Source organism: Canis lupus, chromosome 12 (genome assembly GCF_003254725.2).
Source record: "Canis lupus dingo isolate Sandy chromosome 12, ASM325472v2, whole genome shotgun sequence".
Taxonomy (NCBI): domain Eukaryota; kingdom Metazoa; phylum Chordata; class Mammalia; order Carnivora; family Canidae; genus Canis; species Canis lupus.
Genome location: NC_064254.1, coordinates 55,419,398 through 55,491,486, shown reverse-complemented (window position 1 = coordinate 55,491,486; position 72,089 = coordinate 55,419,398). Strand labels below are relative to the sequence as shown.

Sequence of the window (72,089 nt, the reverse complement as noted above, 5' to 3'; positions counted from 1 at the left end):
GAGAGGGACAAGCAAATTCGCACTGAGCATGGAGCTGGAAGCTGGGTTGGATCCCACAACCCTGAGATCATTACCTGAGCTGAAATGGAGAATGGGACACTCAACTGAGCCCCTACTTGCATTCTTAAAAAAATAGTTTTGTTAAGTACCAATTTCAAGGTTGGTTATTTCCTCTCACCACTTTGATGATATTATTCCACTGTCTTCAGAATCCATTGTTGCTAATGAGAAGCATGTGTCATTCTAATTGCCTTTCCTTTGTGTCTTTCTTTCTTTTTGTATTCATTTTTTAAAGATCTTCCCTTTGTTTTTGGTGTTCTATAATTCTCCTACCATGTGCCTAGGTGTGGGTTTCTTTTTGTTCATATTGCTTGTGTGTGGTTCTTGAATCTGTAGATTCTTGTTTTTAATCAATTCTGGAAATATTTTAGTTATTAGCTTGCTTAACATTTCTTCTTCTCTATTATGTCTATTCTCTTCTTCTAAGACTCTCATTTTTTATATATTAAGCTCTCTCATTTCACCCTCTCAATTTTAGTATTTTTATATTAGTCAAGTTTCTCTAGAGAAACAGAACCCACAGGAGTGCACACGTGTGCATAGACACACACACATCTCATGGAGGGACATGATCAGAGAAAGAGGGAGAGAGAGAGAAGCTTGGCAAGTCCAAAATCTGTAGGGTAGGTTAACAGCCTGGAGACCCAGGGAAAAGTTGCAATTGGAATCCAAAGGGAGTCTGCTGTCAGAACCCCTCTTCACCGGGGAGGTCAGTCTTTTTTCTATCAAGGCCTTCAACTGTTTGGATGAAACCCACCCACATTATGGAAAGTAATCTGCTTCATTAAAAGTCTACTGATATAAATGTTAATCTCATTTAAAAACTGCATTCACAGAAACATCTAGAATAATGTCTGACCAAACATCTGGGTACCATCGCCCAACAAAGTTGACACAAAATTAACCATGATAGTCTGGTTCATGTTTTCTCTCTTGTTTTTCTATTATAAATTCTGAACCATTTCTTTACATCTATCTCAGTCACTAGCCCTCAGATTCTTCTCAATTGTATAAAATCTGCTCTACAATAATTAATTGAGGCCTTTTTTCCAACAAATATGTTTTCAGTTTCTATAAGTATATTTTTTTCTTATTCTATATATTACAACACTCACTGTTTGGTCAATCGTATTTGTGAGTCATTATTCAGTTTTTAGACCTTCCTTGGATAACAGTTTCATATTATAAGCTTAATAAAATTCTAATATCTGTAATCTTTGGGCTCAAAATCTGTTGTCTGTTGGTTTTGCATTCTAGCTTGCTTTCTCATATAATGATATTTGATTAAAATCCTACTGACTGATCCTGATAAGTGGGAATCCTGTGGGCCTAATTTGGGAATTGTGGAAACTTTTCTGTGGAAAGGATTTGCTTCTGCTTTTAATGATGTTCAGATGGTGTCACTAACATGGGACCATTTCAGCTCCTCATGGTATAGACCGGGCTCATCCCAGAGTCTGAGGCTCCCTAGTTTCTCTTCTCTCCTGGCTAGATCAAGGCTCAATTCCTAGATACCAATGCTGCTCTCTGTAGCCACTGCCAGACTACCCAGATCTTTGGTCTCAGCTCTATGTAATTGTTGCTCCATTTTAGCTTATGTGTAATTAATCACTATGAAGACAATGTTATCATATATGATCACGAACCATAATAAAGATAGTAACATCAGCTGACTTCTTCTCTCCTTGATGGTGTACATAAGGAAAAGGAGGAGTGAAAGCTATGAATGTCCAGCTGAGAACATGCTTGGAGAAGCAAAAAGCTTCCATGGAAACTTTGAAAGAGTCCTTCCTCTCCTGAGGATTGCAGGGTCAATATGGCTGAAGCCTGAGCCCCAAGGCCTGACTGGAAGTCCTGTAGAGTTGCAACATCAATGGAATGCTCCATTCTACTTGAACTCTCATACTAAAGTAAGGGTGTTGGTGGGAAGGGTGTGGATGAAGAGATTTGGGCAGACATGTGTAAAACTGAGAGATTTCAACCCTCCAGTCTTTGAAACTTTCTTGAGAGAAGAGTCTTCTGATGTTTAGAAAATCAGCTTACCTCGGCATTAAAGTCTTTCAGTGAGCGTGCTTTAGGCAGCTATTGCACAAACTGTCACTGATTCTTCTTGGGACCCATCCCCTCACTATTTTTTATTGTCTTTGTGTTTACATATAAGGGTTATATTACAACATAGCCCAGATTAAAAAACAAAAATCAAGACATAGTTTCTGTCCCAGCAGGCATATTACCTCACCACATTCTATTGTCAGGAGTGTGAAGAGCATGTATGGGAGTGAGTTCTAATGTGTCAGCTCAAGGAGGATAAACCAAAAGGCTTAATTGGGCTGAATTATTTGCCATGGTGTGGTTACCTGGAATTCTGAATTTAATGTGTTGGTTCAAATCACCAGCTCTACCACTCTGGGATTCCATTTTTGGTCACTGAGATCAGGGAACCCAATCCCACTGTAGCATCTTGTGCCATCATCGATGGTTTACTCAGGATGGCTACCCAAGAGCTATGGAAGGATGGCGTGCCCCTCCCCAATGTATTTCTTAATGCCTTGGTAACAAGAGGACCTTCAGGACTCTTGGAGGGGTATTGGTTAGGAGATGGCTGAGAATACTGCATATACTTGAAGCCTTTGAGCAATTCCATTTCCTTGAGCTTTTAGATGCTTTCCTCTCTAGCTTGGTTATCAAAGTGTGGTTCTAGTACCAGCAATGTCAGCATTACCTGGGCACTTGTTAGAAATTCAGCTTCTTGGACCCCAACCCATCCTAGTGAATCAGAAACTCTGGGCTATATCCCAGTCATCTGTATTTTTAAAAACCCTCCTGAGATTCTGTTGTATGCCAAAATTTGAGAACTAGTACTATATAGCTCTGAAAGTACACCATGTAAGAAGTCCACCCACCCTGAGGTCACCACACTGGAAAGACTATGTAGCGAGACTACATAGAAATAGAGAAAGATGCCCAAGGACCCCCAGCTGTTCCAAGCCCTGGCTACCTGACAATCACTTTTAATGTTTTTAAAATGTCTTTGAATAGATATAGGACTTTGAGAAGTATGTAGTGTTGTTTGGATATGTGTTTTTAATTTTTGTAGGAGTATTGTACTGATTTTTACATTTTTCACTTAATAGTACATTTTCATGCATTTCTCACCACTACATGGTAATTCATGGTATGTATCTACTACATTTAAAATTCATTCTCCAAATGATGAGCATCCAGTTTGCCTTCAACTCCCCAGTACCACAATATCTTCATATATGCCCTGCCTTAGTTCATGAACCTAGGAAGATTTCTATGAGGAGTATACTGATGGAGAAAAGCTTAAATTCTCATTTTTATGTAGAAATAATTCTAGGAGAAGACAAAGCTCTTCTGTCAGAAATTTTAAAAGACGGGTTGGGGAATAGTCAATACAAAAAACCTTGATGCTTTTCTAGTTTTATATATAAAAGATACACATGTGATACAAGCATGTACATAACTCCATATTCTTAGTTTTGGGGTTGAAACAAACAAAAAAGTCACACAAGTGACATATTGCTAATAATAGTTATGATATTTGCTCTTGAAGTCTATACTAATTGATGCTTTTCTTATAAACTATGTACACATGAAACCAGCTGAAGAGTGCAGTTTCCTGTGGGAATGTGAATTCCCTAGGTGGTTGGCAACAACACAGTCTTAGTAAATATAACCTGATGTAAATGAAGTAGCCATGGGGTAGCACTAAATGCTTTAAGAATATTCATGAAGCTAATTGCTGTCTTGACAACAGGTCATTCTTCAGGACTTATATTGGTATCTGTTGTTTTGTAAATTTCTTAAAAAAATATATATTTTTAAAGATTATATTTATTTATTCATGAGAGACACACTCACAGAGAGAGGCAGAAACACAGGCAGAGGGAGAAGCAGGCTCCATGCAGGGAGCCGGACGGGGGACTTGATCCCGGGACTCCAGGATCACGCCCTGGGCTGAAGGCGGCGCTAAACCGCTGAGCCACCCAGGGATCCCTAGACTTATTTTTTAATAACCAGGAGTGTATCTGGTACTTCAGGTCAAGGCTGTAGTAAAAACAGAATTGGCTAAGCCAGAGAAGTATCTGCTAAACCCTTGGATTGAGTATATCCGGGCTGCTGGACTAATACTAACTTGCTCATCCAGGAAAGGACAGAGGAAGGAAACTGTGGTTCACCAAAGGAGGTTGAAGTCTTACCACCACGGCACATGGAAACAGGATCTAAAGGAAAGGTTTGGCATCTTCCTTTAAGGCACAGTGAGCTTGTGCACTAGGCAACACTAATGAGGGTTGATCTCTTCAACAAATACTGAGAATGTATTTAAACAGACACAAAGAAGACAACACTATCTTTACTGTAAGAGTTCACAAGCTAGAACCACCTTTCTCGAAATGTGTATTCCAAAATCAGGTGCTTGATGCAGAAGGGATCTGTGGTCAGGAATGTTTGAAAAATGCTGGGTTGTTTTGGTCTGTTCAGATTATTATAACAGACTGGGTGACTTACACAGCAAGAATTTATTCCTCAGTTCTGGAGGCTAGAAATCCAAGATTGAGGAGCCAGCAGATTCAGTGCTGGCGAGGGCCTTGCTTCCTGGTTCACAGCTGGCTGCCTGAACTGTGGCACAGTTCTGGCTGTGTCCTCACATGGCACAAAGAGTGAGATGGTCCTCAGGGGTTGTGGCACTAATCCCAGTCGTGGAGGCTCCATCCTCATGGAACGTAATTACTTCCCAAAGGCTCCACCAGCAAATACCATCACATTGCATGTTAGGATTTCAACATATGCATTTTGGGAGGATACAAATATTCAGACCGTTGCATGGGTTATAGATGTTCAACAGATTGCTTTTGGCAGGACTTAGAGCATTTAATACGCAGATGACATTGTGATTCCCTAAGAGGAAGAGAGACTATAGTATTTCCCAAACTGCCTAAAGGACTAAGGTTCCACTGAAACATATATATATATATATTTTTTACAACATACTTTTTATTTCCATGGAATAGAATCAAGCACAGACTGAGACTACAGAATACAGCAAATGCCAGGAGCAGAGTAGGAAAAAGAAAGAAATGAGGCCTAAACACACATAACCCTTCACTGGGATCTGCTGACTACAGCCAGGACCAGGGCTGGATCACACAATGGGAACAGGTTCCAGGACAGTTGCAACAAGAGTAGGGTGAGGGTGGGGAAGGGTTCCCACTGGGGTGCGGGTTTAGTACCAGGTAAATTGCTCTTGGTATTTACATACAAAATCAGTTGGCTTTATTTCTTAGAAATACACACGGAAAGAAAGAAAGATTTGATCATTACTTTATGAACCTGTCACTTTGCAATACCGACATCATCAGAAATAGGGACAATTCACTCAGATTCAAATCACGGAAACATATCTTAAGAAACATTTAAGACCTTATCGACTCTTCTCCCCGTTTCTCCAGCCATACTGGTCCCCTGGCTGTTCTTGGACCATTCTGGGCTCTCTTTGCCTTGCTGTATCCCTGCCTGGGGCACTCTTCTGCAGCTAGTCACTGCTCTGACCACTCTGTGGTTCCTTACCAACCCTCTTGATCTCCCTTTCCTGCTTTCTTTACCTCTATAGTGATTATCACCTCATAAGATCCCATGTATTCACTTATTTATTGTACTTATTGTCTGTTTTTCTCCAGGAAAATATACACTCCCTGAGGACAGTAGTTTCAACTGTTTTGTTCAATGCTGACTTCCAAGAGTGCTTGGTACTGAGTAGATGACTGAGGTGAGAACTGGCGTAGAGAGACAACTGTGGTAAGAAATACTGTACGATAACTTTAAAATTCTAAGCAATTGAGGCGCCTGGGTGACTCATTCAGGTAAGCAACTACCTTCGACTCAGGTCATGATCCCAGGGTCCTAGGATGGAGCCCTGAGTTGAGCTTCCTGCTCAGCAGGGAGTCTGCTTCTTCCTCTCCTTCCCCCTGCTTTTGCTCTCTCTCTCTCTCTGTTGCTCACTCTCTCTTTCTCTCTCAAACAAATATTAAATAAAATCTTTAAGAAAAGTAAAATTCTAAACAATTATTCTGATGTGTATTTCACACTATCCCTCCTCCTCAGTTTTCAAGGATCTAAGCCTTCAATGTTAATAATCTGTTTATGGCTTGATATTAAAAAGGAAAATTACTATTTAATTCTAAAACTTGATTCATTCCAGTTCTACTTGCTGATAATGAAAAGGATGGTTTTGAGAAAAGGAAGTAGATCTGGCTCTAAAGTTACTTTTCAAAGCACATGGGACACTAATTTTGATCTTGAGTTCATCTCACCACTGTCTCCCAATGTAAGTCAATACAGAAATATATCATTAAGTAGGGCTCTGTGAACAACAACAACAACAACAACAACAAAGGAACCTCTTCTTTCTTTTTCCCCATCCTGTGTTAAATGCTTGTTTACTGAATTGTCATCAAATGTACTTTGATTCAATTGTGCTCATTCATGCTTACATCCCTGTAGGTAAGGCTAGCTTGTTATAAAAACTAATGAAAATTGGGGGCATATGAGTGGTTCTGTCAGTTGAGCGTCTGACTCCTGATTTTGGCTCAGGTCATGATCTAAGGTTGTGAGTTTGAGCCCTAAGTTGGGCTCTGTGCTGGGTGTGGATCCTGCTTAAGATTCTCTCTCTTCCTCTGTCCTTCCCCCTCTCCCTCTCTAAACAAAAAGCAAACAAAACAAAACAAAACAAACAAAAAAAACTAACAAAAATAAGAAGGAAGAAAATGGTACAGTTCCTTTCAGTTTCATCTGCCTTTAAGAAATAAACTTATAAAAATCTATGTTTAACTTTTCTGACGTTTAATTTTTCAGAAGTGTTGGATTTGAAATCAGAGTTTTCATGGGACTAGAATAAAGCTTTAATAAATGCCTGAATTATGGAAGTTCTCAAACATACCCAAAAGTAGAGGGAATAATACAATAAATCCTATATATCTTCTAGCTTCAACATCTATCAACATTATATTGCTCTTGGACTAGATTTAAATATATGAAAAATGAGTCTTCATTACCAAAAGGAGTCATTTTCTTCAGTACTAAATCCAGTCTAAGACTTGGTAGATTTTAAAATATATCTTGATTTCACTCCAAACTATCGTATAATTAGTGAAAAATGTTAATAACTGAAGTTGTCTGGAGGGCAAAGGTCCAGAGGTGAGGAGGGGGAGTTTCCCCACAGCATAGCTGAAAACAGTGGTAAGAGGGGAAGAAGAAAGATTTTTCCTTTTGTTTCTTAGTTTGTGCCCCTAACACACTCATCCTATTTAATAAAATAATAGTTACTATTAATATTAGGCACATTTATTGTGTGTCTTCTCTGTTCTGGGCAATTTGCTATCTCTGTCACAGATATTTCTTCATTCAGTTTTCACCAATCCTACAAGCTAGTTCAGTTTTCAGATGAGGACCTTGAAGCTCAGAATCGTTTCTAAAATTGCACAGAATTTGGAGAACAGGGCTGGGATTCAAATCCAGGTCTGCGTAACTCTCAGCCAGATCCTACCACCCTCCACCTCCACCTCCAAAGTTTGTGTCTCTCAGCCTGTCTCTGTGATTCCTCTGTGAGATTCCCGGCAAGTCTCTTTACCTTCATGTAGCAGATGCTGTCATTGCCCCACCAGTCTCCCTGGTGTATAATATTTCCATGCGTACTAGCTACACTTCTGATTGTCAGAACCTGCATAAATACCTGAGAGCCTTACTCTCACCTCTGGAGCCAGTTCCGTCCCAGCACAGGCTAGGCCAGATGTTCCAGAGAATTACCAGTCCCCACTCAAGTAGTGATTGCTGAGACCTGAATATCCAGGTCTCTCATCCTTGGGCAGGAGAACTCTGAAGTGCTTGCTGTGTACCAGCTTCAGAGTTCCTCAGCAGTATTAATTCTACTGGCACACAATGGAAAGAAACTTGCTTGAAAAGCACCGTTTACTGATTTTCTTCCCTTCCTGTCTCATTTTCCCATCTCCCAAATTAGCTTTTTGCACTCAAATCCTGTCAGGTTCTGCTTCTAAAGGAGCTGAGACTCTTTCTATGCCTCAGTTCCTTAACTATAGAAAGTGCAGGTGTTATATGAGATGAATTAAAGAATTCTGTAGTTCTATTGCTTGATAATAAATGCAACCCAGACATCAAATATGGCCTTCTTGTCTCTTATGAGCTGGATCAAATAAGCTCAATACCATCGGCCCTAAGTCAAGGCCACGGGAATCCAAAGACTTCTCAAGAGTTCTGAGAATTCCTGAAGGACTTAGTGCAGTCTTCACAGTGCAAATAACTACAAGCAGAACTACTCTTATCACAATTCTCACCACGTGTTTGGAGGCCTCCTCTGCTGAGGAGTTTCACTGATGTTTCCCCTCACTTGATCTCAGGTCTCCTCCCTCTCTTTCTTCCTCCTCTTGGGCTCTTCACTTGTCTCTCTCCTTGTTACTCTGAGGAGCAATAACATCCCATCCCGTCCCTGTAATCCAGGTTCTCCCATCTGGAATGTTTTGGACATCTGTCATGTAAGCCTTCATGCCATTGCTTCTATGAAGTGACCTCATCAATTCCTTCTCCCACACAATGACGTATTTCTGCTTAGGGGGAATTCTGGTGGTAATAGTTCAGAGAATCATCCCTTTCCTCCACCCCCTTCTCATGTTGAGTTAGATATAGCTCTTTTCTTTCTTTTCCTTTAGTGGGTACTGCTGTTATCTTTGACCTACCAAAACAAGAATCCTCAATTAGTTTTTACTTTTGTTACTCGTGCTCTCTTCTTGCTCTCTCCATCTAGCTGATACATTTAGCCCTCTTTTCCAGCCAGTCCTTAATGCTGGTCTATGCCTCACTGCAATCATGTCACACCTTTCCTAAAGTTGCAGATGGCATCTCTTTGTCCCACCAATAATGTTCACACATGATGGTCTTTCAAAGAAGTCTTCCTATATTGAGAAAAATAAGTGCACACACTAATTCCTTGTGACTTCCCTAGGCTGGCTATGTTACAACTTCCCTACAGTTTCTAATAAAACCTCAGTTATGCTCTGAAAAGTGTTTCTTAGCTGTCAAATTCATGTTACCTGAATTTGTTGGTCTTCATCCACCAAGATGCAGGCACCAAGATGGGATGAGGTGTATCAGACTTATTGGTGGCAGTATCAGTGAAAGATAAAGAGGAGGAAATAGGAAGTACCAAGAGCCTTCACACTATGATGGAGGTCTCACTACAGTGCAAGCAGAGTAAGGAGGAAGGACGACTGGGATGAAGAATTTCAGACTGTAGCACAGTTGTCAGAAAGTTTGGGTTGGTCTGATGAGGAGTCCTGGAGCCAAAGCTCCAGAGGAGTCCCACGTCTTGCAGGAATGGGCAACACTAGTGCCCTAGCCATTCTCTGTCATTGGCTGAGTGCAGGCCAAGGGGACTGTGGCCTCAGTGAATGCAGTGATGGATTCTTAGAGCAGCAGGTTGGCAGTGAGGTGGAATTCCTGCAGAATAGCTGGGTGATCTATCTACCTATGATTTTATTTATTTATTTGAGAGAAAGCACGCGTGCACATGCAGGAGGGGCAGAGGCAGAGGGAAAAGCAGATTCCTTGCTAAGCAGGGATTCCCACTAGGCTAAATCCCAGCACTCTGGGATCATGACCTGAGCCGAAGGCAGACACTTAACCAACTGAGCCCAGGTGCCCCTGGATGGTGCATTTTAATGGCCATCACATTGCTATTCGACACTTTCCTTGCTGTTGGTATACTTTTATTTTTTTATTACTTTGCCCCTTATCTATATAAGTTATGTATATAGTACTAGCAGAAAATCTTTAGAAGGTGAATATTACATGAAATAATTATGTGTAATAAAGAATTAAAACGATTTCCCATGGTAATTTTGAGAATAATTATTTTCTCTTAGTGATTTGTATTGTAAAATGGATTTTAACTTATGACTTCCAAGAAGACCAACAAATTTCAACAAAATTCCTTTCAACTCAAATATATGTTTATCCATTATCTTTTTTAAAAATAGAATACTCAGATTTTATAACTTCTCGATGTTCTTTTAAAGGTTATCGAAGTGATGCCTTTTGGAAGGGCTAATTATAATTATTTTATTTATTTATTTTTTATTATTTTTTATTTTTTTAATTATAATTATTTTAAAAATACATTTAAAAATAGTTTTTTTCATTTTTATGAAAAATGAGTGGTTACCAAAGAGACAATAGGTGACAAAGCTTACTATTGACAGGGTAAAAACCACTTCACTTGTCAAAAAACTCGTGCTGAATGAAACCTCATTGTTGACAATGATAATGAACATTGTTAGTTATATTTCTTAATGGAAAAATTTCAAATCAGCTGTCTATTATTCCAAACTTTCTAAAAGGAAATAAAAGAACACTCAGAAAAATACAAACTTGGTGTCATTAGTGATTGACATACATTGACATTAACTTTGTATCAGGGACTATGTTAAGTGTTTTAGATGAATGGTTTATTTAATCCTCATAATACTTCATTCTTATACACAATATACAGATAAGGAAACTGAGGTTGATGAGGTTAACTAACCAACCACCTAATGTCCCTCCATCATGGTGGCACTACAAAGAGAACTTGTAATTATCACAGGATTTATTTATCTACTGCACTATCTTGCATTTCGAGTTAAGCTCCTGCTCAATTGGGCTTGCAGTGTATGAGCTCTAAGGCCTCTTTCTCCTTCTGTAAAGACAGAATTTTAAAACTCTTAGTCATATATGAAACATTTTCATGAATTTTGTCATATTCTCAAAATACTTAATATTTTTAATTGACTCATTTAAGAAAAACAGCTTCATCCACAGAAGTAATGTCCATGAGACTGATGTGCTAGTTCTATTGTCCAATTCATGATGAATTAAATAGACATAATAGTTATCTTTTCCTAAAACTGAATCATGTGCCAATACTGGTCCAGATGTGAGTGTTGGAGACATACCAGACTAAGACGTAAACTTAAAGCAAGCTGAATGGCTGTTCTCTATCTACTGTCACTGGTCTTGGCTTGTTGGATATTATCACTGCAATGCTTATTTGGTGTCTGTGTGTGTGTGTGTGTGTGCACGTGTGTGAGTGTGTGCTTGCTCTGGGGAGCGGGAAATAGTGCGATGGCATAAGGGAGAGGAAGGGAAAGGCCAAAAGATCATGTCTTCAGTAAGGCTTACAAAAAGGGTAAAAGCATTCAGCCAATTAGTTCCTATGGACTCATCCACAGACATCACCACAGACATTACAAGGTGGAGGCAGCCAAAGATCCACAAAGATAATTGTGGGGCACAGAGATACTTGGAGAATAGACACCAGTAATGCAGATAGCCAGCTGTGTAGAGTGGTTGTGGTCTCTTTCCACAGAGAACCTCACTGATCACTCTTTGGTCCAGACCTATACCTTGAATATGACTGGTAGATACTGGACCCAAATAATATAACAAAAGACTGTTGAGCCGAGATGCTTGTTTGTTTGTTTCCGTCAAGATTTTATTTATTCATGAGAGACACAGAAAAGTAGAGACATAGGCAGAGGGAGAAGCAGGCTTCCTGCAGGGAGCCCAATGTGGGACTTGATCCCATGACCCCAGGATCACCACCTGAGCCAAAGGCAGATGCTCAACCACTGAGCCACCCAGGTGCCCTAGAAGCTTGTTTCTAAAGATACTCAAGATGTAAGCAGGCCCAGGCTCACATATATTTATCACTGCCCCATTAGCAAAATAAAGAGAATGATTTTAATAAAAGGTTAACTCAACATTAAATTAGGGAACTTTCCAAACATAGAAAATAACAAAAGTATAGGATAATAAACTTCCATGTATCATCCCCCAGTTTCAAAAATTAGCAGTATTTTTTTCATCTATTACTCCTTCCATTTGGGGGGACAGTATTTTAAAATTCTTCAGTATGCATCTCTAATGAAAATTTTGTTTGATTTATTTATTTATTTATTTATTTATTTATTTATTTAATTATTTATTTTTTAATGTTTTTTTTTTCTTTTCTTTTTTTAAGATTTTATTTATTCATAGAGACAGAGAGAGGGGCAGAGACACAGGCAGAGGGAGACACAGGCTCCATGCAGGTAGCCCGACGTGGGACTCGATCCCGGGTCTCCAGGATCACACCCCAGGCTGCAGGCAGCGCTAAACCGCTGCACCACCAGGGCTGCCTGAAAATTTTGTTTTATATATAACTGTCATATCATTATCACATCTAAGAAAATTAACAATAATCCATTTATAGTATCTAATACTTAGTCTATAATCTGATTTTCCTGATTGTCTCAAGGGTTCTTTTCACAGGTGGTTTGGTCAAAACCAGATACTAAGTCCACACACTGCATTTCATGATTATGATTCTTTTTTTTTAAGCTCTATTTATTTATCTGAGAGAGACAGAGAGAGAGAGAGAGAGAGAGAGAATGTAGGGGAAGGGAGAGGGGGGAGAGAGAGAGAACATCCAAGACTCGCCCCTGAGTGTGGACCCTGACTTGGGGCTCTGTCACACAACCCTGGGATCATGACCCCAGCTGAATTCAAGAGTTGGATACCCAAATGATTGAGCCACCCAGGTTCCCCATGATCATGATTCTTGACTCTCTTTTATTCTTTAATCAGGCCTCTATTTTTTCATGCCATTGATTTGGTAGAGAAACCAGGTCATTTTGTTTTCTTAATTGAATGTTTGATATTCTGGACTTGACTGATTGCTTTCCTGAGGTGGTTTGGTTTTCAAATTCCATCCTTGGTCTCTGTACTTCCTATTAGTTCTAGAGGCTTGATTAGATTCAGATTCTATCTCAGGCAAGAAGACCCGATAGTGGTCCAGGGTACTTCTAAGTTTGTCATATCATGCTGCATGTAAGGTCTGGTTGTTGGGATTTTAGGTTTTAGGTTTTCTTTCTTTTTTTTTTTTTTTTATTTTATTCCTTTCTTATCTCAGTTGCTCTGTCTCTGGTGAGATTAAAAATCATTCTACATTATTATTTTTGCCCAGCCAAATGGTTAAAAAAAAAAAACAAAGCCAAAATTTACAGAGACAAAATGACGAGGCAAAATAGCTGGTTCTGAGTCTCTTGGACAATCTGTCTTTGAAGAAAGCTTCTCATGCTTCATATACAAAGGGATTGACTGGATAGGGGGAAAACACGTAAGATACAAACACTTAGGGATTACTAAATGTGTAAGATTACAAAAGCACATCACTAATTAGTGTATTTGGAAACGGCACCATTCAAAGGATGAAAAGAGCTGAAATTTAATGAGTCATTTGCTAATTATTTAGCTTATGGATTTCCAATGCTATTTGCTTCTAGCCTTTTTCCTCTTCCTTTGGGAATCTCTGGTGGTATTTTACTGCTTTTTAACACCTCCAGAAACTACTGTATGCTGATAACTGACCATAAATTGTACAGTTGGAGAGATATATAAGAGATTATGACTCAGGACCCACGCTGTGTTACTGACTGAGATAAACCATGAGCGGTTTGCACCAGGGTTGAAGATTTTCAGAGCCATGGGTAGTTAGAATTCTGCTGACGTCCTGACGTGCTACCCATGGCTTGGTAAAGAAACAGAGACATAAATCATGAAGATCAATGTGCCTCCTGAAGAAAGAGACAGTGTTTCATCATGCTTTTCAGGTGCTAGATATATTCTGCTATGGGTCCAGCCCAGGGGCTCGCAGCCGTGACTGGACTTGGGGAGCTTTTTAAACACTGATGCACAGACTCTACCCCGGAATTGAGTTTGGTTCTCCAAGGCTGGGACCCAGGTGCCAGGATTTTGAAAAAGTTCTTCAGGTGATTCGAATATGCAGTCTTTCCAATCTAGCCAGCAAATAAGAGGTGCCACTTATAGATCTTACTCTGTGCAAAGGACTGTGCTGAATATCTCTTGCACATAAAGAAACTGATCCTTGGAGGGATGTTATACAATCGATGTCTTGCTACAAAGCAGAGTTTCACATCCAGTCTGTCTGGCTTCTGAGCTAGGGGCTTTTGAACTTTTTTTGAACATAATCCAAAGTAAGATAAATGTTTTCATTTACATCAGAACTAAGAACATATAATGAAACACAAGTTTAACGATACTTAATTTTATTAAGTATGATGCACATGGATATTTTTTTATTTAATTAAAAAGTTCTCAAAATCAACTAAAATCATTTCATGACTTGGAGCTAGAAACACTCTTCTAAACCATAACAGCACAGATTTCCTTTCTGTTCCAAATACATGGTAAAATCTTTCCTCCATCAATGCCTTCTGATTTTGTTTGTTTTCTCATGTGGAAAGCCCATTTTTTTCTTTGCATTTTTTAAAGACCATTAAGGTGGTTCCTGGCTAAAAGGTACTTCACAGACTACTCCAGTTTATGATGTCTCTTATAGCAACACCTATAGTTAACACACAGCTCAACACATATTTTTAAATACTAAATTATATGATATATTGTGATTCTCTGTAATCGTCTTACAGTATCTTAGATGGTTAATGTCTTCATGGCTAAATTTAACCTCTCTGAGGATAGTGGCCTTGTTGTACGCTTTTGTTTCTGTATTTTTTGAAATGTCTAGCACAGGGCTGGGCACATCACAGATGCAAAAAACAACCACACAGCCCTACACAAGTCAATCTCTAAGCTTTCATTTCTTCTATGAAATAAAGGGGGCTGTTTTAGGTTAATTCTAAAGTCTCTTCCAGGGTGTTAAGTCTATTTTTCTATGATACATACAAACTTCTATGAAACAGAGAAATGAAGGAAGAAAATAGGAAGCGTTTTTATGAGCAACTACAAGAAAAGTTCTTGTGTGGGAAGAAAAAAGCCTGAAACTGGCATTTTTGGTAGGCAAAATATAAACTCCTCTGTGCTATGTCTGAAAAGATAAAGAAGAACTTATTGGAGTTCAAAAATGAAGTTGGGCCCTGTGTCACTTGGATATTGAAATGTGATTATTCATAGGCCTCATTTCTTTCTCCAGTTGAATGAACATCCTGTATGGGTGGCAAGACATTTCCATGGGCTCTAATCAAGTTGAATTGATTATATAATACAAAGCTTAATAAGGAATGTGGAGTTGGGGGCATGGGGAAGCAGAGGTATTATGATTTAGGAAAAAAAAATGATTGAATACAATCACATTTTAGATACTGCTTGTTTGCAGGTGGTGGTTAAATATCACTGGGCACCTTTCCAGGGTTTCTGAGGCCAAAGGATGTGGCTAACTGCAACCCTAAGACCACCGGCATTCTTCTGGTCCTGAGGCTATTGGCTGAGAAGCCAGAAAAGTAGTCAGTACCTTTGGTGCTGTGTGTGTTAGTGTGTGTGTGTGTGTGTGTGTGTGTGTGTGTGTGGTGGAGAATGGGAGGCTGTTGGGAGTGGGTCACCCATGGTCTTTCGTTTTCTCTTTGTTAGCAAAACTAATTTTCCTTTGGGGAACCTTCCCTTCCATTCAGTTCATGTGGTTTAGGTGTACAGGGTTGGGGGCACTAAAGCTATCTCCCTTGATCTTTTTCAGACATAGTTAAGTGACCCCAACCTGCAGTGCATATTTTTTTTAAGATTTTATTTATTTATTCATGAGACAGAGAGAGAGAGAGACAGAGAGAGGCAGAGACACAGGCAGAGGGAGAAGCAGACTCCATGCAAGGAGCCTGACTTGGGACTTGATCCCGGGTCTCCAGGATCAGGCCCTGGGCAGAAGGCGGCACTAAACTACCCAGCCACACGGGCTGCCCTGCAGTGCATATTTAAACCCATGGTTATAATGCTCAGCTCAGAGATGGGAGTAGGATCCAAGTTAGTCCAACAGGACTCATTCCTTGGCCTGCTCTCTTGCTAATGGGATCAGTTGCTAAGGAGGTTGGAGGAGAAAGTAAATCTGGGGTTCAGTCTAGGCCCTGATTGGAGAAAACAAAACCCGTACAATGAAAGCACAGCACAATATGGAGAGAAACAGAGTCCTAACATTCTTTGAGCATCTGGAGGAAAAAAAGATTAAAAAGAAAAAAGTCTTCTTCTCTTCCTCCTCCTCCTCCTTTTTTCTTTCTTCTCTTCTCTTCTCTTCTCTTCTCTTCTCTTCTCTTCTCTTCTCTTCTCTTCTCTTCTCTTCTCTTCTCTTCTCTCTCTTCTTTCTCTTTTTTCTTTCTTTTTTTCCCCCAGATCCACTTTCTCCACTGTAGGTTTTCCTAAGTCACTTTGAGTTGGGTACCTATTACCTCCAATTATCCTGACTATAAAGGACTTTATCATAATAGGAAGATATCTTCCCTCTCCCTCTCGTTCACTGCCAACCTCCTCTCTCATCTTGATGTTTGCTCCAGGAAGGACCATGTCTCCTGCTTTTATAGAGCCAAGGCTTATTTCTCCTCCACGTTGTAAGAGAAGTTGCTCCAACCTTTTGCTCCTTGGCCTCTTCCTCCAGGAATCAGCACGAGCTTGTTATACAGCTGCAGACGGCAGGACCGAGGTCTAGTCTCAGGCTACTGTGCCAGTAGCTTTGGTGTCATTTTGAAACTACCACTGTCTCTGACCCGCCCCCCCCCCCCCCCCCCCCCGCCCCAGGGCGTTCTTTGTAGCCCAGGCTGGATCTCAGCCCTGAGTTGTGGGCCCATTTCCCCATTTCCACCTCAGCCAGAGGACACAGCGCGGGGTACACTTGACAGCCTATCCTGAAGCCCCACAAAAAAGAGGTAAGAGATGGAGCCACGAGGCAGGAAAACCAGCCCCCCCTGCTGCCCACACCCACGGTCACTGTGGTGCGCTCCTAACAGGCTGAGTTGCGGGCTGCTGAGGCGTCTCTGGGGCATCCCCACACCATTCTTCACTGTGGTCTCCGCAGGGATCACTATCCCTTGTCACTTGAAAGCACCATTTCCCAGCGTCCTTTAGATCTGAAGACCGGTAACTTTTTCCGGAGGGCCTTCCTGAGTTTATTTCGGGGGCATCTTTACAGCCAATCTCATTCGATCAAAGTCAGAGCCAACAGTTCAAGAAGCCCGGTTGGAGGTCATCTGGCAATTAGCCGGCTGGAGGAGAGCGGAGCGCGGGGTAGGCAGGACCCTCGGCGCATCTCCCACGCCGTTCACAGGTGACACTGCAGGGATCAGCCTGGGGCCACCCGCCTTTGGTTATTTCAGTCTCCTGCGCTCCTGGGGCCGGGGGGGGGGGGGGACCCTCATCACTGCGTGGGAGGCCGAGGAAGGAGACGCGGGACGCGCGCGAGCGAGGAGCTGCGGGTCCACTGGGCGGGCGCCAGCCGCGCGGGGCGGGGAGGGGGGAGGGCGCGGGGACGGGACCCCAAAAGGGTGACAGCGGCCCGGAGCCTGGGCGGAGCTCCGGGGGGCAGTCCCCGCGCGCAAGCCGCGCCCCCGCACTTGCCCCTCCTCTGCCCCGGCGGGGGGCAACCGCAGCCCGCGGGGAGTGGGGCAGCCCGGCCAGCGGCGCCCCGGGATCGCTCGGTCTCCGCCCGCCCCTCCCTCTCCGTCTCCGTCTCCGTCTCCGTCTCCGCGGGCCTCCGCCCCCTCCCCCTCCCCCCGCCCCTCGCGTCCTAAAACGCGGCGGGCGCCTTTAAGAGGGAGCCGCGGTTGCCCCGGGGGCGGGCACCCCTCGGCAGCTCGGGAGGCGGCGGCGCTCGCCCGCGATGCTGCTCCCTCCCGGCTCCAGCTCCCGCCGCCTGCATCGCCGCCGCCGCCGCCTCCTCCTCTGCCTCGAGGCGTCGTTTTCTGCAGCGGAGAGAAGTGCTATGTCCGGAAAGTTCCGGGAGGGACTGGATGGGGCCATGCGCCCCGGGCTCCCGAGCCGGCGCCCGCGCGCAGCCCTTTGTATGAGGTGAGCCCCGGGGTGCTCGGCGCCCCCCCCCCCCCCCCGACAGGTAGCCGCGGCGCCGGGGAGGCCGGGCTGCAGGGCGGAGCGTGCGGGGCACCGAGCGGGAGCCGCCGACAGCCAAGTTGTGCAGGAGGAGCTCGGGCGGTTCCGGCAGCGCGCGCCGCTCGGGGCCCGCGGGGTGGGGGCGGGGAGCGCCCGGCCGGGACTCGGTTTCCCCGCGGGGCCGCCCGCCTGGCTCCCCGACGCCCCCTGCCGCCGGCGCCCGCCCGCTGGAGCAGCTGGGCCTTCTAGGAAACCCGGCGGCTGCGGCGTGGCCCCGACGCCCGCTTTCTCCTCCCGCAGCCGAGTGCCCGGAGTGAGAGGAAGGGGACGGAATCCTCTGGAACTTCTGCACGGCGCTCCGTCCCCCTGCGGCGGAGGGGGGGGGGAGGTGCACCCCGTCTGCCCAGGTCGGAGGCTCCCTGCGAGCCCCGGCGCCGTGAGAGCTGCGCTCCGACTCGCGGCCGGGCTGGCGGCGCTGCGGGTGTCTGCCACCCTGCTCGGTGTCAGCATCGCCCTGATTTTTATTTTATTTTATTTTATTTTTATTGGAGTTCGATTTGCCGACTTCTAGCATAACACCCAGTGCTCATCCCATCAGGGACCCCCCACCCCCAGGGCCCATCACCCAGTCACCCCCACCCCCTGCCCACCTCCCTTCCACCACCCCTTGTTCATTTCCCAGAGTTAGGAGTCTCTCATGGTTTGTCACCCTCCCTGATATTTTCACTCATGTTCTCTCCTTTCCCTTTATTCCCTTTCGCTAATTCTTATATCCCCCAAATGCATGAGACCATATAATGTTTGTCCTTCTCCCATTGACTTACTTCACTCAGCATAATACCCTCCAGGTCCATCCCCATTGAAGCAAACGGTGGGTATTTGTCGTTTCTAATGGCTGAGTAATATTCCATCGTATACACAGACCACAGCTTTTTCTTCTTCTTTTCTTTTTTAAAAAATATTTATTTATTTATTTATTTATTTATTTATTTATTTATTTATGATAGTCACAGAGAGAGAGAGAGAGAGAGGCAGAGACACAGGCAGAGGGAGAAGCAGGCTCCATGCAGGGAGCCCGACGTGGGATTCGATCCCGGGTCTCCAGGATCGCGCCCTGGGCCAAAGGCAGGCGCCAAACCGCTGAGCCACCCAGGGATCCCCGACCACATCTTCTTTATCCATTCATCTTTCGATGGACACCGAGGCTCCTTCCACAGTTTGGCTGTTGTGAACATTGCTGCTATAAACATCGGGCTGCAGGTGTCTCTGTCTTTCACTGCATCTGTATCTTTGGGGTAAATCCCCAGCAGTGCAATCGCTGGGTTATAGGGCAGATCTATTTTTAACTCTTTGAGGAACCCCCACACAGTTTTCCAGAGTGGCTTCCCTAGTTCACATTCCCACCAACAGTGCAAGAGGGTTCCCTTTTCTCCACATCCTCACCAACATTGGTTGTTTCCTGTCTTGTTAATTTGATTTTCAAGTCCTCTCTCTTCCCCACCCCCTTTTGGGAAACATTCTGATTTTTTTTTTTTTTTTTTTAAATATCATTGAGGTTCAGGATGCCATAAACAAACACACACACAAAGACCGCCCCCCTCGCCCTCCAACAATAAATGTTTATGATATGTCCCCTGGGGCTGACCCCAGATTTCAAAGTGATCCTTTTGCCTCTGATGAGATATTTGGACTTGTTCTGGACACTGGAGGGATGCAAGAAGCACCCCGGAGTAGGTATGCAGGGTTTTTCTTTCTTTTTTCTTTTTTTTTTTTTTTTTCTGGTGAGGTTTTGACTATGCCATTTTAAGATAGGATTTTCTCTTTATTTGTTTATTGGTGAATATGGTTTTCATTATGTCTTAGATTAAAAGGCTCCATCTAATTTTAAGGGCAGTATTTCTAAGAATCATAAAAAGCCCCTGATGTTTCTTGCATCATCTGACATTACTTCACACAGTTTTGCCCTTGGAGAAGGTATGTAATACGTGTAATTATTTGATGAAACCTAATCTGTGAGTACCTTTATTACACAAATGGGTAAGTTTTCTTTTTTCATGTGTCCTGTGGGTGAAGGAAACCCATTTTCTCACACCCCCAGGTCTCTACCACACCTGTCTAGTCCTGTTTCTGTTCTCTCTACTCGCATTGAGTACATCCAGCGTCAGCTGCAAATCAAAGATGCTGATAAAAGTCCCTGTATTTTGTGAAGTGTTGCATAGCCAGAGTTTTAGTGACATAATTGATTACATCATCCAGGTTTTTAAAAAACAATTAAAATAGATTGTGGGAACTTGTTTATTTTTTTTTTAATTTTTTTAAATTTTTATTTATTTATGATAGTCACAGAGAGAGAGAGAGAGGCAGAGACACAGGCAGAGGGAGAAGCAGGCTCCATGCACCGGGAGCCTGACGTGGGATTCGATCCTGGGTCTCCAGGATCGCACCCTGGGCCAAAGGCAGGCGCTAAACCGCTGCGCCACCCAGGGATCCCAGGAACTTGTTTAAAGAAAAGAATATCGTATCTAAATTCTCAGTTATATGCTTTTCGTATAATTTCTGTGTGAAAAAAATACTACCAAAGTACAGAGGGGGTATTGTGGAAAGAAAGCATTTGCAGTGGGGAAGTTTTGAAAGGAAACCATTCCAGAATAACCATTAATATCATAACATTTTGTTTGGGATACAGATTTTCATCTGTGAGCAAAATTTTGTCACTCTGCTGTCAAGTATACCAGAACTGAAACTTTTTAACAAAGAACTCACCATCCAAGTTTTCTGAAGATTTGCAATGAACTGACCATTCTTGGAAAAAAATTTGCTTAGAAAAATTTAAAATCCTAACTGCAGTTATTGTTTTACCTTAGGTTTGCTGGAGTCCAGGCAAGAAAGTACTGCATTCATTGAGAATTTGGGGTTCTAAAGTGGATGGGACTTAGTTCCTAGGATATACAATTTTCTAGGAAATCTAAAAATTTTGAGATTTTTGTGTATGGTTTATTTGATTTGAAATGGTTTATTGATTTGAAATGATTCATGAATGATGCTTTTTTTAAAGAAATTTTTACACCATGTGGGGCTTGAACTTGCTACCTCAACATCCGGTTGCATGCCCTACCTACTTTGAGTGATTCTTTTTAATTAATTAATTAATTAATTAATTAATTTATCTATTTATTATTTATTTAGATTTTATTTATTTATTCATGAGAGACAGAGAGAGAGAGAGAGAGAGAGAGGCAGAGACATAGGCAGAGGGAGAAGCAGGCTCTATGCAGGAAGCCTGATGTGGGACTCGATCCCTGGACTCTGGGATCAAGCTCTGGGACAAAGGCAGGCGCTCAACCACTGAGCCACCCAGGCAGCCCCGAGTGATTCTTTTTATTTTTTTATTTTTTTTTTAATTTTAATTTTAATTTTTAAAATATTTTTTAAAAGATTTTATTTATTTATTCATGATAGAGAGAGAGAAAGGGGGGCAGAGACACAGGCAGAGGGAGAAGCAGGCTCCATGCAGGAAGCCCGACGTGGGACTCGATCCCAGGTCTCCAGGATTGCACCCTTTTTAAAACTAAATCTCTCTCTCTCTCTCTCTCTCACTCACTCATATTTACAAAATCCATGTCTGTCTATACCTATACTTACATATTTATATATTTGTATATCTGTGGCAAGGAAAAGTAGGGACTTAATAATCTACATACACTAGGAACACAGGTCTAAAAAGATCAGAAGCTAAAAATAGTTCCTGTTAAGGCTTGTCATCTCTTCAGCATTTTCATCACTTTTATCAGTATCAGTTAAGTTAAAAAATACTGTGTTTTCTCACGTGTTCTTGTTCTTGCACAAGGCTTTGCCCAGGGAGCCATATGCCAACGATCTTAACCACATGTTTATTAAAATGGACTGAATTATCCCATCAGTGGATGATTGAACTGGGTGTTTCTCATGCTTCAGTAATTTATCTTCAGAGGAGGAATCTCTGGGAAAAAATTAGCTTGTCAATATGATGTTTTCTTTTTTAACACTTCAAAAATGACCTTCAGGGCATTCTTCGTAGGTCTGAGACTCAGAGAGTAGATCTCAAAGGCATGGGAGGAGGCAAACCTTGGGAAGTTTTGGCACTCCAGTTTGTGAAATGATGTCCTAAATAACTATTTGTTTTGAAAGAGGTACCCATTAATGCTTGGGAAAATAATAGCTATGATATAGTGCTCTAATCACTACAAGCAAAGCCTTGGAGGACTTCTTATCACATTCCACAGCTGAAGCTGTCACATTTCAGCATATATGTATATGAAAATTAGAAATGAAATGAAAAAATCCTTTAGACTGGTTTTTGCTTAAGCTAGGCATTTTTTTAATATGTGTTTATATTTGTCACAAATACCCTTTACTGTGTTGCAGGTGGCGACTTTATTCCTTTTCTGCAACTATGAGGTGTATTTTAAGGAGAGTTCTTAGTGTTTACTTGAAGCAGTAATGTATTTCATTGAGTTTATGTTGTGTATCTTTGGCTTTCAAAAAATAACATTTGGGATGTTTGATTATAATCCTGAGATCACAGCCTTTCAGAACACATGGGATCTTGGTCAATTATAGTTTCAGTTTCCTGGGAATTTTTTGTTTAAGGTCAGATGTGGCCCTAATTTTAACTGGATGATCCACAAAATAGGTACTTTCGTAACCACAAAACATGAAGAACATTCCAAATAATTTGCAGTTTGGGTAGCCCGACATGCTTTAGTGTTTAGTTGGCTTGAGGCAGTGTGCCATGCTTGTAAAAAATGGTTTCTGAAGCTGACAGTGAGCTGTTTCAGGCTTTGAGCTTGACACATAGGATAAAGTGCCTTTTAGCCTCTGTGCTGGCAAATTCGGACAGGATTGGTAAAAGTAATTTGTTCTCATTTCTGTCTGTATGACAGAAGATTGAGAAAATTCAAGCATGAAACTCTAGCTTAAAATACAGGAAAGCTCATTCATGTTTATTAAAAATGTAAGGAAGAGTTGGGAAGACTGGATTTTAACAAAGCTTTCAGACCTTGGGCAAAAAAGTGTATATTTGCAGTTAGGAGGTAATCTAGTGGTCACCTAATGAAATAATAATAACACTATTATTATTATAATTTCCATTGAGTAATAATTCTAAAGAAATTTTATTCTCCTAAGCCCAATTTAGATTGAAAAACATTCCCAGGCAGATACTATACACATAACTAATCACCTGGCATATATATTAATTAATTCTTAGATAATTTTCAGTTAAAACCATGATGTGTCATTTTAGTCATAAATTTTACATACCATTTGGGGTTTTTGACCAAAGCTTCTTCGTTAGCTTCTTTTCTCTCAATTGACTAAGTCCTATATATATCATTAAGTATTTAAAAAGTATTTTAGGCAAAATTTTTTGTGTGGAAACTCTACTGTTCTGCCTTGAGGAGGTGGTACAGAAGTGACATGATTCTGTTTTAACTGTTACCTTCCAAAGGGAGATACTGTCACCTCTTTCTGTTTATTTTATTTTGTGGATTTTATATATTTGAGAGAGAGTGAGAGAGAGCATGAGCAGGGGGAGGAGCAGAGGGAGAGGGAGAGGCAGGCTCCCCACTGAGCTGGGAGCCCTTCGAAGGGTTTGATCCCAGGACCCCATGATCATGACCTGAGCCCAAGACAGATGCCTAACGGACTGACCGAACTACCCGGCTGCACTTTGGCTTTTTTTTTTTTTTTTTTTTTTAAACAAATTTGAGAGAAAGAACATCTAAAGATCCGAAGTTTGGATTACAATAAGAGTTTCAACTGAAAATTACCTAAGAATCAGTTAACATTTATGTCAGGTGTTCAGTACAGTCTCTGGCTGAGGGTGTCTGCTGCAGGTTTTTTGGTTTAAGTTGGTCCTGGGAGGATACAGATTCAAAGGGAGGTAGAGTAGAAAGTGACTATTCCAGGCATAGCATCCATTACCTTCCAGAGGAGAAAATACTTCACGAGTTGTTTTGTACACAACTCCAAATGTGTACTTGTAATGAAAATCCATTCTTTAAATCATTGTAGCTTATTTTTGCCATTACTTCTAGGCCGGATGTGAAATAGGCTGTCTTCTTGCTCCATTTTGATTAAGTTTGCACAAAGTGTGGTACCTTCTGAAGTTTTACACTGTCCAACAGTAGCAGAAAGTCTGTTCTTTTAGATCTTTTAGCTAGTTCCCATTCAGTACTTCTTCAAACATTTCCCCCCCCCCCTTTTTTTTTTTTGAATCATTGAGCTCTTTAGTGAGAGGAGTTTTGGATTTGAAGTTCTTCCATTTTCCATAATAGGCTTTGGGTAAATTTGTTCCTACAGAGAGGTGTGGTGATGTTGGGAACTACTCATTTTTGGTTTCATATTTTGCAAAGAGTTGCTATTATAAGGTTTCAAATCTTTATTCTTTATCCTTATGCTATAATAGATATTTTTTCTTATGATGGTAGTGACACATATGCATTATAGAAAATTTATAAAATCCAGACCAACAAAAAACCCAAAAACCCCAACCCCCCCAAAAAAACCCCATAATTGAAAACATGAAAATTACACCCAAAATAACAATTGTTAACTCTTTGGTGTATATTTTTAATATAATATACAAAAATACTGTAATATTTCAGTTTCTAAGAATGATACTATATCATATATTTCTTTTTTAAGTTTTAATTTTTAAATTTTTATTTTATCTTTTTTAGGAGGAGAGGGGCAGAGGAGAGAGAATCTTTTTTTTTTTTAAGATTTTATTTATTTCTTCATGAGAGATACATAGAGAGGCAGAGATGTAGGGAGAGAGAAGCAGGCTCTCTGCTGGGAGCCTAATGCAGGAGACTTGATCCCAAAACCATTGAGCCACCCAGGTGCCCCACGGAGAGAGAATCTTAAGGAGGTTCCATACGCAGCATGGATCCCGAAGTGGGGATCGATCTCATGATGTCAAGATCATGACCTGAGCCAAAAATCAAGAGTCAGAGCCTTAACTGACTAAGCACCCCAGGTGCCCTAGCATATATTTCCTCTTAATTTTCTTTTCTTTTTCTTTTCTTTTCTTTTTTTTAATTATTTATTCTTGAGAGACAGAGAGAGGGAGAGAGAGAGAGAGAGAGAGGCAGAGACACAGGCAGAGGGAGAAGCAGGTTCCATGCAGGGAGCCTGATGTGGGACTCGATCCCGGGTCCCCAGGACATATCATGGACCAGGACCTATCATGGAATGGTCTTTCATAACATATTTTGAATATTGAATAGTATTATAGTCTGTGAATATCACATAATTGATTGGGGATATGCTGTAGTATCTGTAGTATCAGATAGGCTTTTTAAAAAAATGTTTTATTATTTATTTATGATTGTCACAGAGAGAGAGAGAGAGAGGGGCAGAGACACAGGCAGAGGGAGAAGCAGGCTCCATGCACCGGGAGCCCGACGTGGGATTCGATCCCGGGTCTCCAGGATCGTGCCCTGGGTCAAAGGCAGGCGCCAAACTGCTGCATCACCCAGGGATCCCGGTTTTCTTTTTTTTTAAATTAATTTTTAAATTTTTTTCAGATCAGTTTTCCTTTTTTGTTTTTTTGGTACTATACAGCAGTAAATATCTTAAAGCTCAGTTTTTTGTAGTCATGTATGATTATCTGTTTGAGGAAAGCCCTAGAAGTAGATTTTGTTTAAAGATTTTATTTATTTATTCATGAGACACACAGAGAGAGAGGTAGAGACATAAGCAGAGGGAGAAGCAGGCTTCTTGCAGTCCCCTGATGTGGGACTTGATCCCAGACCTGAGCCAAAGGCAGATGGTCAACCATTGAGCCACCCGGGTGTCTTTAGAAATAGATTTTTTATTTTGGTAGGGATAAATTGCATTGATGTCTTTTGTTGACCTTAAGGCACTTTATTATTCTCAATATCAAATCTATAAATTAGGTTATACTTTTCCTACATTATCTTATGCAGTTTTTTTTTTTGTTAGCGAAAGATGAAATACTCAAGTCAGATAGGATTTGAATCCAGGCATGACTGGCTAGTAGTGCTTTACCCAAATGCAATAACCGTAGATATATCTAAGGACTCGACTGTAAAGGTCCAACCTCCACACCAAGCCATTCACTAGTGCTCAGTCCTAGCTATAAATGCCATATCTACCTAAATAGGCCCAGCGGTTATAGTGTGCCCTAAGAATGTTCTCCATTTTCATTTTTAATCTCCTTGCTCTATTACCATCTGACCTGCTGCCCACATACACTGATGCATACATAGTTGCTATGTGGTAGAAGGAGTAGATATTGTTTCCAATTATCTCTAAGATTTAAAAATGTTCTGCTTTCTGTCCTTTGCTGCCAACTCCAGGACTCTTAATGTCTTGTGTATATATGTATGTCTATTTCTGGATAACTGTATTTTATCTTTATTTTGATCTATATCTATCTCCCATTCTATCATTAATATAAAAACTCATCTTAACCAGAAATTACCTTTTGAAACAAGATAAGTATCACTATGGCTATCACAAAAACATTGTCACTTCTAGGAATGAAACTAGAGATAAAAATGGGCAAAAGCCAGGAAAAGGTCATGTGTGGAAACTTAATGACGGATGGTCGAAAGTAGAGAGAAATTCTCCTCCTCATTTTTATGACCATAGTTACATTGAGCCATCAAACATGACCCTAATGAATGCAGAGTCACATTTGCATTTTCATGCATATTTTCTCATCTTTAGAATTTGGTCCTGGATGTAAAAGGAAAGAGAAAGTAAACACATACACACCAAACATATTTTCTGGGCCAGTTATTCTTTTTTCAGACATTATTTTCTCCAGTGTGAAACAATCTGCTTCCTTCATTTCTGTAAGTTGGACTGAGGTTCTCTGTTCCCTTAGTACACCCTTCAGCATAAATTTTTTGTTTAGGTCAGTATCAGTTTCTTCTTTAATATCTCCGAGAACAAGAACCACGTCTTTGTACTTTGACATCAAATTTGACAGCCCTGTAAAGATTGAATAAGTAATTTTTTTTCATGCAATCATGCGAATGTTCATATAGGAAAGTTCAGAATACGCCATTGAAACTGATTTTACTATGTAATTATTGTATTTTATTTTTAAAATATTTTATTTGTTTATTCATGAGAGACACAGAGAGAGACATAGGCAGAGGGAGAAGCAGGCTCTCTGCAGGGAGCACTATGTGGGACTGGATCCCAGGACCCCAGGATCACCACCTGAGCCAAAGGCAGACGTTCAACCACTGACCCAGGTGTCCCATTATGTAATTTTTTAAAAGAACATCTATTGTGAAGTACATTGTACATATAAAAGTACATAAAACATATTTGTAAGTCAAAAAAAATTGAATACCCATGATCTACTACCAAGATTAAAAAGTATGATATGCCTATAATCCCTTTGTTTCCTCATTCCCCATCTAATGGAAATGCTTGCCTTATCCCTAAAGTAGCATGTTCTTTGGTATTGGTTATTTTTGGACTTTCTTTAAAGGGAATTATAATACATATTATATATACTTTTATGCTTGCTTAATTGTTCACTGTTATGTTTTTGAGATTTGTCAGTTTGTAGCCATAATTTGTTTTCATTTTTGTTTGTGTTTTTAGTCTATGAATTCTGTAATTTATCCATTCTCCTATTAAGGGACAGTTGTCGTGATAACTAGGTTTTCAAAAGCATAAAGTATTACCATCAAGTTTTCCATGATATTCTCTTATCTGTTTCATCATTGCTACATCTGTGATATGTCCCAATTTTAAAAACTCCTGATTTTGCTAATTTCTCTCTCTCTCTCAGTTCTGAGGTATATCGTTTCTCGTAATCTGTTCGAGAACCAGGTTCTGACATTGCCAGTCATCTGTATTATATGCTTGTTTTCTAACTCTTTCATTTTTGCCTTTATTTTCCTTTTGTGTTTTCAGGTTTATTCTACTATTCTAATTTCCTTTTTTTTTTTTAAAGGATTTTATTTATTTATTCATGAGAGACAGAGAGAGAGAGAGGCAGAGACATAGGCAGAAGAAGCAGGCTGCCTATAGGAGCCCAATGCGGGACTCGATCCCGGACCCTGGAATCATGCCCTGAGCCCAAGGCAGATGCTCAACTGCTGAGCCATCCAGTCATCCCTTTTCCCCTGCTTCTTAATCACTCATGTTGCTTTTATCATTTTAAGATTTTATAATTTCTTTTAAAGAATTTATTTGAGAAGGAGAGAGAGAGAGGGAGAGAGAACAAGCAGGGGGAAGAGCAGAGGGAGAGGGAGAAGTAGACTCGCCACTGAGACAGGGAGCCCAGGAGCTCCATTGCACACCCCAAGATCGTGACCTGAGGGGAAGGCAGATGCTTAACTGACTGGGCCAGCTAAGCACCCCAGGGTTTTGTGATTTTTGACTATGAGCTGCTCACTTTCCTTGGAATTTTATCTGTGGTTATTGTATCAGGCCTGGGTTGAAGGTGGGTTCCCCCAGAGGGGAAATATATTTTGCTTCTGCTACTAGCTTGGGCACTCTATTTACCTGGACACTTTTTAAATCAGATTTTTGCTTGAGGATTTTTTTTTTTTTTTTTAATCTCAGTGCTAATTTGTGGTTACAAATCCTTTGGGGAAATTATTTTCCTTCATTCATCTCACATCAGGATCAGGTCCTGCACTTTTCTCTTTCTTTGCCCTTTTGGCATGAAGGAGTTTTTTACTCACCTCTAACATAGCAAATATAGCCCTTTGAAGTCCTGGTTACTGTTCTGACAAATATTATAATACTATAATCTCAAAATTTGATTTAAATTTGACTATACTAAAGAAATTGTTTTGTTTCTGAGATTGTAGACATGCCCAAAATAGGATCTTTTTTTTTTTTTTTAATAGATTAGTATGCAAACCTTAACTAATCATTACAGGGTGTTTGCTTTTGAAAAGAAAAGGCAGGGCCCTTGGGTGGCTCAGTTGGTGAAGCGGCTGCCTTCCCCTCAGGTCATGACCCCCAGGGTCCTGGGATCGAGAGTTCTGCATCCGGCTCTCTGCCTGGGGGGCGGGGAGGGGGGGGGAGACTGCTTGTCCCTCTCCCTCTGCCTTACCTCCTGACTTATTCTCTCTCTCTCTCAAATAAATAAATAAAATCTTTTTAAAAAAAGAAAAGAAAAAGACACTAATGTGCCAAGATATGATGGCAAGCTGCTTACTTTCTTTTACCCTTTTTTTAATTTATTTTTTTCTTTTACCCTTTAATTCCAATTTTATAATTTATTTTCCTCTGCAAATAAATTTGAAATGTTGGTATTAACAGTTTCTCTTCCTAAGATGTAACTTCATCTTGTTTACGGTCACTTTAGTTTTGTATTTTGTTCTTTAGGGAGTTAGTGTAGGCATCTTATTTTAAATTATTTGGTTACATCTGTTTACATCTTCGATCTTGAAAAAACACTGCCAGTCACATTTAGTTTTCTGTTCCTTCAGATTTCTGGGCTTTGCCTTTAAAATGGTAGTAGGGAGGGCAGCCTGGGTGGCTCAGCGGTTTGGCGTAGCCTTTGGCCCAGGGCCTGATCCTGGAGACCCCGGATTGAGTCCCATGTTGGGCTCGCTGCGTGGAGCCTGCTTCTCCCTCCGCCTGTGTCTCTGTCTCTGTCTCTCATGAACAAATAAATAAAATATTTTAAATGGTAGTAGGAAAAGTTAAAAAGCCACCCATGGTCCACATTGCCCTTATTTATACTCTCAGAAGCAGCAAGTGAAAGATGGCAAACTGCAGGGTTCTTCTGGGTGGCTCACTTTTGAAAAGGAGTAATTATTCTATGCTTATTTCAAATGGTTACATTTCGGTAAATATTTTACGAAGCATATAGTTTTTCCTTTTGTTACTATAACATACTTAATTTTTTCCCTTTAATCCTACGTGGGTTAGGTGTATGGCACAGCCTTGGTTGTGATGAACAGTTGAAGGACTTTAAGAATCTACATTTATTTCTCCATACTCAGTTACTGTGAATTAGCTATAAAAACTTAGATACAGTGATAAAATGAAGCCAGAGAAAAGACTAAAGTAATTAACTTTATTACCTTTGGATAATTATTCCATTCATCAAGTGCTAATTATCTGTATCATGAAGTTAGCTTTGATATTTTCTATGCTCTTTTTATGAAGTAATTTTTCTTTTGCATTTTGAGTTTTAAAGTCCATCTTTTTGTCCTTCTAATTTTCCTTATCTTGCATAATGAGGCACCAGTATAGAAATGATTTCTGAAGCTTGAATATTAGAATCTTTTCTGGTAAGGTCTTTTTTTTTTTTAAAGATTTATTTATTTATTTGAGAGAGAGAGAAAGAGAGAGTGGGAGAGAGAACGTGAGCATGTGTGAGTGGGGAAAGGGGCCGAGGGTGAGAGTCTTCTAGCAGACTCCCTGCTGAGTGTGGAGCCAGATGTGGGGCTCAATCTCATGACCTATGAGATCATGACCTGAGCTGAAACCAAGAGTCAGATGCTCAACCAACTGAGCCACCCAGGAGCCCCATTATTTTGGTAAAGTCTTTGCTCACATCTAGATTCTAAATAAATAGAATATTTAGAATCTAAACATTTAGATTCCTAAATAAATAGGAAAAGATCTTTCTGATATATATATATTTTAACAAATAGAGAATACTCGTATGAAAAGCATCCATTTAGGTTGTGGTCCTGTGGAAAGGGAATTTTCTATTTATCTGATATAAACTTAAGACAGACTGATCATTTCATTGAATGCTGTCCCTTCTAGAATCTGTATTAAATTCTGCATATTCTCTTGAAATCTAGCATAATAAAGTATTCTGTATATAAGAAGAATTTTCACATTTGTTTTATCAACATTAGGCAAACTCTACATTTGGGTCATTCTAGTGCAATGATTCTTGCCATTATTGAATACACACATAACTTCATACACACACACACACACACACACACACACACCACTTTTTGGCATCGCTCTTTCATAGGCTGTATCTGCTAGGGAAAATCAAGTGAGAAGTAGGCATGAACGAAGTATAATACAACTGGTAAAACCCCACATAAGTATAAGCAGTGATGTTTGTATGGCAATATTTAGTGCACTTCTTCCTTTTTTTGTGTGTAAGAAAATCCAGGAATTGCAATTATGACTATTGTGTGTGCAGTTGACATTGGGCTAGTAAACTCCCTATGGGCACTTGGTCTTATCAGCCGTACGTCAGTTGCATCAGTATCTTGTGAACTTGCAAGGCTTTTACTGCTGCTGTGATCCTTGAGCAGAGGACAAGAGAACTAGCAGCAGGCACCTTACTGAATGGTAGCATCACTGGTACACTATCAGTGGGGAACCCACTAACGAATGAACATCACAGCCTCAACCGAAATTCTTTTTCCCTGTGATTTCGTGATGCACAATGAGAAACCGTTCTTTGATGTTGAGAATACAACCATTTTATCACCTTGATTTTTTTTTTTACTTCTGAAGGTTCAAAATGAATATTGCAGATTTTCTTTAAAAAATATGTTTGCTGAGGGGTGCCTGGGTGGCTCAGTCAGTTAGGTGTCCATCTCTTGATTTCAGCTTAGGTCATGATCTCAGGGTTGTGAGATGGAGCTTTGTGCTCAGCAGAGGGAGTCGGTTTGAGATTCTCTCCCTCTCACTCTGCCCCTCTCCCCCCACTCTAAAATAAAATAAATACATCTTAAATAAATTTGTTTGCTGAGGCATGACTTTTTTTGTGGGGGGAGCAGGGTGGGTGTTGGGAGGTGATATGCAGTACTTTGAATTTAGAATGACAGTTATGTAACACATTTTGCCTAGAGTGATCCTTCTCCATTGTTGGATGTACAGCAAACTTGATTGAAATTTAAATTTAGAAATAACAGAAATGGAAATAAGGTTTAGTTAGAGGAGATAACCATTTTTATGCATGAATTCTGCTTTATGGTAGGATTTAGCAGAGTCCTTCAGCTAGTGAGGTTTCAAGAACCATTTTCGTGAATTTAAAATTGTGTGTCAAGGGGTGCCTGGGTGGCTCAATTGGTTAAGCAGCAGACTCTGGATTTTGGCTTAGTCCTGATCTCAGGATGGTGAGATTAAACCCTGTGATGGGCTCTGTGCTTAGTGGGGATCCTTTTCAAGATTCTCTCTCTCTCTCTAGCCCCCCTTCCCCAACTTGGGCACTCTGTCTCTTAAAAAAAAATATTTGTGAAGAATTTGGTTTTAGAAAACTTTTTTCAGGACCACATGCATTTTGTAAAGTTTTTATTTATCCTTACAATAAAGATTCCCACTTTTAGTCTCTATTTATTTTATTTTACTTCTTACTCCCTCTGACCTATCTTCTCCCACCCCTTACCCACGAAAAAATAAAACAGAATACCAAATAAACACTATAACTTTAAAACCAAAATATACTAGTCTTTAGCCTAGTACTTTTGGGTTCATCATAGTGGATAATATCATACTATCACAGAGCAGGAGATTTAGAGGTTGTTGCAAGAATATATGGACACATGTAAATGAGGAATTTTCTCTGTTTTCTTTTCTTTGAGAATCCTGAGTTTTCCTTTACTGCACACATAATCCATTGGTTATTTTGTTTTTGTGTGTGTTTGATATGAGCCAGGGCTCTCCAGAGAAGCAAACAATGGGAGGTACATGTGATTTATTATAAGGAATTGGCTTTTGTGATTATATAGGTGGAGATGTCCTACGATCTGCCATCTATAAACTGAAGACTCAGGAAAGCTGATGATGTGTTTTTGAGAACGAGAGAACCAGTGGTGTAAGTATCAATTGAGAGTAGAAGGGTGGTGTTTCAGCTTAAACAGGGAGAGTGCAAAATCCCCCTTCCTCTGCCTTTTTGTTTTATTCAGGCTTTCCATGGATGGGTAATGCCCTACCACTTTGGGGAGAATAGTCTGCTTTATTCTGTCTACCAATTCAAATGCTAATCTCATCCAGAAACACCATCACAGACACACCCCGAAATAACATTTAAATCAGGCACCCTCTGTCCCAGTCGAGTTGACACATAAAATTAACCATCACAATGAGTCTCCACACTAGACTTGTGAGTTACATAAGATCAGGAGATAGATCTGTTTTGTTCTCCATTGTATGCTGTGCTTAGTCAGAAGCTGGCATAGGGCAGGTGCTTAATAACTATTTGTTAAAGGAAAGAGGGAAATTAATTTAAAGAGGTGTATAAGTCAAGCTGAAAATTATGTATCAAAGATTTATATAAAAAGATTTATATAAAATACATGTGTAGTAGGGCACCTCGCTGGCTCATTTGTTGGAGCATATACGACTCTTGATCTCAGGGTTGTGGGTTCAAGCCCCGGGTTGGGTATAGAGGTTATGTAAAAATAAAATCTTTAAAATACACGGGTAGCATGGTGGAAGACTTTTCATCAGGGCAACGTATGCAAGTGAAGGTAATTTTAATTGGCACATGAGGACTCTGTTGACATTGTCTTTATTTGGTGGCTGCTTTGAATATAAAACTAAAGTCTTCATAGATTTTTGTCTCTTAAGTATTTTAAGTATGACCTTTAGATTTCTCAGAATCTTCCCAAGTTAAGCAGAATTATTTTGATCATGGCAGTGAATCAAGGTCAAACAGATCTGCCATTATTTCTGAGGATGAGTCAACACTGCTCTTCAGCAATCTTATTTTGAAATGGCATACTAGGGAGCAGAATGATCTTTAGTTCTGTGCTGTTACTCCTGTGTTATCTTCTAGCCTCCCACTCATGAAAAAATTTAGTAATTCCATATTTTCCCTTGTGTTCATTATTGGAATTTGCTATGGTAATGAATATTTCCATATGACAATACCAAGGGACCAATGATTTTAGCAGCCTTAAAAAAATATGTATAAACAGTTGACTCATACATATAATCAAGAGGTTAGTTGAGGTCTCTGATGATATCATTGAGGTCTTCTGATTCTATATTCTGTGACATTTTTTGTGATACTGTTGGAGAACATAATGTCCAGTCATTGCAGTTAAGGTGAGGTAGTGAGGTGGTAGGATAGGGAGTCTCATAAATTGTCTTGTGCCAACAGATGATGTTTGAACCATCTTAGACAGTGCCATTGCCCAGATATGTAGGGAGAAAGAGGAGCCTATGGCATAGGTGTATTTGTCCCCACTTGTTTTTAGCAGATAGCACATCATATGAATTTTTACCAACCAGCACAGTACCTGGCACATGGTAGATGCCCTAGATGTTTTTGTTGAATTGACTTGGCTGGAGTTCTCAGGGCCAGTCACAGTCACGAAAAATGTTGTTATGAGAAACAGATAGTTTGTATTATAGTTGCACAGGGTAAACTGGGACGTGGTCCTAGTGGACTGTTTCTGAAAGGTCTAGGAAGGAATATAGAGACTTCTAACAGGCTTGAAGCAATGAAAGAACAAGAGAAGCTGTATCTCTTTAGTTGTGAAAAGAGACTATTAAAGTCACTGTTCTGAATAAAGGGATCAGAAACTGGAGTGGAGGAGGTCAGAGGAAGAGAAACAAAGGTATGTCAAAATCATAGTGTAGAATCTTGAAGTGAGAAACAGATTTAAATTCAGTTTGGGGCGAGATATGGAAAATAGTCATTTTGCAAGGGTGATGGAGTAGTATCCCAAAGGTCACTGAAGTGCTTGTGTTGTGGAGGACATAGTGAGTATCTAGAGGAAGAGCATGGAAATGCTCAGCGAAAGCTTATGATGGCCCTAACTTATTACCTCCATAGGAAATGCCAAAATCATTTGTAATAAGAGGCAGTGGAGACGAGAGTACCAGAAATTTTAGAAGAAACACCAATATGATGGTGGAAAACATTAAAGCTTTGATTTGATAAATTTATTTGAAGGCCTTGGAAACAAACTCTCATTGTGCTAACATTGTGACTATTAATGAAAAATTAAATTAAATATACCATAGGAATATGGGATCAAATGGGCACAGTTACTTAAGAAAACAGCGTTAAAGAGTAGAGCAGCTAGTTGAGCTGTATCCAGAAAACAGGTGATACTAAAGTGGGATTAAAAAAAAAGCAAATTCTTGTGGAATAGCATAAAAATAAACAAAAATAGGCAGATTTTTTGTTTGTTTTTGTTTGCTTTGAAATTGCATTGATTCCTAGGTGATGTTTGTGGAAACCAGAAAGGTGATCTAGAGATTAATGTGGCAAGGTAGGCACTGTTTTTTGTTTTTTAGTTTAATAGGTAGATAATTGGAGGAAATAATGGGATACTTTTTTTTTTTTAAGATTTTATTTATTTATGAGAGAGAGAGAGAGAGAGAATGAGAGAGACAGGCAGAGGGAGAAGCAGGCTGCATGCAGAGAGCCTAACTAACATGGGACTCAATCCCGGGTCTCCAGGATCACGCCCTGGGCTGAAGGCGGCGCTAAACCGCTGAGCCACCCAGGCTGCCCCAAAATATGGGATGCTTTTAAGAAATAGTTAGTAGATGAACTATCATATTTAATGTTTGTGGCTTTGGGGATAACAAGATTCTAGTCTACTCATAAGTCTGCTGTACCCTTTACCAATGAGAGTACATTTCTTGCTAATAGCAGAAATACTTGCCTAAGGGATACAGTACACTTGAGTAATTCCCATCAGTTTCTAAAGTTTTAAATATTGTATTATGTTTTAGCCATGGACAATAGGCATGATGAAATAGGAGGATGCTTATTTTGCTTTCTTAATATCTTTCCTAAGGAATATTGTTTTTTAGAAATGTGTCTTAAAAAAAGAAGTATATTTTATGATCATTGAAAAGAACTAATAATATTATATATTTTTAAAGTATATGAAAATATTCAAGCAGAATTTTTCCCTTTTTTTTAGAATTTTTTCTTGAATATAGGAAAACTTATAAGATTTGGAAAATACAGAAAACACGAAAAAAAGTATTTCTAAGAATCTAACTGGTCAGAAACATCTGTTCGTATTTTGATGTGTTTCTTTCCAATTCTTGAAAATTTAAAAAGATCTAGCGACAGTATATTGTGTATACAGCTTTGTAGTCTATTTTCTTCCCTCAATATATTTGCATAATATTTTCTTGTGTCATTAAATACTCTTCAAAAATAGTTTTAGTGGCTCTACAACACTCTATGATATAAATCATATAATTAGCTCAAACTGTTTCATAAATGTGAACCTTCAGGTTAGCTTTATTTTCTTGCTGTTGTGTATATGAAAATTTTTAACAGTTTTGTTGAGATATATTTAACATTTCATAAAATTCAGCCATTTCAAGTGCATAATTCAGTGGTATTCAGTAATTTTACCAAGTGGTACAACCATCAGCATAATTGATTCTAGAACATTTTCTTCCCCCAGATAAGCTCCCTCATACCCATTTACAATTAATCCCCCATCCTATCCCTAGCCCTGCTGTCTACTTTCGGAACAATGTATGTGAAATTATGTAATATGTGGTTTCTTGAGACTAATTTCTTTTGCTTACCATAATATTTTTGAGGTCCATCCATGACATAGCATATGTCAGTACTTTATTACTTTTTATTGCTGAACAGTATTCCATTGTAGGGTATAATACATTTTGTTCATCTGTTCATCAGCTGATGGACATTTAGGTGGTTTCCAGGTTTGTACTATTAAGAATAATGTTCCTGTACAAGTCTTTGTGTGGACACACATTTTCATTTCCCTTGGGCCAACACCTAGGAATAGAATGGCTGAGTTGTATTGGGAGTTTTGTGTTTGACTATTTGGGAAGCTGCCAAACTCTTTTCCAAAATGATTCTACCATTTGACATTCCCATCAGCAATATCTGAGCGTTCCTATTTCTCCATATCCTTACCAACATTTGTTGTCTGTCATATTTATTAGTCATTCTAGTGGATGTGAAGTATTTCAGAGTGATTTTAATATGCATTTCCCTAATGACAGTGATATTGAACATCCTCTCATACACTTGTTAGATATTTGTATGTCTTCTTTGCTGAAATGTCTGTTCGAATCTTACCCATTTCTCGATTAGGTTTGAATATTACTAAGTTGTGAGTATTCCTTGTACATTCTGGGTACAAGTCTTTTATTTGATCTGTTTTGCAAATACTTTCAGTCTGTTTCTTGGCTTTTCATTTTCTTAATTATGTTATCTGAATTGCAAAAATTTTGAGTTTTGATGAGGGCCAATTTGTCAGTTTTTTCTCTTATGGACTCGTTTGTTTTTTGTGCCATATCTCTGATGCCTAACCCAATATCTGGAAGATTTTATATATATATTTTAACTACCTGAACTTTTAAAGGGTATTTGGAAATATTTCTTAGGAATGGATTCTGAGAAGTAAATGCTTTACAAACATTTATTTTTAATGGAAATTAAGAATATATATATATGTATGTATATATATATTTGTATTTCTTCCTGCTTATATATATATATATATGTGTATATATATATACACATATATATATATATGTGTATATATATATAAGCAGGAAGAAATACAAATCAGGGGCATAGCTCAGTGAAATTTGAAAAAATTAATACATGTGTGGAACCATCATGGATGTTACTAGCATGCCAGGAACCCCAGAACCTTCTAGAGGGTTATTCCCAGTCATTATATTCCTCCCCAAAGGTAACCAAAAACTCCTAACACCAAAGATTCGTTTTGCCTGATTTTGAATTTTATATAAATGAAGTAATACTGTATATATATTTTTGTGTCTGTATCTTTTGTTCAGTATTGTATTTATGAGATTTGTCCTCGTGGCACATGGTAGTAGCTTGTTGATTTTCATGTTTGTGCGGTATTTCATTATATAAACATACCATGTTGCTCAGTGCTACCACTGATGGACATTTTTGCTGTTCTAATGTTTGGCTATTTCAAATAGTGCTACTAGAAGTATACCTGTACTTGACTTGTGGTGCAGAAATGTGAACATTTCTGTTCAGCACATACTCAGGAGTGGGGTTGCTGGGTCATAGAGCAGACATAACTGCAAAGTTACCGTAAATGGCACACTGTTTTCCACAGACAGTTACCAATGTCCACTCCCAGCAGCCACATATGAAAGTTCCATTTGCACCTCATTGTGACCAGCACTCACTATTTTCTGTCTTTTTAATTTTAGCCATTCTGTTAGATTTGTCTCTTTATGGTTTTTATTCGCATTTATTTATTTATTTGCATTTATTTATTTATTTGCATTTCCCTGATGAGTAATGAGGGACAGCACCTGTTTTTGGTGTGTGTGTGTGTGTGTGTGTGTGTGTGTGTGTTGCCATGTGGGTATCATCCTTCGTGAAGTTTGGTTCAGATCCTTTGCTCATTTCTCAACTGGATGTGTTTGTGCAGTTTTTCTTAAAAATTTACCAGTTTGGGGAGGCCTGGGTAGCTCAGTCAGTTAAACGTCTGCATTTAGCTCAGGTCACGATCCCTGGGTCCTGGCATCGAGCCTCACAGGGGCAGGGAGTCTGCTTCTCCCTCTCCCTGTTACTCCCCCTGCTTGTGTTCTCTTGCTCTCTCTCTGTCACATAAATAAATGAAATCTTAAAAATAAGTTATCAGCATGAAAATATGTATAGATATTCAGGGTATGAGTCTTTTGTCAATTATGTGATTGCAAATGCCTTCTTTTTGACTTGCCTTTTCATTTTCATAATGATGCCTTCTGGCCAACTTATCAATCTTTTCTTCATAGCTCAGGCTTTTGATGTCCCATTTGTGTCTCAAAAAATAAACTTCATTTGGAAACTTAATAAAGAAACCTAAACTTGAGCTAATTAGGTTGGCGTTTGGCTGTTCTGAGAGCTCTTCGATTTCCCGTCCATGCCCAGTCCAAGAATGAAGTCCTTTGGAAGTCCTTCTGACCACCTGACCCTCCTGTGAGCCCTGAACACAGCTTCCAGCGCTGGACACTGGTACACACTGTGCCCTGCTCAGCTTCTCAGCCTCCCAGCTGCCTCTCTTACCCAACTTGAAGCTTCTCAGCTGCTGTTAAGCCTTTCAGCTGCCACTTTTCAGCTGCCTTGAGAAAAACCTCTGAGCTGGCATTTCAACACTGGCTTATACCTCAAGGGAAAAGTCTCATTGGAGGCAAAGCTGCATCACATTTCCATGCTTCCTTCTGTCTGAGGTCTTGACCTCTCAAGTTCTCCTTGCTTTGGTAGCTCTTAGATGCTTCAGAAAAGTTTTTAAAACACCTATCCAGCCTTTTCAGTTGTTCTTGGTGGGAACATTGGTCTGCCACAAGCTTGTCTATCTTTGCCAGGAAAGGAAGTCCCTGGGAGTATTTTTAAGGTTGTTGAGAGAGCATGCTGAAATACTGTAAGGTTGCATTTCCACTGGTGGAGTATCAGTTTCCTAGGACTCTTTCCATCTTTTTTAAACCTTTGAAAATTTGTTAGGCAAAAGATAACACTCTTTTTTTATTTTAATTAAAATTTTTATTTTAGTGAAACTGAGCACTGTTTGAAATGCTGGTTGATTTTTTTTGTTGTTTTTTTGCATCTTCTGTTTATGAGTTATCTTTTTAATCTCCATTATTTCTCATCCATTTAAAAAGAATTTAAAATTTATTAAGTTTTAAATTTCAATTCCAGTAGAGTTAGCATAGTGTTATGTTAGTTTCACGTGTAAGTATAGTGATTTAGCAATTCTGTACATTGCTCGGGACTCATAAGTACTCTTAATTCCTTTCACCTGTTTCTCCAATCCTCCCACCCACCCCCACTCTTGTCATTGATCTCAAGAATTCATGCATCTGAAGATAAAGGGTTATTGCCTTAATGGACTTAATAATTGGCCTTTCTATTGTTCTTTATAATGTTTCAACACTTTAGAAAGCAAGGATTCTATCTCCTTTACTTTTGTATTCTTTCTTGGTATCTGGTGCACAGAACAGCCCATATTAACGTGATATATTAAGCAGTCATGTAGAAATAGGAGACAGGAGCTCTGGAAGATTGTTTTCTGTGTCATGCTGTGTTCAGTGATTAATCATGAAAAATTTCTTTAGTTCTTGTTTTTTATTATTTCATCTAGGAGTATGGCCTCAAGTCTAGGTCATGAGATATCCCATTTTTGAGTCCTTTTTCACATCCATCTAAATCCCTAACTTAGGATCAAATTTTCCTTTGTGATACACCGCATTCCCTGGGGATAAGTATTTCTACAGAAACCTCCACAGACGTAAAAGGGAGGGGAGTAAATGTCTTACCTTCCAATCACATGAAGTTAAGTTAATGTCATTCCTGGAAGTGTATAAATGCTGAATGGCAACCTTACCAGTTGCATTTTGGAAGAGTCTAAGGGTAAGGCAGTTTTAGACTGCATAGTTCTGAAGCGTGCCCATAAAAATTTTAAAAATTTAAAGCATTCTCCATTCACATAGTTTACCCAACTCTAACCAAGTATTTGGATTCCAAGAAATCATCCAGTTTAATTTTTAATCAACATTTTGAAAGCAGTGTCTGAGGATAAGGGATAGTGAAATTTTCCTTATCATGTCAGGGTTACTTTGGCTTTTTTAACTGTGAAGTTAGGATTTTACTCCTTGCTTTAGTTACTGCTCTCCCCCTCCACCTTTTTTTTTTTTTTTTTTTTTGGCCATTTCATCAATTCTATGTAAAACATAGTGTCTGCTCTCATGCTGCCTCTGGCCCCCAAGGGATGGTGTTCTGAAGAAAAATTGAAGCCTTTGGGGAAGGCTGGTCTAAAAATAAAATCCTCAAGGTATCAGCCCAGCAGCATAGGTCAGATCTAAGGACAGCATTTTTAACATCACAAATTGCTGTATCACATGGAATAAAAGTCTCTTTCTTTTTCCTTGGGTGGTGAGGGAGGCAGCAAAGCATTTTATAAAGAGCAGGAACTTTGGAGCTGGGGTGCCCTGGGTTCCAATTCCAGCTCTCACACTGTTTGTGTGATTGGAGGCATGTTGAGCTCTGAGCCTCTGTTTATTTATCATCAAAATGGGAAAATAAGGGGCACCCGGGTGGCTCAGTGATTGAACAACTGCCTTCATCTCGGCATGATCCTGGGGTCCTGGGATCGAGTCCTGCACTGGGCTTCCCGCGAGGAGACTGCTTCTTTCTATGCCTATGTATCTGCCTCTCTCTCTCTCTGTGTCTGTCATGAATAAATAAATAAAATCTTTAAAAAAATGGGAAAATAACTTCTATCTTTGGGGTGGTTTGTCAGGATTAATGTATGTGAAGGTCTGATACATGGTGGGTGTTTAAGGAATGGTAGCTATAATTGCACTCCTTAAATTCTTTCCCTGGTTCTAGAATAAAGACTTTTTTTCCTCCCTGATGGGATGATGATTCACAGACTAGAGCCAGGTTACGCAGATGCTAATCCTAAAGCTGCTCTTCCTGAGCTGTGTGACCTTGGGCAAGTTGCCTGGTTTGTAGCTCAACTTCCTCCTCTGTCAATGAGGACAATTATGATGTCCACCTTCTGGGGTTGTTAATTATATTAATATTTGTGAAGTTACAGAATAGTTTTTTGGCTAATATATCAGCACTGGTTAAGTGTGTAATGTATAGAAGTAAACAAAGTCGACATTAATTGGTGTTCGTTATTAGTAAAGGTAACAGGATGAGAGATGGGGCTAGAGACAGCATTGCTAAGTGATAAATGATGGCCTGCAGGTCAGGGCAGCAGGCGCAAACAAATTTTGTGGGATAAAAATCGACAACTCTGAAGCTGGCACAGATTCACATGGCTGCTGCGGATCCATAGGAATATCATAGCGGTGGAGATACTTACTTTTAGCTCACTCCGATGACAACCTGCAGAGAAATGTTCTCACAAGAGTGGTTTCTGCTATGTTCTCCACTGTCAGGAAAGAGACCAAAAGGAGAAGGAAATGTGACTTGGGCAGACAGTATTTCCGTGCAATGCTCCAGAACACCAAATACTTTCCTTTGGTTGAAAAAGAAATATATAAATATGTATATATATAAGTTGCCATATATATATATAAAATACATTTTTATATTATTATGTTTCAGATAGAAGGTTGGAGGTTGAACAAGTCTGTGGATTATTTTCTGAGTACCACTGGATATCACTGTGTAAAAAATGTTTTTTTTTTTAATTTACTTTGAATTAGCATAATTAATATCAGAGTTGTCTTCTTTTTCATTGAATTTTTATAATAATTTTATTTTATATCCTACATTTGAGCTAGTGCCAGTCTTCACATAAGGCTTTGTTTTAATACAAATTGAGTATCTGGTTGATTTATGCAGATGCTCATATGTTTGCCATCCTTAATTCATGCTTATATTTAAAAAAAAACAAAACATAGCTACTGCCCAGAGATGTCAAAGAATAGAAGACATCTTTTTTTTTTTTTTTAAAGACTTTATTTGAGAGAGAGCAAGTGAGCAACAGAGAGAGAGAGCACACAAGCAAGAGGGGGAGAAGAGGCAGAGGGAGAAGCAGACTCCCAGCTGAGCAGGGAGCAGTGTGAGATCATGACCTGAGCCAGCGGCAGACACTTAACTGACCGAGCCACCCAGGTGTACCCCAACAGAAGATATCTTAAAGGTAAAACAAACTTGTAGGGGAAACTCAAGAATGTACATGTCTATAAAATGAGAAATGAAACATTTTTTATGGCAGAGTGATTTTTCTATCTCAAATTTTACAGAAATTTTTAAAAAGAGAAAGAATAAACACAGATGGGTTCAGTAATTTCTTAAGCATGAGTATTGAGAATACTTTTACCCCTGAGGATTTTTGAAAAGTTCATCACTTTTTGTTTTCTGCAAGCTTCCATTGGCCATAATAGGTTTTTTAAGAGAAAGAATCATGGTGCTAAGTGCAATGAATGGAGTAAGTAAAATGAATAGTTAGGTTGTGCCCCACACTTGCATTGGTTTTCCTCTGCCTGCAACCCTACTGTGTGGAATAAAGCAGCCTATCATTTTACCCCTGAATTGAAAACTAGATTCTTTCTTTAAGATTTTATTTATTCACGAGAGAGGCAGAGGCTTCTGCAGGGAGCCTGATGCAGGACTCTATCCCAGGATCTTAGGATCACGACCTGAGATGAAGGCAGACGCTCAATCCCTGAGCCACCCAGGTGCCCCGAAAACCAGATTCTTCTTTTCTCAAGAAGTTGAGGGAACTGCTGCCTGGTGGAGATTCGGCGCTGAGAAGGGCAGTGCATATACCCCAAACAAAGCCCTTGTCTTCTTGGTATTTGAAGGCCCATCCCCTGTTTACCTTAAAATGAAGTCAGTCTTTTGACAAATTCAGGATTTCCACACACAGGACTGTCTGCCACCTGCCTTACTATAGGAGAGGCCAGCAGAAAAGCAGAGGGAAACCACATCAGTCATAGAGGAAAAAGTCACCATGCCCTTTACTCAGAAATATGCATTAAATGTAGGAAAACAAACAGCAGTGATAGCATAAACAGAGCAGATGTTCCTAGGAGAAGCAGAGCTGAATTAAGGAATTGAGGAGAGTACATAAGAGAAAACTTGAAGTATGTTTTAAGATGACCTCTGAAAAGTAACAGGATGCAGGAAAATGGAACAGTTAAAGAATAAGGGTGAACTTTTGAAAATCAGATATTTGTTTGCTGAAATTAAAATAGTGCTATGGACAATTTGAAAGATGACTGTAAGGGAATCTCCTAGCATACAGTGCAAAAAGAGAGGCGGCAAACTTGCAAGTAGGGCAAAGAGATAGGCTCAGTCCAGTTGGTCCAGCATCTACATACTTAGGATTCCAAAAGATATGACAGAGTCAATGAAGAGTTGAAAAGATCAAATTAATAATAGGAACTTCTTTTGTGCTCTGAGACACAATCTGAATCTTCAGATTCAGAGGGCTCAGCAAAGTGGATGAAGACAACTTCAAGTTTAGACAAATTTTTATGAAATTGAAGACTGCTAAGTGTAAAGAAAAGATCCTCAAAGCTTCTAGAGAGAGAAGTGAGGTTGTCAAATCCTCATTAGTCTTGAGCACTTACTTCTCTGAGACACTTTAGCCCCATCTCATACTTTTCCTATCCCAGACCTGGGGTCAGCCACCCTTCTAAGGAGCCTTGGTTTCTTTTCATGGTCAGTGGTGTTTGGAAACCAAGACTTGAATATGCTCATTGTGTCTAGAGTATGGTGGCTTCTAGACATTTCAGTGGCTAGAGCTAGGTGGGAAGGGGATATAAATATATAAATGCTTTATCCTATGTTACATACACAAAATAATTTTATCAAATAGCAGTATTACTATTAACAACAATTATGCTAATTAAAGTCCAGAGTTTCTTTGCAGATTTTTTTTTGTCCTTAGAATATAGGATGTTCTTTTTTTTTTTTTTTTTTAAGATTTTATTTATTCATTAGAGAGAAAGAGTGAGCACGAGCCAGGGGGAGTGGCAGAGGGAGAGGGAGAAGCAGACTCCCTGCTCATCAGGGAGTCTGAAACAGGGGCTGGATCCCAGGATCTGGAAATCATGACCTGAGCTGAAGGCAGACACTTAACCATCTGAGCCACTGAGACACCCTTGAATATTGGGTGCTTTAAGGGCATCCAATAGGGTACTATGTTCAAAAGATAAATTCTTTCTTCAGTGTGATTATCAATTTGGCATATAGATTTCAGGTTCATTTATTTTTTTGTGTATTAAATTTTGAGACTTTACCTATTTACCCCTTTAATGTTTTTTGAATATATAAAATGCTTAAATGGTTCAAAAGTCAAAACTGTATAAAAATATGTTCACAGAGGCTTTACTAACATCTCTATTTTTCCATCTCAGGATCTTGTTAAAATGCAGGTTCTCAGTAGATCTGGGGCCTGATGTTCTGCATTTCTAACAAGCCAGCAGGTGATGCAGATGCTGCTGGTCCACAGACTGCCCTTTGAGTAGCAAGTTCCTATGTAATATTACAGATTTGCCTATTTTTCATTAGGTATTTCATGTACAAGGCACAGGATAGCAAATGACTTTATATTAAGAAGTCTTATCCTTTGAATCACATCAAAGAGTATGAGTGAAATGATGGAGGTAGAAGAAGACACAGGAGAAGAGGGAGGAAAGAGGAGCAGAGAGCCAGTGTTATGGAGAAGACCTTCCCAGAGCATCAGCAGCTTGTAGTAGAAGAAATAGCAGCGGTGGTGAGGGTGGAGGCTGAAGATACTTTGAGCAAGAGGAGCAATCAAAAGCAGTGCTGGGGCGGTGGAGGCTGGAGCTGAATAGCCAGCTACCTTCTCTTCACTGCTTTAGCCTATGAAAGGCCACAGTGAGAACCTCCTTGAAATGCATCCCCTGGTGTGGGCTTCAGGAAATACAGTTCACTAACTCCTGAGGACAACCGTCTGCCCTACTAAGGAAAGCAAACCATTCCAAACCTGTCTTTCTGCAGTCTTTTGGGAGCTCTCCAGATGTACAGTAGGAGAACAACCATGAAGCTGGGTTCTTCAGCCCCATGTCCTACACATCTGATCTGCATCTTGAACAACGTAGAAGCATAACTAAAGTGAATAGAACTTGTCAAAATAGGTCGAAAAGATGGTGAAATTCATTCGCTAACCTCAGTTTAGCTGGGTTACTCAGCTCCAATGAATGATTCTTATAGGCTGAGGTTTTACTATATTAGAATTTCATTGAGGCATGGCTTTGTGTTCTCTTTCAGCTGCATTGAAATTATTCCATGGGGTTCAATTTGATTATTTTTACTCTCTCATAGAAATAATAAAAACACATTAAAAATTCAGGAAGAAAAGGAAAAGTCCACATTCCTACCACGATTTACATATTATATAGCATTTGAGTGATTATTTCCCTTGAGAGAGAGAGAGAGAGAGAGACAGTTATAATTATACTATAGAAGCACTATTACATCCCGCTTTTATGATTTCACTTTATAAGCAATTCTCCATGTTTTTAAAGTCTTCATAAATAACACTTAAAGTGACTGAATCATGTCTTATTAAGTTAACTAGGTCTCTAAATATTCATCATTTAGATTAAAAGATCCTTAAAGAGTTGTCAGCATTTGAAATATATGGAAATGGGATGTAAAAGTAGATGATTAAGAAAAGGAAATGTTCTTTTCTTTTTTGTCTTTTTTGGTACCTTCTTTTCTCTAAGTGTAAAATTATCTCTAAATCTTGGAAAATGTGAGATAGATTTATTACTTTATTAGAGGGTTTCATAGAAATGGTTATTTTACTTGGTGGGTAGTTGTATGTAATACAGTGTATTTAACCCAAAAGAATCCCAAATCACTTTTTAAAATCAGTTTGCTCTCACCACCTGGCCTTAGTTAAAAGCTTGACAAAACTTCCTAACAAGTCCTAACAAATGACTTGCTTTTGGGGAGATACTGTCACTGTAACACATTAAAGGTGTGCATAGAGTAAAGCTGGAGTGCAGAGAGAGAAAGTACTTAGTCCAACTTGCAGCCTTGAGAAGGATTTCTGGAGAGAATGATTTCTTAAAGGATGTGTAAGAGTGTATATGAATGACCTAACTGAAATGTGAAAGGCCCTCTAGGTTGAGGAACTAGCAGGCATCATGGGCCCATTCCCAGAATAGTCACTGCATGAAGATGGAGTGCTTGGTAGTCACATGACTGCCTCCATGGCCCAGAAACCCTGTCTTTATCAGATGATGGACAAAGAGGCACTAGTCAGAAACAACAATAACAACAGCATAAAAGAAAAACAAGTGGGCATATTATAATCTGGGAGAGCAGAGGGAGGATGCTTTTCTTAACTACTTACACATCCTTCAGAAATTCTGATACAATTTTTTGAGTGACCATTCTAACATATTCCCTTGTCCTCTGAACTCTTATGAATATATTGGATCCCTCAGGTTTTTTGAAAAGAGGGGGGAAAAAAAGGTTGACCACCATTGCTGTAGTTGAGCCCATTAAGTATTTAAATGATTAGTATTGTGATTTTTAAAATATTATTCATCTGGCCACAGTTGGTCATGAATTTAAAAAGGGAGGACAACATCCACATAAAAAGCTGCACAGCAAAGGAAACAATCAACAAAACTAAATGGCAACCTACAGAATGGGAGAAGATATTTACAAATGATATAGCCAACGAGGGGTTAGTACCCAAAATATATAAAGAACTTAGATAAATCAACACAACCCCCCCCCACAAATTATCCAGTTAAAAATGGGCAGAAGACATGAATGTACATTTCTCCAAAGAAGACATACAGATGGCCAACAGGCACATGAAAAGATGCTCAACATTGCTCATCATCGGGGAAATGCAAATCAAAACCGCTATAAGATGTCAACTCACACCTGTCAGAATGGCTAAGATAAAAAGCACAAGAAACAACAGGTGTTGGTGAGGATGCAGAGAAAAAGAAACCCTCTTATATTGGTGGGAATACAAACTGTGCAGCTGTTCCAGAAAACAATATGGAGGTTCCTCAAAAAATTAAAAATAGAACTACTTTATGATCCAGTAATCGCACTACTGGGTATTTACCCAAAGAATGTGAAAACACTAATTCGAAAGGATTTATGTACCCCTGTATTTATTGCAGCACTGTTTATAAGAACCAAATTATAGAAGCAGCCAAAGTGTCCATCAATAGATGAATGGATAAAGAAGATGTGGTGTGTATAATATATATATTAGAGTATTATTCAGCCATAAAAAAAATGAAAGCTTGCCATTTGCAAGCTTGGATGGATCTAGATCCTGAATGGATCTAGAAAGTATAATGCTAAGTGAAATAAGCCAGTCAGAGAAAGACAAATACTATATGATTTCATTTATATATGGGATTTAAGAAACAAATGAGCAAAGTGGAAAAAAAAGGAACAAAGCAAAAAACAGATTCTTAACTATAAAGAACAAACTGATGGTTACCAGAGGGGAGGTGGGTACAGGGGTAGGTGAGATAGGAGAAGAGGATTAAGAATATACTTCTCTTGATGAGCACTGACTAATATGTAAAATTGTTGAATCGCTGTGTTGTAGAACTGAAATTAATATAACACTATGCTAACTACGCTGAAATTAAAATATAAAGGGAGAACAAACCAGAGGCAGAGAGACCATTTAGTCTGCTCCTACCTGGACTGAAGACATGGCATGGGGGGTAAAGAGGAGAGAAAACAGTTAAAGAACTACTTGGGAGGGGGGTGGAATTGGCAGGTAGACTGATTTGGTGTGCTGGTAGAAGGATGAGAAGAAATGGTATTTGACTCCCAGGTTTTGAGTTGAAGTAAAAGGATGATGAGATTATTAACTACAATTAGGAAGAAAAGTAGTGGCAATAGTATCATTTTAGGTTAGTTTCTCTTTTTTCAGTGCTTTTGTGTTTTTTAGCTGGGATGTCCTAGACATCATAGCCTGAGGCAAAGCTAACATAATAGAAGGCTATATGGGCGAGTGCAATCCCAGGGTGGTGAGAGTGAGGGGATAGGAAGGTGGACAGACAGGAAAGAAAAGCAAATGGTGTGTTACTGATCTGGCTACAACTTCAAGTGAGTCTTCTAGACTTTAAAGAACTCACCCTAGGCCTGGTGGTCATTCAGGGGCAGAGCATACATATCTTGTATGTCTCCCAGGCTGAAGTTTACCCCATGGAGGTATTGTTTTACTTCACCCTTAGATTGGGGTTAAGGGGTTACTCTGGGAAGCTGGTAGGAAGCAGATCCCATGCCCTACAAGGTGGTAAGTAATATGAGTCAAGGAGTGGTTGGAGGAGCTGGTATCTCTGATTTCTTTAGGGTCAGATTTGGGCAAACAGCTGAGGTCCAAGGATTTATGGAGGTATAGGTGGCAGGGGCAGGAATGAAGATAGAGAAGCATGCAGACGGAGGCCGAAGCACTTCCCCAACTACCCTCAACCCTATTCTTTTTCCCTAGCTTCCTGTTTAAAGTCTGAGAGTTTTATCATGCTCTGAGTTTTACTATTTTATTTTTAGTACTCCTCGGGTTTTAATCTTAGATTCATATTCTTCTAGTTTATGGACCTAATACCCTCATTCACATAATTTCTAGACTGTAAGTTTAATATAATTGTGTTCTTCTATTTTTTCTTGTCTTAGTCTGTTTGGGCTACTAACAAAATACCACTTGGGGGGGGTGCCTTCTTTCTCAGTTCTAGAGGCTGGAAATCCAAGATTAGGGTGCCAGCATGGTTGAGTTGGGGGGCCTTTTCCAGATTGCAGATTGCTGATTTCTCACTGTATACTCTCATTGGCCTCTTTTAAAGGGTATGAATCCCATTCATGAGGGCTCCACCATCATGACCCAATCATTTCCCAAAGACCCCACCTACTAATATTATCACATTGGACCATTAGGTTTTCAACATTTGAATTTTTGGAGGGGACACAAACATTCAGACTATAGCAACCCTCTGGCTCATTAGCTAGAGGACAGAAAGACTTCCTTAAGGATCAGATTCCAGTAGGTACATGATTTTGTCTCTTGTATTCCTATGCTAATCTCTGTAGCTAGCTTCCAAAATAGACAAGATACACCAAATCTTTCAGTAAAGAACTCTAAAGGCAATGCTTTAGAATAGACTCTTTTTTAAAGGATGTCATAAACGGGGCATAAAAGGAGACATTGCTTTATGAATATGATGTCAGAATTTTTTAAGTTAATGACTCAGTAGCGTTTTATTGAATGTATACTATATGAGAGGCTCTTAACTGAGTTTAAGGATTCAGTGCTCACCAAGAAATGTCACATCTCTCTTTTATGGAATTTCCAAGCTTTAACTAAGCAGCTATAGATCCAGGCAGTATGATTTAAATAGGAGTCTAGGTTCACTATTTAATAAGCCTTGGTATTTCCTTCCAAATGTTGAATTTACAGTCAAACCACCAATGTGAGAAACATTGGTGGTAGTAAATACCATATCTATGAATTGTTCAAAAATGCTGATGAAATTAAATTGGCCTGCATTTTCCCCAATAATAGGTTCAAGGCAGGTAAAGATTCTAAGTAGAACAATGACCTAATGAATGTGAGCCAAGGAATAAGAATTAGAAATAAGAGACAAAAGGAATATGAATAAAACCTGTCACCTATGGGGCTCATCGTTTTTTTCCTTCTTGTATTTCTAGAAAGGTTCCAGAAGGTTAATCTTCTATTAACCACTTAAAAAAATATATTTTCCTAGTTTGTAATTATAATTAATTTACTTTTATATTAAATTCTGACCTTTTTTGCTGCTTAAATTTCAGTTTTAATTGTCATCAGAAGTCATTTAAAATAATCTCCTCTGAAACAGACCCTTGCTGACATTTAATTTCTCTGTATTTGTGGGGAGAAGTAGCATGAATGCAAATAAATCCTCATGCTTACTAATCTCATTTTTTAAATGTCCATGGAAGAACTAAATGTTCCTTTGAACATTAGTGAGAAAAAATCCTTTTTTGTAGTGAATATTCTGGTTGGAATTAGAAATATATTGGGAATGGAACAGTATTATAAATAGAACACTGCTTATAGTTCATATTTAAAATGTGCACACAGCATTTTTTCCCTTTCTCTTTATTGCATATGGGTTTTAAGTTAGATATACCTTGAAAATACGTGAAATTTTGATTCAGTAATGATTTTTTTCTTTATAAAAATACCTGTAAATAAGCCCTCCATACTCCATCCACTCCACTTGATTTTTGCATATTTTCTTTTGGTTAGTTTGTTCAAAGCTTCCTTTTACTCTACCTACAGATAAACCAAAAAATAACAATTCAGCAATAAAAAAAAAAGTAGACATTTTATAGTGGTATATAGTGGCATAAATTTATCTCTGGACTATTCTTTTTAGTTGTAAAGCAGGTTGCCCAATGAAAATGACTGCTCTTTTTGTTTTTAATGAAATAAAGGTGAAATTTGGATTACCTCTGAGGTCAACTGCCTGGTTTTTAATTTTTGGTTCCACCTACTTCATAGCTGAAATCACGAGTATACTCAGAATATTTGTTTCCATCCTGGTGTGTTCTTTGCTTACCGCTGTTATTTTCTAATGGGAATCTCCAAATGTGTAGTCAGAGTCTAAAAAAGGCAAAGAATATGGATTTATGTATGACATACCATTCTTTCCTCTCGTTGTTTTCCATTTAATTATTTTCCTGAATTAGAGGAAAGGTAGGGGTGAAGAGCAGAAGGCTTTGGGGCCAAGTAAAATTCTCTTTTTGGCTGAGTGTGGCAAGTATCAGAGAAGTACATGGTGTGAGACCTTTTCTCTAGCATAGCCTCTGGTCCAGGATGGGAAAGAGTTGTGCAATAAGACTAGAGTTCTCCTTTCTCTTAGTTTCCCCCCCTTTCTTTTAGATTTGTACTTTCTTCAAGACAGAAGCAGACAGTCAGAGTAAGGCCAATATTTCATATTCTCCCCTGTTTTTATTCAGCTCTGTCATTTATGAAGTTCCTAGAACTATTCTAATAGTCCTTTCCTAGTCTTTCTCAGTCGCTATTTACCTGTTTACTTCACTTATTAAGGAACAGAAGAGTTCTAGAGCAGTAGTTGGTTCAAACTGGAGCTCTTCAACTCTTCTCAATAGCCTGGGCTCAGTGGACTCCGGGCCAACCTTTAGAGTGAGTAATACAATGAACTGGGACCTGGAGTGGTCAGAGGTCTCTGATGGGATCCATGAGAAGCTTGAGCCAGGTCCTGGCTAGTCTTATCTGTTGATATGGCCCACGGTCTGAATGGTTTGCTGCTCCCCTTCCTCTCCATGGGTGAAGTGTGCTATAAATGGTTACTGCATTTTAAGCATCGCTAGAGTGCACCGTTTTGTGTTGGGCCTTGTAGGTTATAAAGAAGATAGGCTATAAACTGCGTCCTCAAGGACTTTTACCCAGGAAGCAGGTGACACACTAATAAAGATCAGTATTTATTTACTGTGAAAAAAAACCTCTACAAAAATCAGAAGTAAATAAGGAAAATATATTTTGGACTCTCATTTTAACACTTGCGAGGAAATCCTTTTTTGTCATTTTGGTGTATTTTCTTCTGTTTGTTTATGTGTCTATATGTGTGTATACACAAGTACATATACACACATCTGTATACATCTGTAACAGTGGAGCTATGTTGTATGTCATTCTGCAGGTTGACTTTTTTCGCTCTGTATGATGAATAATCTCTGGTATCACTATGATAGATTAACTTAATGTTTGTGATTATTATTTTATTTTATTTTATTATTTTTTTAAATTTTTATTTATTTATGATAGTCACACACACAGAGAGAGAGAGAGAGAATGAGGCAGAGACACAGGCAGAGGGGGAAGCAGGCTCCATGCACCGGGAGCCCGACGTGGGATTCGATCCCGGGTCTTCAGGATCGCGCCCTGGGCCAAAGGCAGGCGCTAAACCGCTGCGCCACCCAGGGATCCCGTGATTATTATTTTATAATCCACTTTGAGTTATTTAATTCTCAGAACCACTCTATAGGGCAGACACTATAAGAAAAGACATTTATAGCCTTGCCTGGCTTTGGTATCAGGGCTAATGTTAGCCTCCTACATGAGTTTGGAAGTGTTCCTTTCTCTTTGGTTTTGGGGCAATTTGGGACGGATTGGTGTTAATTCTTTAAATGTCTGATAGAATTTACCAGTGAAGTCACATTCCTGGGGCAAAATATCCTGGGCTTTTATTTGCTGGGAGATTTTTGATGACTGATTCAATCTCCATGTTCATTATTGGTCTGTTCAGGTTTTCTGTTACTATATGATTCAGTCATGGTAAGTTATATGTTTCTAAGGAATTTATCCTTTTCTTCTAAGTTATCTAATTTGTTGACATGTAATTGTTGCTTCCTCATCCTTAAAATGGGAATCTTAATAATCTCATAGAATCACTGTGAAGTTCTAGAAAGCTAATGTATATTCAAAAAGCTTAAGACCGTCTTTGACATTATACTTCCTAACAAAACTCAGGAGACTTTGTTCTCTTTAAGAATACCACAGATGAGGTGCCTGGGTGGCTCAGTGGCTGAGTGTCTGCCTTTGGCTTAGGTCCTGATCCCAGGATCCTGGGATCGAGTCCCACATCGGATTCCCCACCAGAAGCCTGCTTCTCCCTCTTGGTTGTGTAGCAAGGTCCCTCTGTCTTTGTCTCTGCCTCTCTCTCTCTCTCTGTGTTCTCATGAATAAATAAATAAAGTCTTTAAAAAAAAAAAAAAAGAGGGATCCCTGGGTGGCGCAGCGGTTTGGCGCCTGCCTTTGGCCCAGGGCATGATCCTGGAGACCCAGGATCGAATCCCACATCAGGCTCCCGGTGCATGGGGCCTGCTTCTCCCTCTGCCTATGTCTCTGCCTCTCTCTCTCTCTCTGTGACTATCATAAAAAAAAAAAAAATACCACAGATGAAGTTTGAGAGGATCACTGTAGCAAGAATAGGAGCTTTGGGAATCTGAGCCACTTGCTCATGTTACCCAGCTGTGCCCTTGGGACTTGCCAGGCCTGATTTCATATATACTACTTCTGTTTAAGGTTGAAGTGCTCTGTACATACCCAACTTTGTGGCTTCAGAAGGTAAGTCCACAACAAATTCATGTGGAATACTCTTGTTGCATAGCTTTGTTCTAAAATTCTAAAGGTCTATGCTGTGATGCACTTTTCGCAGCCCTGTCAGATGCTGTACAGAATTCCTGTCTGTCACAGAGACCTAAAACATCAGTGGATCTGGTCTTACAGCCCAAGTGGCAGAGCAGCTGCCATGGCAGCCTGTACTTGAATGTCCCACTCAAATCTGGCAGATTTTCAAGCTACTTGATGAGGGTTAGAATAACATGCCATATAAGGTACATGATGCCTTCAAAATTTGAAAAGCCCTACTAACAGGTGGGCTTATTTTTTAATGATAGGGAAAGCCAGCTATCACCTTGGAAGAGCAATTTTGACATCTCGTAAGACTCCTAGAACATGTACAAAGATGGCAGGCCTTTGAAGTTTTGTGGGAATCTTTCCCCACCCTCTAGCACATATATATCTTACCAAGATTAGTAGAGTAGGTACTGTTTATTGTTCATTCATCATGTAATGGAAAGCATAGCATTCTGTGGAGTGGAGAGGCAGTTGAGGTCCCTGTGGACTAGATTATGACAGTGTGATGGAGAGTTGATTGCCCTGGGATAGGACAGTAGGGTGCCAGCTGGAGGCAAACTGCTCAGGTGTTCTTTGCTAACACATATAGAGGGAAAAAATAACAATTTGCCAGATCAATAGCTGTGTGCCAGATGCCAAGGAATGTGTTGATTTACTCCAGCAATGAAGTCACATCTGGTACAGCATCTGTTCTCTACAAAATCCATCTGTTTTCTATAAGGTCAGATAGGCAAGTTGAATGTGGATGTGCTAGCTATGATCACCTTCATCCTTTAAGTCCTTGGTGGTGATCCTAATTTCTGCAGTGTCTCAATGTCTGCACAAATAAAGTGTTGTTTTTGTTTGACTATTTTCATAGGTAGAGATAGCACTAGGAGTTTGTGCTTCACCTTTTTTTTTTTTTAAAGAACCATCATAGACCAAACACATCAAGGAACCAGTGAGGGAATCTTCCTGTTGCTGAGTATGTCTCTTGCAACTCCACATTTCAGAAGATAATGATGGCATGAGTTCTGGGATCAGTGGGAGTTGGAACTGAGCCCAAACTCCCATCAATCACATGATTTCCATAAGCCTCTACTCTGAATGGTACAACATGGTACCCTTTTGGGTCTCCAGGAATGAGTGCCAGTTCAAGCCGTATTCAGCAATCCCACAAAATTCTGATTATTTCCTTTTCCCCAGTGTGTAGTCACTCTGGTAATTGGCTGCAGTTTTTTGAGGAAGACTAGGAGGAAGGTTTATAGTATAGCTTTTTGGTTGTGTAGCAAGGTCCTTTCATGGGACCTGGCTTCCTTTTACTCAAGGGACTCTAGGTCTGTGTACTGGCACAAGTCTGGGAATTGATTGAGGGGCTGCTACTTTCTATTTTATAGGCTTGATGCTTATAAGCTTCTAATTCTCTCTCTCCTACAGTCACCATGACAGACACCCACAAGATTGGGCTTTGATTTAGTTTTCAGAAACCTCATCTCTGGGGCTGTAGCAGATAGAGTTTGTTTCACAGTGGTTAATGAAGCTTTTTGGTTTTTCACTAATCCTTGAGTCTGGAAATTAAAGTTCTCAATTTACTTTTACTTTTTTCCTTCCTCCAGAAATGCAAATTCTGGGACCTACCTCAGGTTACAGAATTGGTGACTCAGGAGTTGGGATTCAGCTGTCTGTAGCTTAACAGATACTCCAGGTGATCCTTATGATCCCTCACCTTAGAGAACCACTGGTTTAGAGCATCTTCTCAGAGAAAGTTATTTTCAATGGAGAATTCTTAACTAAGACAATTAAAGGACAGAATAATTACTTATTCCAGCATACAGGGACTCAAAATTTACTTCCCTTATATTCTTCCTTTATTTTTATTTATTTTTTAAATATATTCTTCCTTTAAAAGCAGTTGGACAAACAGTTCTTGGGAAAGTAGGAAGTAAACAAAGGAAGCAGTGAAATGGAAAACAAAGGGTTTAGGAAATGCAGAAAGGAGGATTTCCAGAATGGGTGTCATAAAGGCGTGTCTCAGGCTGGCTTCATGTAGCAGACCCATGAAGTAACTGTTCCAGGGAGGGCTAGAAGAACAAAAGCTATGACTCTAAGATAAAAATGTAGTTGATAAATTTGACCTTCCAAAATAAAATACCTGTAGATATAAGATCTATCTCGTGAGCTGGTTAAAAAAAAAAAAATCATTGATGGTTATTTTTAAAAATTGAAAATAAGTAAATTATTAATTCTAGGAAATCCAAAATTTATACATGAAAGGAAAATATTCTGTTTGCATATCAGCAAATGTTAATGTCTATTGTAACTCAGATTTTCAAATAACATTTTGATAGTATGAAGGGAGGAGAAATAAGTTGGAGGTGCTATGACATCTAAACTCTCATCTATCGTAAAAGGAAGTCAATCAAGATTTAATGTATAATATTGGTAATCAAAAGTAGCAACTTCCTCAAATTATTTAGATATATAAAGAATAAGTACTTGACAAAACTTTAAAATAATTAAAAATGGCTACCTCTGAAGATGGTAATGGATTAATGAAGGGTGGTACAGGGTTCGACTGTCATTTAAAAAAGCATTTGATTATTTTAAGGGCGTCTGGTTGGTTAAGTGTCCAACTCTTGGTTTTGGTTCAGCTCATGATCTCAGGATTGTGAGATTGAGCCCTGATTTGGGCTCCATGCCCAGGAGGGAGTCTGCTGGAGATTCTCTCTCTCCCTCTCCATTTGCCCTTCCCCTCACTTGTGTGCACATGCTGTTGTTTCTCTCAAATAAATAAAAAAAAATCTTTAAAAAATCATTTGATTATTTAAAAAATTATGCAGATATATCATACAAATAAATATTAAAATGAGTAAAGAAGAAATTCCCTGATGTCACAAAACATAGTGTAAATGAATTTAATTTTCCAAATGTGTATTGGGCTTTGTGGAAAGCATAGTAGTCAGGAAACTATGAGATTCTCCTAGGAGAATATAATCTTTGCAGAGAATAAAACAAGTATCTAAAGCACTGCAGTAGCAGGTAAGACTAGAGAATACTAGAACTTCCACTGCCCATTCTAGCCACTGACACCCTAGTAGTTGTGACATTCTGGCACAGTCCAAACATAAAACACGTTATGCATATCATTAACCTAGTTACCCCAGTCTCTGTATTTGTTCCTGTAGGTGCCTCAAGAAGAGGGAAATAATCATAAATCCAGTTACTTCTGCCATATGTGAGTTTTACATGTGCGCATACCTGTGGAGTGTGTTTATATACATATATGCACACATTCACACAGAATTTTCAGTTTTTCTTATTTGGAAAATGTAGTAAGAGTTTCCAACAAATGACCAGTAAAGATGAGTCTAGATTAGATTTAACATCAGGACTGTTATGCAGATATTATCAAACTAAGCTGATTTTCTAGTACTGATGTTTCTACTGTCCCATTTCCTTTGGAAATGCAAATTTTATTTTGTTTTTTGGAAATGTAAATTTTGGCTATAAAAGTTTTATTTAGTCTTCTATAAAATTCAAATGAAACTTCAGGTCACAATAGTATTTGATGAAAAGTCCTGGGAGGAAAGAATCTTTTAACATAGTTATTATGAGCATTCAAAGCACTGCTTTGGTTATTAGGCTTTTCAGTAAGAAAAGGAAGAAGGCCAGAGAACATTTACATTTATGTTATGGTGAGCCTGGAGTACAGTGAATGAAGAATACTATATAGATACAAGGGCAAAGATGTTATTAAGTCCATGCATGCGATGTTCCTTGATATAAATTCTGATTCTTTTCCTTAATGTTTAATTACAAAATTGCCTTTGCTTTAATTCCTTTGAAGAACTTTATCAGGGAAATTGACCATTTATATTTAATAGGCACCGAGAAGCTAATTAGAAGCTCTGTGTGCTTGGATTGGGCTTGATAGTGGGTGGGCTTTAGTAAACAAGATGATTGGGCACCAAGCTAGCATTTTTCTTGGGGTACCATCAAATGTTGAATCTAGAAACTTTTCCTCTAGGGCTTTTTAGTTACTGGAGCATATGAACATTTTAGTCCTGCCTGAGTAGCATATGCCAGGCTGCTGGCACCTTGGAAGCAGTGTAGAGAAGGCTAGATTCTCATGTGGAATGTGTAGACATTCAGTCACTCTCCCTGTTTTCAGCTTTGCACTCATAGTCTCAAGTTGATGCTTCTCAGATTCAGTTGTGCCACAGACTTGGGCTGTGGGATAATAGCTCAAGGAATGGGAAGTGTGTGCTTTCATGTGGTTGCACAGAAGAGGGGAGACTGGGATGTGGAGTGGGGTTCTAGGGGCTCTGGAGATAGATTTTCAGGCAGTTTAACAGTTTTTTTGTGCCACCTACGCCACTTTCTGTGGTAACGGGTACTTTCCAATGCAGAGCTGCTCCACAAGGTGTGTCAGCTTCTTCTAAGCGTATTTCCCTGGGAATATTGAGGATATAGTTCTCTGTTCTGTTCGGTTCTGTTCAGTCAGCTACTGCATTGCCATCTGCTTTTTGTCTTATGACACTTTAAAAAAATCCTTATCTGTTAATGCATTTTTCATTCATACCTTTTGTCCTTTGGGGTTGTAGATTTTGTTTAAAAAATCCCTTTCTTTCATTTCAGTGTGATTTTGAGATGCAGGGTCTATGGTCAGTCTGTCCTTTAACCACAGATCTAAACCATTTGTTCATTGCTGTCTCTCTCGTGCCTGGCACATACTAGGTACTTAAACATTTGGTGAATGAATAACAGAATGAATTAAGGTAGATGTTTTTATAGTAATGGGGGGGGCTTTGATGACAGAAAAATATGACTATATGTTTATATAGCAATCTAAAAAGCATCTTTTAAATTGTGGTTTTTGTTTTTGTTCCTCAACATGGGTGAGGAAATCAAATGTCTCAAAGTGTGGCCATTAACAAAACGAAAAGCCTGCTGGATGGGAGAAGATATTTACAAATCGTGTATCTGATAAGGAGTTAATATCCAAAATTTATAAAGAACTCATACAATTCAATAGCAGAAAACCAAACAATCCTAATAAAAAGTGGGCAGAAGATCTGAAGACATTTTCCCAAAAAAGACATAAGATGGCCAACAGGTAAATGAAAATATGCTCAACATCACCTATCAGGGAGATGCAAATCAAAACCGGTGAGATAATACCTCATACCTCTTAGAATGGCTATTATAAAAAAGACAAAAAATAAGTATTGGTGAGGATGTGGAGAAAAAGAAACCGTCATGCACTGTTGGTGGAAATCTAAATTGGTGCAGCCACTATAGAAACAGTGTGGAAATTCCTCAAAAAATTAAAAATAGAACTGCCATATATTTAGCAGTTCCACTCTTGGGTATTTATCTGAAGAAAACAAAAACATTAATTCAGAAAGATAGAAGCACCTCAATGTTCATTGCAGCATTGTTTATAATAGCTAAGGTATGGAAACAACTTAAATGTTTAATGCATGAAATGATAAATGAATGGATGCATGAATGGATAAAGAAATTGTGGTATGTATACATAATGGAATATTCATAAAAAGAATGCAGTCTTGTCATTTACAACAACATGGATGGACCTTGAGGGCATCGTGCTAAGAAAAACAAGTAAGACAAAGACAAGTACTGTATGATCTTATATGTGGAATCTAGAACAAACAAACAAAAACCAAGAAAAACCCCAACTCACAGATAAAAGCGAATAAGAGATTGGCGATAGCCAGAGGCAGGGGAGGGTGGAAGTGGGTGAAATTAGTGAAGCGGGTCCAAAGGTACAAACTTCCAGAAGCCATGGGGATATAATGTATAGTATGGGGACTATAGTTAGTAATACTGAATTGCATATATGAAAGTTGCTAAGAGAGTAGATCTTAAAAATTCTCATCACAAGAAAAAAGATTTTTTAAATTGTGATGATAGATGTGATAGATGTTAACTAGGTTTATTGTGGTGATCGTTTCTCAATATATCCAAATATCAAATATGTTGTACAAATGAAACTAAATTAAAGTTCCATGTCAATTATACCTTAGTGAGAAAAAAATAAATATAAAGCTGTTTCTTCATTACTTTGGAATGGAGATGTGTTTGTTTTAGTTGGTCAGGCACAATTATAGCTGTTGCATTAGGCTTAAGATACACATTGCCTATTTATAATTTCTCTTTAGAGGAAGACTTGTATTGAAACTGATTTGTGTAGCAAGCATGGTCTTTATTCCTATTTGTATGTATGCTTAAGTAATTTTATATATGTATTTATATTTCTTATATTTAGGTACCGTTAAAGAGACTTATGGTGATTAATGTTGTAAACCTTTCCAGCTACCACTGCTTCCTACCCATTGGACCTTTGTGGTTAATAAAATTTGAGAGTTGCTGGATTAGTGTGGCTTCTTGTTCAAGTATATTTTGCATTTCAAAGTGAATATGTGAAGATGGATAAAATCTAATAGGGACAGAGAACTTAAGCTATAAAAATGAGAATAAATAGTAAAATTAATATTTTGAACAAACAGATTAGTATTCTCCTTGTTCATAAAGGCAGCCCTGGACAATGAAGAGGGGATTGTGGAGAGACACAAGTATGGTAGAGAGCCTGTGATTTGGCTATAGTGCTGGATCTTGAAGGGTCTTGCATATGGAATGCCTCCCTTCATACCCCAAGAAATGAATAAGTGAACTTTCTGCATTTTCCCCTAAAATTGATGACTTAATTCTAAATCCAAATAATGAGCAAATTTCAGTGTTGTTTTAAACTTCTATACATTTATTATTTATTAAAGCAATCTACTCATAACTCCAAAGAGAGGTCTTTCTAATTAAAGAGGTTACATCCCCAGTAAAGAAGGAAGATCCCACACCATGAAAGTAGTTTAATAAGATAATAGATTTTAAAAGTCCCTTATGGAAAACTCTAGGCTTGTGGAAATTGATATGAAGTTAAGGGTAAGGATTAGAGAAAGGTGGTAAGAAACTTCTGGAGTAAGATAACCAAATATCTTTGAGGTACCTGGCTGGCTCCAGTTGGTAGAGCATGTATGATCTCAAAGTTGTGAGTTTGAGCCCCATGTTGGGCGTAGAAATTACTTAAGAATAAAGACCTAAAAAGAAAGATAACCAAATATTTTGGAATGTTTTCTATAATATATTCTCCACACCTGAATGTTTTTCTGATCATCTTTAGAATCCCCATCTTTATTGTTTGTTTGACATCTTTTATCAGGTTGCAAGCACACATTCAGGTCGACTTTAGGGAGAAGAAACTGAGAAGATAATATAAATAAATCAGAAATTAAAGGCTGGAAATGGGTAGTCATGGGAAAGAAGACAATACGAGAAGCAAAGAGAGCTTTAGAAAAAGAAAACTCTTGAAAATATTACCAAGACTTTTTACATATATATTTTTTCTCATCTTGAATAACTTCTCCAGTGTGGTTGATGTAGAGATTTCTGAGAAGAAACACACAAGAAAGAAAGCCAGCAGCTTGTTTCAGACTTTCATAGAAAATAACCTAGTACTGACTAGGTTAGGGTGTTAGGTCAAAAGTGTGTGATTATAATGCATTCCATAGAAAACTGAGTTCAGGGTTTGCCAGACAGTTTTGTGTTAATATAAAAATGGAATATGAACTTGTACCAAAGTTATTAAGAAAAGTATTAGTACTTTCAGGAAAAACATATTAGAATCGGTATTAATAGTGACTGTGGAAAGGCCATGTTGCTATTGGACATTTAAAAGAAAAATTAACAGGAAAGTTATAACTTTTGCCTTTGAGGCAGTAATACATTTTGATTCTCTTCATTTTCACTTTATATATAAATGTCATGAAAATTCCATCATTTTAACAAATATAAAACAGAACAACAATATTTTAGTGTTGACTAAGCTAGAGACTTAAATATTTTTCAAGGTTTAAAAAACTGATCTTTCATGATGAAAGGTAAGTCAAGTGTTATTTACAAAGCCCATTTCTCATTGACTTTTTGTTTTGGGCTTGTTTTCAGGCAAAAGGATTCCTATGGAAGATGGAACTCTGTTTTCCAGAATGTGTTTCCAAACCAATCAATGAAACATGATACTGCTGCTCTGTGTTGAAATGCTTGAAGAACACCCACATCTCTGTCAGCGCCTGCCATTCTGCTGAAATCATGGTCTTCTCCGCAGTGTTGACTGCGTCCCATACTGGGGCAACCAACACAACATTTGTCGTCTATGAAAACACTTATGTGAACATTACTGTCCCTCCACCATTCCAGCATCCCGGCATTGGCCCGCTGCTTAGATACAGTATGGAAACCATGGCTTCCACTGGAATGAGTTCCTTGACAGTGAATAGCACAGCTGTACCCCCAACACCAGCAGTTTTTAAGAGCCTAAACTTGCCTCTGCAGATCATCCTTTCTGCTATAATGATATTTATTCTGTTTGTGTCTTTTCTTGGGAACTTGGTTGTTTGCCTGATGGTTTACCAAAAAGCTGCCATGCGCTCTGCAATTAACATCCTCCTTGCCAGCCTGGCATTTGCAGACATGTTGCTTGCAGTGCTGAACATGCCCTTCGCCTTGGTAACTATTCTTACTACAAGATGGATTTTTGGGAAGCTCTTCTGTAGGATATCTGCTATGTTTTTCTGGTTGTTTGTGATAGAGGGAGTAGCCATCCTGCTCATCATTAGCATCGATAGGTTCCTTATTATAGTCCAGAGGCAGGATAAGCTAAATCCATATAGGGCTAAGATTCTAATTGCAGTTTCTTGGGCGGCTTCCTTCTGTATAGCCTTTCCTTTGGCTGTAGGAAACCCTGACCTGCAGATACCTTCCCGAGCCCCCCAGTGTGTGTTTGGGTATACAACCAACCCAGGTTACCAAGCTTATGTGATTTTGATTTCTCTAGTTTCTTTCTTCATACCCTTCCTGGTGATACTGTATTCATTTATGGGCATACTCAACACCCTTCGGCACAATGCCTTGAGAATTCACAGCTACCCGGAGGGTATATGCCTCAGCCAGGCCAGCAAACTGGGTCTCATGAGTCTACAGAGACCCTTCCAGATGAGCATTGATATGGGCTTTAAAACACGTGCCTTCACCACCATTTTGATTCTCTTTGCTGTCTTCATCGTCTGCTGGGCCCCATTCACCACTTACAGCCTTGTGGCAACGTTCAGTAAACACTTTTACTATAAGCACAACTTTTTTGAGATTAGCACCTGGCTCCTCTGGCTCTGCTACCTCAAGTCTGCGTTGAACCCACTGATTTACTACTGGAGGATTAAAAAATTCCATGACGCCTGCCTGGACATGATGCCCAAGTCCTTCAAGTTTTTGCCACGTCTTCCTGGTCACACAAGGCGGCGGATACGTCCCAGTGCTGTCTATGTGTGTGGGGAACACCGGACAGTGGTGTGAATATGGGTACTGCCTGACATTTTGGGTGATGGTTGCTCTTTATCGGACTTTGAGTTTTCTTTCACATGGGTTCTCCAAGTATACTTTATTGTTTTTTATAGGGTTTGTGTGTATGTGTGTGTGTGCAGTGTAAAGAATGGTGATTAGCTAGAATTCTGTTACTGAGGATACGTAATAGGGAAATAATCACAAATGTTACCTCCAGGGTTCAAGAGAAATCCTTGATTTAGGATGGGGAGATGGTATTTTGTTTCTTTGATTGATTTTGTTTTTGAAGCAGGGATCAGGATTGTGCTTTAATGAGCCTGCAGTTACATTGAATTGTAGGTGTTTTGTATGCTGCTAAGGTATGCTTAATTGAGTTTATCATTTTTTTTCTGGAAGACGTTGCTGCTTTTTGCCATCACTTTGGAGCCAAAACCACATACATCTCAGTAGATAAATATTTACTTTTATTAAAAAGAATAACCCAAGGGGGTTAGTGACATTTTAAAGGTCGTTAATATTTACTTTGGTGCACTTTAAGAAATAATGTACAAACTAATTCAGTCATGTTTTTCAGAATTGTTTTTTTAATACATGACCTGATGTGCTTTAGGGAACATTGCATTATCATTTCTAGGAAGATAGTTTTTAAAAAATGTTTTATCTGCATGTCCAGTTTTAAAGAACATAAAAATGTAGACATTTTTCTAAGCACAATAGTGATTCTTCAGAGCAAATAGGGCAAAATCCAGGAGACAAAGCATCTCTGCATATTTAAATGGGATGCATTGAGGGGTAGCTGGTGTGGGCTATGGTATTTCCTTTGACTCAAGGATTCTGAGTTCACCGGGCAGAAGGATCTATCGTTTTATTGGGCACCTACCATCTTCCAGGCACTGTGCATCTTTATCCTCACAGCATCCTGTGAGGTAGGTATTCTTTCTTTCTTTTTTATTCAGAAAGTAAGTCTTAGAGAGATGAAAATCTTGCCCAAGGTTAATGGTAGAGCTGGAATCCAAAAGAATCTGTCAGAATCCTGAGACTGCTGTTCTTATGTGCCACGTAGACATATCATTCAGGTTTAAGTATTTCATAGTTAGGAAGGAACTCTGTGTATCCTTTAATTTTTTTTAGACTAGCACCTTTTAAAAATAGCTTCACTTTTTTTGTAACCAAAAGAAATGTGAAAACATTACAGAAAATATGGAAAATAGAAAAAAAAATCATTCACACCTACCCTTTTACAGTGGATCTTAAATATCTTAGACAGATAAGGCTATGAGGAAATAAGGTGATTTTTTTTTTTTTTTTTTTTTTTTCAAAACAAGTGACTGACTACGGAGAAGTTAATTACAGCTGTATGTAGGTCCTGGCCTTGCTGGTTCAGAGATTTCCTGTTGTCCAGCTGGTTCTAAATGTTCTGGGCAAAGTAGCACGGTTGCCTGAGGGCTTGCCCATGGCTGAGCTGAAGTTTGTAAATGTGCTCAAAGAGGCAAAGATAAGTCCTGGTAGGAGCATAGAGCAAGTTTTAACAGGGCAGGTCCAGGGTTTCACATTTTTTTTCTCTTGCTGACGACCTGCCCCCCTAGGTACATCAGAGCCTTTGGTCCCCTTGCTCTGTGGCCACTGACACACTTTATGGGTTTGGGGCTGCAGCCAATGGGTTTGGGGCTGCAGACCAAGGCTATAAGGGTTGAAAATGTAGCCTCTTGGCCACACACCTCTTGACTTTATAAATAGCTAGGTTAACATGAATACTTTTTGGATTTTTATAGCTTCTTTTCAGAATTTTAGTACTTTGTGAGCCAGTGGGAAAAATGAGCCTCTGTTTCTTCAGTTTTACAACCACACAGTTGGATTAGATGAATCTGGCCCAACTCTACTGTGCTTTCCTCCATGTGGGAGTAGAGATATATGAAGAGCTCGGCTGACGTCAGCATCAATCTTTGGTCTCCAGTATTACTTCTTTACAGTTTACTTACTAGCTGTTTCTTAAAATGGAATGTCTACTGAATGTCTGAAAAGCCCCTAGCACAGTATCAGGAACTAGGACTTTGGAAGGTTGATGACACCGTGAAGGACCCGGGGAGCCCTGCTCTTAAGGCAATTGTAATGGTATTAGAACTCATTTTCCAGTTGAAGAACTCTTTTGGGACTCAGAGCACTTATTCAGCATGTTGTTTCGGGATCAGCTTTTGCTGATAGTCACCTACCTCTTTGGTTTCTAATTTATATTATTCACAGGTTAAAATCGTTTTAGTCCATTTGGGAGCTTAGAGAACATAAACACTGTAGTAGATACGTAGGAGCACATGGAACTGTATCATGCTTTTCCATTTTCAATATAAACTGGTTTTCAAGCGGATATTGATAAGGATATTTGAAATTAGACTTTCTCTTAGGAAAGTCATCGTGATCTGTATTCATCTTCCATATTGGCAGTAGGTCTTGAGACTCCCATTGTGATAGAAGTTGAAACTGAGCTTTGTTTTCTTTGTCCTTCCTTATGAGCTGTCCTTCGGTACTTTTGTGCTGCCTGGTAGGCAGTGCATTGTTTGGCAGAGCTCAAGAGTGCCTGCTGAGATGCTCAGTGTTTGTGAGAGAAGACCACGTGGGGCCTTAGGAACTCAGCAACACCACCCAACAGCCAACAGCGGTTCTCTTTACACTGGAGACTCTTGATAGGGGACAGTTTACAAATCATTTTGAATGTTTTTATCATGTACACATTTTAAAAGCTTTAAAAAAAATGTACTCTGTTGGACCTTTGAAAAATTTAGGTGCGGAATCATATTTTGCCTATTCCCCTGTATTTTCTTGAGGGAGAAAGAAAATACCACTACTAATTATCACCACAGGCAGACACAAGAGATAGTTTAGTTTTCCTTTTCCGTCTGGCTAATAAGTAAGAGGCATGAGAAAGATTGTGAAATATTTGTGATCAGGAGAAAGAGTCTGGAAGAAATCCCCAATAGTCTGGAGTAGTGCTATTCAAACTTTAATAGGAATTTGTGTCTCTGTATTCCCAGGGGAGCTTGTTAGCAATACAGAAGCTCCGGTTCCCCAAAGGGGCTGGGTTTGGGCCCGGGAATGCACACTTTAGTTCCTTGAGCACTCTGATTCCGAGGCAGGTCCCTGGGTCCCTGATCCTGAAGTTGGTGCTTCAAGAAGCACTCTGGTTGAAAATACACCCATTTTAATATTGTCTGTTTTACACATAAATGCTTGTGTTGGAAGCCATTATCTCTTAGTGCATGGGTAATCCATATATAGAGGAAAATCTACACATCGTTGTACCTTATTTGCTGCCACGTGTGTTAGTACTGGATCTTGCCAGTGTCAGCTGTACCTTCTTTCAGCTGGCAAAGTTCTGATAGACCATGTTGTTTCATGGTAGAGCAAAAGGAGTGATTTAGTATTTGAAAGTCATGACTTTCAAGAGTCTAGTTCCTCTAATATTTTCTTTTCTTCTAGAGAGATGTCTTTGTTGTATATAATCTCCAGAAGAGTATGAGGGGAATGTAAAATTCATCTAATTTCCCACTGCTCTGCTTATGCCAGTCGTGTTCAATGGAAGCATGAAGAAAATAAAATAATCTTTTTACTCTATGTATAATTTCAGTTGCTGACAAAGATATTTAATTTGTTCTTAATCTTTGCTTTTGTTTACATGAAAATATTTATGTATATATCACAGAAAAATTTCTACTTGCTTGACATTTTATTCTACTATGATTTCTAAGTTTAAAGAACTGCTTAATTCAAATTTATTTTCACAACCATAGTCCTGCTAAAATGCCTTCATTGAAGACTCAGTTTTTAAATAATAAAAATATCAAAGCACATGTTTGTTAAGACAGGTAAATGGTAATACATTTCTTAGCTATATATTGGTACTAGTCCTTTGTAATTAAAATTAATTTATTTTACAATAGTACCTGCCCTATATATTAAATAAAGAAACCACTTTGAATTTTGAGTTGTAATTCAAAAAAAAAAAAAAACTGTGGTTATGTGTGCATATTGTTATTACAACCAGGAGAAGAGCTTCCAATGAGAAAATGAATAAACATTTAACATTTCTAAAAGTGGAGTTTTTTTTTTTTTTTTTTTTTTAAGGACTACTTCATCTTAGATTTGTCATGAGTAATACTTTATGTTAAATTAAAATCTGAGTTGAGTTTCAAATCCTGCTTCCTTTGGGTTTTTATTTTCAAATTAGTTCTCAAAGCCTGTGTATATATAATTATATTCTAGCTTTAGAAGTTCTAAGAGAAGTTAAAGATGAAATGAAACTTGGCAAAAGACCACTAGTATTAAGAAACAGTTTTAAGGAATTCTCTCTAGGAGAATTATGGAAATTTTACTGCCGAATTATTTAAAATTGGATTGTCACTTGGCAAAGCAATGAGTGTCTGCTCCTATTTTGACAAAATGATTTCAGATCGCACTTCCGTTTCTAAAAGCTAAGGCCTTTCTAAAATCCACTTTTAAACTGATAGAAAATGGGACGCCTGCGTGGCTCAGCAGTTAAAGCACCTGCCTTCAGGTCAGGGTATGATCCTGGAGTCTTGGGATCGAGTCCCATGTCGGGCTCCCTGCATGGAGTCTGCTTCTCCCTCTGCCTATGTCTCTGTCTCTCTCTGTGTCTCTCATGAATAAATAAATAAAATCTTAAAAAAAAAGAAAACTGATACAAAATATCAGTTATTTGTATATGAGTTTCAACTTTTTGCCAATTAGATATGAGGATTTTATTTTCTTTTTCTCTCCTATGCAATAGTTAAATACACTTTTTTTTTAAATTACAAAAGAAGATTGTCATTAAATCTACATTTGATAGTTTTTTCTGAAATGGAAAGATATACCGAAATTGAGGAACATGTTGAATTAAAAACATTTTCATATATACCTTGAAAACAGAAAAAAACATTTCACATCTACCATGAACGCTACTCAACACATACATAATAAAGAGAAACTTTAGGAGCAATTGAGATACCAAGATGCAGTCAATTAAATTTAATGCAAAAAGAAGAAAGATTCTATGGCTATGTCAATTAGCATTTAACCAAATAAACAAAACCGGTAGAAGATATTTCTTAAGAGATTTATTGCAAGAATTGGCTTACATGATTGTGGTTATTGCAAGAATTGGCTTACATGATTGTGGGACTGGCTAGACAAATCGGAAATCCCAAAAGGCAGGCCGTTAAGTGGAGCAAGCTAGAATTCACAGGCAGGTACTAGCTGAAGCTGCTGCCCACAGGTGGAATTTTTTCCTCCTGGGAGAAACCAGTTCTACTTTGAAGGCCTTTCAACTGCTTGAATTAGGCCCACCCAGTTTATCTAGGATACTGTCTCTTAGTTAATGTGGATTGATCATGGACTTCAGTCACATCTACAAAATACCTTCATAACAACACTTAAAGTTTGATGGATTAACTGGAGACTGGCCTACCCAAACTGACACAGCCAAAGACCATTACAATGGTGAAATCCAAATTTAAAATATAAAATCTTCCTATGATGCTATACTGTTAGTCCAAAAAACTCAGCCTGTGTTGACGTTAGTAAAATGACCAAGATAAGCTTGTGGCAGAGGGTGGGATGCACATTCTGACTTCAGTGTATTCAAATCCACATAATCACAGGGCACAATATTTATCTCTGGTTTTCACTGCATCTATTTTGAAGCTTCCCAAAGGGGAATAATAGTCAATTGATCGGAAAATTATGTAAACCAACTTCCTTTCTGTGTGAGTTTTCATTATTTATGATACTTGTCAAGGATGATGTCTTTTTAAAGAATTTGAAAACATTTACAGTTAGAACCAACTGTTAGCATAAAAGTATGCTAATAGCATTAGTAATAATGATTGGTGCCATTTTTGGCCACCTATATTAAAATACACTTTTTAAATTCACAATATTTTCTTCTCTTTCCAACTAAATAAACTATGTTGCCAGGAGTAACTTTGCAGGCATAGCTTGGATTCACAGCTTTGGCCTAATGCAGAAGTTCATAGTTTCCTACGCCACCCTGCTTCTATTATTCTCTGATAACAGAATGGAGTCCTTAGTGAGAAGAGCTTACTGAGCATGATACTGGATGATTACTACTCTCCATGCCCTAGGTAGTAAATAATCAGCAGCAAAACCTATACACAAGGTTGTGGATATTAACATAAAACCTGGATTGATTCGTTCTTGGTTTTAAGTCATTAATCATATTTGGCTACATCAGAAAAGACACTGGTAAGCTGACTGGGCCCCTGGCACCCTTGGACACACCATCTCTCATGGCATAGAACCTTCATGGAATTTGCTGATGGCAGAAATTTTAGGGACACTTAGACATTCAGTACTTCCCTTAAACTGCATAGATCCCAGAATCCTTTTTGGAAAGGCTTTCACCTGGTGCACAATGGGGGTTCAGTTATACACTGATTTGCCTAACATACCAGTGTTTATAGTATAGCTAAGGCTGGAGGTGAGCAGGTGGAGATGATGAAATTGAGAGCCCTGGAGTCCTTGTTCCAGCTTTGACACTCCTGCTGTGTCACCAGAGCTCTCTCAGCCTGACATAAGATGACAGTGTTTTAAGATGCCCATTAACCCGTGATTGGTATAGTAATTAGAATTGCTTAATCAACTGAGCTCTGTACTGAGAAAGAAACTGTACCAAAAACCCATGACTGTAGTTTGTTGTTATATATTTATGAAAATAGGTTTTAAATTGTGTAATTTATCTTACTGACCATCTGTGAGAGTGCCTCTTTTAGAGGTTGTCAAATACATTATACCCTGATGAGCAGATGACAAAACAGTTTTAGAGCAACTAGATGACTTGCTCAAATTCCCACGGCAATTGGGAGGTAGAGCTGCGATTCAAACGAGCTGACCGCTCCCGACTTTAGAGCTTCTTCCATTTCACTTCGAGTCAGTGGGATTTCACCATCTCAGAGAGAAGGCCTGGACAATGAGTTTGCAAGGTTTGGAAAAAGCAGCGATTGGGTAAGCAGAGGACAGATGAGTGGTCCTGGAAAGTATCTCAATTGAATGGGTGCATTTTTATTAGTAGAAAGAAGAATAATAGCATGTTAACATTTTAAAGAAAGCAATTTCTTTTTTTTTTTTTAGTTGTTCACCTGGGCTTTACCACTAAAAAAAATAAAAATAAAAAAATAGCTGAGCTCATGGACAAAGGAACGCAGGCAGGTCAATGTGACAAGGCCAGGAATTGCCGCTTCCTGGTTATATGCGCCAGCAGTTTGTTCTCACTGTGGACTTAAATTTTGGAGGGGGCCTGAACTGGGTCTGCATACCCCAAACTTGCTCTGGTAAGCATTGCTGTCACTCCTGTCCCTCTGGACCTATGCTGGAAGAACTCTTCCTTTGTGGATGCTGGGGACTCTGTGGAAAACCGTCAGCAGCCGGGGAATTTCCTTCTGTTCTCATCTCTTCTTCCAGGATGCTCATCTGATGAGCAGGGTACTGCAAATGGCACAGAAGACACTTCTCTCTGGCAGGAAGAAAAATGGCATTTTCATGTATGACTTCCCCAAAGGTATTTACCATCTCAAAAATGATGATTAATTTAGATGACAAGATATCATAGTGTCCTGTTCATCTGTGTACAGGCTACTATTTTTAAGCAATGGGTCGTGTTTGATATCTTGAAGGTAAAAGGCTTCTCAGGAAAACAAATATGCAGTAAAAGCAGATGCTCAGTATGCATTGAAGGGAAGTGTAGCAGTGTAATCTGACCAAGATGCAATGACAGCCGAAAGACAAAAACAAAAGACATCAGCTGGGTCTTGATTTTCAGCCCCATCTTTCCCCCTTGAATTCATATGTTTCTAACCTGCTAGACATCAGGCTCCCTGAGGGCAGAGCACCGTGCTTGTTTATTTTGTTTATTGTTTACCCAGCACCTAGCGTATGGTGGCTCACAAAAGGTAGTGGTCCCCAAAAGTCTGGAAATGGACCTTTTGATAATAGGATGTTGGTGGCAAAAATCATAATGGATTTACTCAAACAAAACAGCTTCTAAGTGGAAAGACCTGAGACCAGCACCCCGGTCTTCAGCCTCCAAATCCAGTGACCAGCCCACTATGAGGACCTGTTTCCTTGACTGAGGGTTCTCATCTGGTGGTTCTCAGACCCTGCAGCCAGGCTGGTTTGGGTGATGCTTGTAGAATGGATAGGGCTTCTAAATTTTTATTTGCTAAACCTGGCAACCCTCAGAATAGTACACATATGTATATAATTTTTTGACCCTGTGATGTGCAAATCGCATCATGGAGCAGATCATCTGTTCCTCTTATTTGTAAGGTGATCTGTGACTACATCTTGTGGTCTTGACTAAATATGCTGGGGCTCAGTCTTCAAAGGAAGGAGGAGGACATGACTCATGGTGCAGCTGAGGAGCACAGGTACAGATGGGATGATAATAGCAAGAAAAGGTGTGTTTCTGTAACTGTTTTGCATGTCTTTTTGTTGGTAAATGAATGACGAGAGTGTATGGATAAGATGTATTCAATAACAACTCTATCAGGGAGATTTTGGTTGGGAAAAGTTTTCTATTGTTGGAATTAGACATCCATATGTTGAATGCCATTTGAACACTTGCAACAGAAATTCAGAGTTTAAATCACTTTTACCATAGTTTTGGCAGGACTGAGAACACATTTTTTTTTCAGCTGTTCTTCCTGATGGGAGCTATAAATAGTTTTGGGGAAGTATATAATTATCTCAAAGTAGAAGCTAAAGATAAAAAGCTGCTTAAGATTTTAAAGGAACATTTAATGGTTATTATTATGTAACATTTATTAAGTATGCGCACTGTGATCATTGTCTTTGCCAGGAAGAAACTTGGAATAAAGAGTCAACCTAAGATGTGACATGTATAAATAGACCAAAAGGTATATTAACATGGTGCCAGAACAAAGGGTTGATTCAATAAAAAAAGAATTTAGGAGAACAAAAAGGCAGCCAAATCAGGATAATATTGTATAGAAATGAAGAAAACTTATATTTAGTAACAAATCTTTAAAATTACCGGTAATTTAAAACAAAGATGGCTAGTCACAT

The 72,089-nt window shown here is 39.1% G+C and overlaps 1 protein-coding gene across 2 annotated transcripts; it reads left to right on the top strand.

The window, feature by feature from the left end:
• The first annotated feature begins 17,753 nt into the window (after positions 1-17,753).
• On the top strand, positions 17,754-67,181 carry GPR63 (G protein-coupled receptor 63). Of its 2 annotated transcripts, none has more exons than XM_025444629.3 (2): positions 17,754-17,970; positions 61,605-67,181. In XM_025444629.3, exon 2 carries the CDS (start codon positions 61,749-61,751, stop codon positions 63,006-63,008), a length of 1,260 nt encoding a protein of 419 aa, XP_025300414.1. In that variant the 5' UTR covers positions 17,754-17,970; positions 61,605-61,748; the 3' UTR covers positions 63,009-67,181. The 2 variants fall into 2 exon arrangements, with proteins under 2 accessions (XP_025300414.1, XP_048948341.1); XM_049092384.1 differs by lacking the exon at positions 17,754-17,970 and adding an exon at positions 57,595-58,698.
• The last annotated feature ends 4,908 nt before the right edge of the window (positions 67,182-72,089 follow it).

Excerpts from the sequence above, each read along its gene's own strand:
- GPR63 (XM_025444629.3), top strand. The coding sequence starts at position 61,749 with ATGGTCTTCTCCGCAGTGTTGACTGCGTCCCATACTGGGGCAACCAAC.